The sequence below is a fragment of the Lepidochelys olivacea genome (assembly GCF_965140295.1).
Source record: "Lepidochelys olivacea isolate rLepOli2 genome assembly, chromosome: 4".
Classification (NCBI taxonomy): Eukaryota; Metazoa; Chordata; order Testudines; family Cheloniidae; genus Lepidochelys; species Lepidochelys olivacea.
This window is the reverse complement of record NC_140414.1, coordinates 36537561-36606092: the sequence shown is the minus strand read 5'-3', so window position 1 is coordinate 36606092 and position 68532 is coordinate 36537561. Positions and strand designations below refer to the sequence as shown.

The window sequence follows — 68532 nt, the reverse complement described above, 5'->3', positions numbered from 1 at the left end:
GGCAGGTCAGACACCTGCAGGCAGAGTGTGCTCTGAAGGCTGTAAAGAGCTAATTCCCAAGATGACCAGCAGGAGGTGCCTTGCCAGTGAGTCGTGGCTTTGCTACACTTCCACATCCTGAAGTTCTTGCTGCCTCTGTTGGCCATCTCAATTCTGCAGCACTATATCTTGTCCCACCAGTTAGTGTTAGCTTGGCAAGCCCAGAAGCAGCACTCCAGCAAGTGAAACCACTCTAGGAAAATGTCATGCAGAAGTAACAGCTTGATTTCCTCCTTTTCCTCTTTCAGGAACCAAACAGCATCACAGCAGTTCTTTTGGGGGTGGGCCTCAATTCATGGAAAGCCATCTGGCTGTGTGACTGCCAATACATCTGGAGCACCTTGTTTTTATCAATGATTGTCAGTCGTGCCACTCTGTGTTTCCTCCAGGCTATTTGACAGCAGTTTGAAAATGGTACTACCTCACTAAAACCATGTAAATTATGGAATAACAAAATCGCATGATTCCTTCCTGATTATTTGACCCTAACCCCAAGAATTCCAGTAGCATATGGCAAGTGTCCTACAATGTGCTGCGAGAAAAATCATGGTGGAACATTGTGTAACGGGGCAGGTTACAATTGCACCATTGGATAGCTGCCAGATTGCTGTGAAGTAATTTAATAAAAGCATAGAGTTACATGGCCACACAATGATTCATCAGGGAAGTAGCATAAGCCAGCATATGCAAAATGGTATTGATTCACTTTTGGTGAATTTATAATGGGGGAAACATACACAGAAAAACTTTCCTGTTAGACAAGGCCTAAGACCAGAATTTGTCTGATTAGTTTTTAATTATTGAAATGTGAATAGCGTTTAAGGGCCATTTTGATCTCTTCAATGTCAATGGAATTTTTGCCACTAATTTCAGTGAAGCCAGGATTTCAACATACAGTTCTGTAAGGGTGAAATTCACCCCTGTGCCCAGGTTAGCACAAAGCATATGCACTAAAAATGGAGTTTAATTTTACGCCTACACTTCGAGCTGGAGGTGTGATTCCCAGCTTCAGAAGACCTACCCTTGCTATCTCTGGTTGAGCTAGTCGCAGGGGTTCTCAAACTGGGGGTTGGGACCCCTCAGGGGGTTGCAAGTATTACGGGAGGGGTCATGAGCTGTCAGCCTCCACCCCAAACCCTGCTTTGTATCCAGCATTCATAATGGTGTTAAAAATATAAGTGTTTTTAATTTATAAGGGGGGGTCGCACTCAGAGGCTTGTCATGTGAAAGGGGTCACTAGTACAAAAGTTTGAGAACTACTGAGCTACTGCCCTAAAAAACAGGGTAACTGCCATGGTATGAGCTGCATGACAGGCTCTGCCCTGAGTAGGCCTAGGATCTCCAAAGGGGACAGCCTTGGGGTGGCTAGCCTGTCCTGCAGCTTCCGCCACAGCAGCTATGCACTATTTTTTAATACACTAGCTCAATGAGATTTAGCATGGGTATGTCTCCTCAAGCTGGGAATCATACCTCCAGCTCAAAGTGTCGATGTATCCTTAGAGGGGCATAGGTTTGCACTAGCCCTCTGCACAGGGCTCACTTGCACTCAGCATAATCTTAGATGGGATTGTAGTCACAACTGTCTCCGAAAGTGCTTCATTTGCTTTTCTCTCCATGGGCCTACTTGTCTGAAACAGAGAAACAGTACGCTGTGTGAAGAGCCACTCCCTGCACTTGCTGTTTGAAATTTCTTTGCCCTCAGTTCACACAGGTGTAAATGACTACACAAGGCAGAAGGTGGAGAATCAGAACCTACAATGATGACGTCCCCAAGAACTACTTTCTTGTCTGCCAGCTACATAAGTAGAGAAAATAAAGAGTTCAGATGTCTCTCTTAGCCCCTGGCCTCTGTAAAAGTAGATATTGCTATACATGTCATCTTTTTTTCTATCAGCTATCACTCTGATGGCATGCAAAATGTTAGGTGTACTAAAACACACGTGGGAGAGTAAAGTTGAGATGTAAATAGTGATAAGATCTACCACATGACTGCATGTCAGAGGACTTTGAGCACTGGAACCTATTCATTAAAAGTTGGTAGTATATATACAGTATATGTCCTCAGCTAAACCATAAGATAAGAATATGATAGATCTGGGATTAAAGTGGTGAAAATGTGTGGAAGTAGGAGTCTGCTTCTTGATTTTTTTTCATGATGAATGATTCAAAGCTGAGTTACCTTGACACATACACTGAAAGAGCTCCCAAATGAACTGCAAAAGTAATAAGAACCCAAACCCATGAAGTGTTTGGCATATGAGTGTCCCCTTGCCTCCCACTGTTGATCTTGCCAGAGGGGAGCTTTCAGTAGAGAAAATAAGTCTTTAAAAGTAAGTGACCAGTGGTGGATTGCTTGCTTTTTAGCTACTTCTATTGCAGATGTTTATGTGAGATTAATGAAGCTATTTTCCCTTGAAGGAGCCAGGGGGACTGTGGGATTTTTCAGAGCTGAGAGCTCAAGTTAGCAGGCTGTGCAACCAGGGAAGCAGCACTGCCTATCTTTCATCCTTGAATAAAGACTGCCTGAGTATACACATACAGAAATGTTATGTATTGTAGAGGCGGACAAGATATTCAAAAGGAAACACCGGGAGAAGGGCAGGGTGGATGGTTACAGGAGGGCCATCAGGAAGCACTACAGACCTGCATCAGTGAGAGTGGACACAGACTGGAGAGGATGATGCAGCAGAATCTGTTGCAGCAATCTCCTTGAATGGTAATGACAGGATTGTCAAAGCCAAAAGGGCAAAACTTTAAACCACTTTCGATTCTTGCCAAGGCTCACCTCAGTATTCTCCACATTTGTCCTGGTCTGTGACCCAGCCCATTTAGGGCCTTGTCTGCCTGAAGAAAGAAAAATACAGGTCAGGGTACGTGGGCTTTCTGGTATTGGTGTGGCAAAAGGACCTGTCACGGAGCCACCGGGTGATGCTCTGGAACTACTCCATATGAAGCCAGTCAGGACTCTGAGGGAGCATGCCTCCTCTCTCTGAGCATACTGTCTCTAGGGCAAGAAGCTTACACAGCTTTGACCTTCCTGCGTCTGACCTCAGAGCATTTAGCATCCCTTTCTCACACTGTGCACTTCCCACAGCGAGTCCACACAGGCGGGACTCCTGGGAAAGCCAGAGGACCCTGTACTCCAACGCAGCAGTCAGACGTGACTCTCAGCCAGCTAGTAAAATAGAAGGTTTATTAGACGACAGGAACATGGTCTAAAACAGAGTTTGTAGGTACCGAGACCAGGACCCCTCAGTCAGGTGCATCTTGGGGGTAGGGAGCCCAGACCCCAGCCAGCTCTAAACTGAGACTCCCTCCAGCCACTCCTCTGGCCTTTATCTCTTTCCCGGGCCAGGAGTCCACCTGATCTTTGTTCTCCAACACCCTCAGTTGGCACCTTTGCAGGGGAGGGGCCCAGGTCATCAGGAGACAGGGTGTTGGCCATTCTCTGTGCAAACCACATCACACTGGCCCCCTAGGGCTCTGCAACAATCACACACCCTTATCCCACCACCTACATACTTCAGAAAGACATAGGGGAAACTGAGGCACCCACACAGTATTCGGAGAAAGCATTAAGAATATTTCCACTTCATCACAGGACCTGTGTTTCTAATTCCTTGTGGTAAAGTTCGTAGACCATTTCCCACTGCTGCATTGATCTGCCATGCAGTGCAAGTCTCAAACCCAGAGGTTACCAAGTGAGAGCAGTTGATACCACACAAACAGGGGCTACACCCCTGACTCAGTGAGACCAGCAGACTGCTGCTTGGTCACTTCTTAGCATAAAGCTTCCACACCCCATGTTGCTAGGCCTCCTGCCAGCCAGAGTCTTCCTGCCTCCTCCTTTGGTTCCCGCTCCTTGTTCCTGTTGCCTTGTCTTGCCCCTGCTCCCTTGCCCTAACTCTAGTTATTGACTCTGGATTGAGCCTTGGTGTGACACTGGTTTGATCGTTGGTGTGGCTTCTAACTCTGGCTGTGGCCCCTGACGCTACTCTAGGTTCTGACCATTAGGTCAGACTGCCCACATACGGGCCCAGATGTTATCTCAGCCACTGACCAGGGACTGGGAGTGAAGAATGATGATTAAAAGCTAGTGATAATTATGGACTGGGGCACTGCCCAATCTGCATTGGGACAAGCTGGAAAGTATGGAATCCAGGGTTTCAGTGCTGTAATTTATAAAGGCAGAATGACTTGTCCAGTCTCTACTTTCACCATTCTTACTAGCTTCCTTCTATTTTTATTATCTTAATTAAAAAATAATTCTCAAATTAAAAATAAAATGCTAATCCCTCGTTGTTCCTGTTGGGAGAAATCATGATCCAAATTTGCATTTTGCTCACTTTGATCTCTATACTTTTTTTCTCTTTAGTGCGGAGGAAAGGTAAATTTACTAAGCAAGGGCTAATCTGGCTTTTTCTTTGTTAGCGGGTCATAGAAGTAGTAGCAGCACTGTTCTCCCAAGAAAATATTCTGACTTGATTGATCAAGTGGCTGGGACTGTGACATCAAAGCTAACCAGGGGAAGCAAGAAAATGAGCCAGGGAAAGATACAGGGGGACAAATCCCGAATTAAAAAATAAATAAAATAAAGGTGTAAAATTTCACCAAAGGCATAGAAAGTTTGAATTAAAATGATGTGAGGTTTTCATGTCTGAAAACTTCACAAATCAAGAGAAGAAAATGGGACCTCAAGGCACTGCTGCAATATAAATAAACAAAATCGTATCTATTATCTATTTAAATTAAACAAGTTTCCAAATATTGCAGGTATTGAACTATTAGAATTAGAGCCCCTAAAAGAACATAATAAAATAAACTCAACTCTACTTGCTGTAGACTTTGCCCCCTTTAATTAATGACAGAATTTCTTATTGCTACAAGGTAGTATCACAAATCAATAGGTGAAATTTAAACCCTAGTTTGAACGGGACAAAGTGATGCTCGGGGCTTGTGCCAGCCCCTTTCCACACAGGGGTGAGTTTCACTCAGGAAGTGCAAGAATGGCTGAATCTGGTCTGTAATAGTTAATGGTCTTGTCAGCCTTGTAGATAGAAGTAGCATTACACTGAATCTTGATGACAGTGTGATTGCAAGTTGAGAGCAAAAGCACTGGACGAGCACGTAACATATTAATGAAATGCTTTTATTAGCTGAAAAGATAAAAACAATGATTTTCTCCAGAAGGAAGGTAAAATGGGACACTGAGTGGTGTTTGGGATTTTTTAGTGATAAAATGTTTCAAAATGTTTTTTCAGTATTGAAATTGATTGCCATGATAGCTGATAAAAAACGTTCATGGGGAAAATGTATTGATAGTATTGTTGTAAAATACAAAAGAAAAAACATGACTGCAGTATATAAACTCAAAGCAAAGACGTCCTTCAGAGTTAGGTGATTATAAAGCTGGAGAAGTTTTGCTTTGCTCCAGTGACTTTCTGAAAGAGTAAAATTCACCCGTCTGTGCTTAGGACAAGCATAAAGCCTTCTGAACCACGTAAGTCCCTGTAAGTCTTGTGGACTGGATTCTGCTCCCTTTGAGATAAATGGCAACACTTTCAGTAATTTCAGTAGGAGTCAGCTTGAGCTCTGTAAATAGGGCTTAAGTGCTGAATAGGCCTTGTCCTGGACCCCTGTACAGAGTGATTTTAACCTGCAGTAATCAGAGCAATGCAGGGGTGCTGGAACAATTTTTATAGTGGAGGTACTGGCAGCCATTGAACTAAACTGTAAATCCTGTATATAATGGAAACCACTTCAAGTTGGGGAGTGCTGCAGCACCCTCCGCCCCTGTAGTTCCCGCACCTATGAAGCAAAGCCTTTAAGATTTTGGATATGTCTGCACTTCAAGCTGGAGATAAAAATTCCAGCTTGAGGAGAGACATACCTATGATAGCTCTAATCAAGCGCCCTAAAACTAGTGTAGCTGCAGCAGTAGGAGGGGCTAGCTACCCCAAGTACTGTACATACCTGTCCATGACACTAGGTACATACTTGGGACCGCTAACCCTGCCCACTGCTGCAGCTACACTCTATTTTTAAAAAGAACAGGAGGATTTGTGGCACCTTAGAGACTAACAAATTTATTTGAGCATAAGCTTTTGTGGGCTACAGCTCACTTCATCGGATGCCTACAGTGGAAAATACAGTGGAATGATTTTATATACACAGAGAACATGAAACAATGGGTGTTACCATACACACTGTAAGGAGAGTGATCAGTGAGCTGTAGCTCACGAAAGCTCATGCTCAAATAAATTGGTTAGTCTCTAAGGTGCCACAAGTACTCCTTTTCTTTTTGCGAATACAGACTAACACGGCTGTTACTCTGAAACCAGTTAAGGTGAGCTATTACCAGCGGGAGAGAAAAAAAAACCTTTTGTAGTGATGATCAAGACGGGCCATTTCCAGCAGTTGACAAGAACCTGTGAGGAACAGTAGGGGGGAAAAATAAACATGGGGAAATAGTTTTACTTTGTGTAATGACACATCTACTCCCAGTCTTTATTCAAGCCTAATTTAATGGTGTCCAGTTTGCAAATTAATTCCAATTCATCAGTCTCTCATTGGAGTCTGGTTTTGAAGTTTTTTTGTTGTAATATTGCGATAGTCTCTACGTAAAAGAATAAATGGACACAAATCAGACTTCAAGAATTATAACATTCAAAAACTAGTCGGAGAACACTTCAATCTCTCTGGTCACTTGATTACAGAACTAAAAGTCGCAATATTACAACAAAAAACTGCATGCATCCGATGAAGTGGGCTGTAGCCCACAAAAGCTTATGCTCAAATAAATTTGTTAGTCTCTAAGGTGCCACAAGTACTCCTGTTCTTTTTGTGGATACAGACTAACACAGCTGCTACTTTGAAACCACTCTATTTTTAGTACCCTCCCAGGAAATTCCTTGAGCTAAAAATTACACTTCGAGCTCCAGGTGTAGACATTCCCTCCTAAGAAAAATTGTGTGCATAAAAATTAGGTGAAAGTTATTTCAGAAGAAATTACTTTTTTTAAGTACTTCAATACATCCAAAGCATTTGCTTAGTATATAGTGCAGAACCGACACTCCCTTTTGCATTAAGGATACAAAATCTCATAGAACAGCTGGAAACTTCATTCTAATAATGAGGCGGTTTCTTACCTAAATATGACTTTAGGAATCTTGTGTATAACTTTAACAATACTAACATATATGTATAGGAAGTCTATTGGGAGCTTTATTATTATTTGTATAGCACCTAAAGTGTGCTAGGTACATAAGAGAACATAAAATAGTCTTGTCCCTGCCTACCCTGACAATGTAGGCAGGGTACTATGCACAACCTGGAACCCCTCTACATTTTGTTGTAAGCTTGCAGCTGACTGCACATTACAAGATGAGTCCCTAGATAACACCATGCTTACCTTACAAAGTGCACAAAAACCCACCCTTATTTATGCATCTTACAAGGCCCTTCCTCCAGCCCCAGGCATTGGTAACAATTCACAGCTTTGTATTTCACTACATAGCTAAGTTAGGCAAGCAGAATGATATGTCCTGAGATCCTCCCTTAGCAGTCAACTTTACAAGTTTAGCAAAAAACTGCCTGTGCTCAGTAAGTGACTTTCAAAGGCTCCTAAACTGGTCAAATATAATCCAGCGTCCTTTGCAAGTGAAAGAACTTCCTAGTGAGAGTTATTTCCATGACATGTTAGCGTTCAACTTCAGCTGTAGGCCTAATCAAAGAAAGTTTACAAGACTTTTTACAATGGGAGAAGTCTATATTTTTTCACTCTCTTCATATTTGAAAAACTGAAGAAATGTTTTTTTCCTAAACTTTAAAAATAAATGAGCTCCAAGTAGAGACTACACATGGAGAGTTTCAGTCCTCAAATGTAAACGTTTCAGAAAGTTATAGCTGAGCTGTGACTGAAAAGAGGAGGTCTGCTGATCTCAGTGAAGAAAGATGCCAACTCCTTGCAACTCATGTTGCTGGCCTGCTATGAAATACAGGGTATGATTTAGCAGCTTTTATGGAGATGGAGATGAATGTCCCTTGGTCTGCAATACAGCCTCCATGTTATTGTGAAGACTCTGTTGTAATATACTTAGCAAATGATCACGAAAAATCACAGAGAAATACAATATTTTATTTCTGCATAGCCCTTTTTGCCAGGAAAAATTCCAAGAAGTTTTTGCATACTACAAATGGTAAATAAGACACTACTAAAATACTGCCAGGTGTAGGGTAGCAGCTAATTAGCATACTACTGCGTAACAGTAGGAAATATTGGACATGGCCATTGGGAAAATCCTTATTCTTACAAAAAGTACCATGGAATCTTTAGTGTCCATATAGAACAGACAGGGCCTGTTGCTTTTAAGGTATGAACCACAACATAGAGCAGAAAGCAAAGAGTCTAGGAAACCATCAGGTTGTCGCAGGCAGGAGGCAGGGTAGAGAGTGGGAGCCTGCACGCGGAGTCCTTGCTTCTCCCCCATCCGTCCTGAATACTGCAAGCCAGCTAATTGGCGAGGGGAGGAGGGGGAAGGCGCTGATCTGCGGGGTCTGCCGGGGGCGGGACGGAGCATAAGAGCTGATGGGGGGGCTGCCAGCTGTGGACAAAGCAGGCAGCCAAAGGACATTATAGCGCAGCATTGCACATCTTTAAATGGAGCCTGTTCTGTAACTGAGCAGGGACATACTATTGAAACAATGTTAAGCGAGAGGACGTTAAGGGGGGAGTTACTGTCTAATATTTTACTTCCAATTAAAAGAAAGACGCTATTTCTTCCTTAGCCTAGTCTGCCTAGGGGCTCCAACTTCTGACAAACTCTGACTTCTCACCCCAGTTTTGTGCCTTCATTCTATATTTAGTAGGGATTTTTTTATTTTTGTTTGTTTGTTTCTTTGTTTCCTGTTCTTTTCTCCCCGTCCTTGAAACTGATGAAGTTGGCCAGGCATTTTGTCAAAACATAGCATCATCCTGTATGAAAATGTTTGACCCTTCAAGGAAGAGGTGGGAGGGAGACATTGAATCACCTCTCTAGTGGCCAGTTATATCCAGTTTTTTTTTTTTTTTATAGAAATTAGCGAGATAGACATTGACCTAGATCAACAGTGTTTGCAAGTCTCACGAGTCACGCACTAGCTGCGAAGTTTGCACTATTCAGAGGCGTTCTTAGAACGCCCCGCCCCGCCCCGCCCCGCCGTCACGTGGGTGCGCGAGCGCCTGGGCTGTCCCTCGGAAGAGGAGACGTGGCGGGGGCTTGAAATCGGAAGTTCGATACTCCGAAGGCACAAGAGCAAGAAAGCAACGAAAAACTCCCCGTTTATCGCCTTGTTTTTAAGCCCATCTCATGATTTTGGGGAGGGGCGTACTCAAAAACGGGGCACGCTTGGGGCTGACGATGTGGGGTACGCGATCTGCCCCCCCCCAAGCCCCTCCAACGGGTGTCGGCGGGGGGGAGGCCCTCCTGCCGTTCGCACATTCCTAGCTGACGGCTCCTAGGGCGGGAGAGACCTGGCTCCCACGCCTCACGCCGGCTGCCCCTGTTTCTGCCCCCTCCCCGCCCCTCCGGCTTCCCCGCCGCACCCCGCTTTTGCACCGGGGCGCGGCAGAGCCAGCCAGGGCAGCGGCTTGAGCGGCGGCCACCGAGCATGCTCAGACTCTCCGCTCCCCCGCCGGGCGGGCGCAGGACGCGGAGGGAGCCGTGGCAGGCGCAAGCATGCGTGCGGGGCTCGGGCGGGCCTGGCGGGGGCTGCTGCTGCTGCTGCCGCCGCCGCTGCTGCCGGCTCGGAGCTGCTCCTACGCCGGAGCGGGAAGGCGGAGGCGGCTGGTGCGGCCGCTGCCGCGCTGCAGCTGGCTCAGCACCATGGCCCAGTTCGGCACGGAGCCGCGGGGGCGGCCCCACTCGCCCGAGTACCGCCTCTACTTTAGTGAGTAGCAGCCCCGCAGGGGCTCCAGGCGCCGCCGCCCGTGGCCGGGGAGCTGCGGGGGGCGCGGTGGAACGCGGGGCGGCGCTGCGTTCTACGCCCGGCGGAGAGCTCAGGGGCGCTGCCCCCTGCCAGCCGTAATTGGGGGCCGCTCCTTAAAGAGGGTGAATGGAGAAAGCCAGGGTCTCCCCCCCCCCTCGCCCAGGACATGCCTTAGAGCTTAACTAGGAAACTTGGCCGGGGGCGTTAACATGGGCACCCCCTGTTGCTGTGTCCCCCGGGGGGCGCTGGAGCATTGGGGTGGAACCTACAGGCTTTTGCTACAAGTGAATAAAGACTAGGATGTGGCTAGATGCATTAGCCCCTCCTAGGCTTATGCTGAGGGCTCTGTCTCCAGCCCTGCAGGGAATTTGAATGTCCCAGAGAAAGAGCTGAGGGCTTGTCTCCCCAGAGGGTGACTTTAAAAAAAGCACCCTAAAATTAATCCAGTATGAAGAAGTTTCTTGCGACCCACTGGGTGAGACTTGTGGCAGGGAGGGCCTTTCAGCCGCCAGCAGCCCCCCCCAAGGGGCAAAACACACAACCCAGAAGAGAAGACCATTACAAATATAAAAAAAAAAAAGTGTAGGAAACTTTTAAAGTGGTGCATGAGTTTCATTACTTTAGCAGGAATAACAGTGGTGAGTCTACTCTCCTGATGCAATAATGACTGCTCCAAATATGCTCATAGTAAAGGGAAATTTGCATTTGAAATGAGGACATCTATTTTACTGACGGCCCACTGAGCAGTCAGCATGTATGAAAGTATGAACGAAGCTCTAAGACATAAGTCAAGACAGAAAAACCTCGTGTGACATGTGGAGGGGAAATATCTTTTCTTGGACCAGCTTCTTTTGCCTCACCCACCTCCTGTCTCTAAGGCCCTGGGACAACATGATTACACCAACATTGCAAACAAAAAGCTGGTGTGTTTAGTTTCAATTTCACACTACCTTTTTCTAATAGTTATGAAGATTTTTAAAAAGCCACTTTCTGATTTTGCTCTTCACACTGATTTTTATACCATTATGATTCCATTACGTTCAATGGAGTCACTTCTGATTTACATTGCTGTGAGAGAAATGGACAGATGTAAATGGTCAGTTGCACCCTGTCAGAAATCTGTCACGCTGACTGCACTAGAGGTCGGGTGCGATAGGCTCGATCTAGTGACTGTCACTTCAGTTTGAACAGTGGCCTATGACTAGGGCCCTGCCAAATTCACTGTCCATTTTGGTTAATTTAACAGTCAGAGGATTTAAAAAATCGTAAATTTCATGGTTTTAGCTATTTAAATCTGAAATTTCATGGTGTTGTAATTGTAGGGGTCCTGACTCCAAAAGGAGTTGGTGAGGGAAGGGGGTTGAAAGGTTATTGTAGGGGGGATTGCGGTACTGTTACTTCTGCGCTGCTGCTGGCAGTGGCCCTGCCTTTGGAGCTGGGCACCTGGAGAGTGGCAGCAGCTGGCTGGGAGCCCCACTCTCAAGGTACAGCCGCCATTAGCAGAAGCAAGGATGGCACGGTATGGTATTGCTACCCAGACTTCTATGCTGCTTCCTGCAGTGCTGGGCCCTCAGTCAGCCACCGCCACTCTCCAGCCGTCCAGCTCTGAAGGCAGCAGCGCAGAAGTAAGGGTGACATGGTATGGTATTGCCACTCTTACTTCTGCGCTGCTGCTGCCAGGGCGCTGCCTTCACAGCTGGGCGCCCGGCCAACAGCTACTGCTCTTCCAGCTGCCTAGTTCTGAAGGCATCGCACAAGTAAGGGTAGCAATACCGCAACCCCCCTAAAATATGCTGGTGACCCCCTGCAACTCCCTGTTGGGTTAGGACCCCCAGTTTGAGAAATGCTGGTCTCCCTGTGCAATCTGTACAGTATAGGGTAAAAGCACACAAAAGACCAGTTTTTGCTGGGGGAGACCAGATTTCATGGTCTGTGATGCATTTTTCATGGCTATGAATTTGGTAGGGCCCTATCTATAGCTAAACTTTATCTTTTATTTCCTGGAATGTAACACCATATTTGTACAACGTTTGCATAACAATTGTTTCTGTGTTTCAGGGGTAGATGTAGTGCAGTCCATAGGCCAAAGAGGGCCCATGTCCACACACTCTTTTAATATGAATAATGCCACCTGATCAGGAGGGAGCAATGGGTGCTGGAATTTGTGGCCTCTAAGACTTGCATCTTTCTATTGACTGCTCTATTTTTTTTGCAAATTTGGCTCAGTCATTGAGCTCTTGGCAAGCTCAAAATGTGTCCCTGAATTAGACAAAGTTTGGGCACTCCTCCTGTCTACTTAGAAGTCTGCTTGCATGTGAGAAGGGAGGGGGAAAGGCCTCATGGAAGCCCATTAGAATTTTGCCATGGACATCAGTGAGGCCAGAATTGTACCCTAGAGTGTACTCTGAAACCCTAGAGTCTGTCATTGTTCCTTTTAAAACAAAATGTCTGAGCAGTTAAGGTTTAACTAATGTATATTGCTGGTCAGAATTGGTATAAGCTGTTTAGCGGTGAATGTTTGCTTTATTGATATGAAATTCAGTTTATTTGAAATGACAAGCCATGCTAAGGGAATACTGTAAAGTTTTAATAGCTGCAGTATTTTAGCTGCTATCTGAAATTTTTGTTTTAAAAAATATCTTGATCATGAAGAAATTATTAGCTGCTGAAAAAGAAATTTGAAGTATGACTAAAATCCTAGGTAACCTAGGAACTGGTTTTCTCTATACATGTCTTATGACATTTCCTCTCCATTAGTGGCTCTGTGTAGGAAAAATACAAGGTTATTGACATCTTTACATAGTTCATTTTGCCAGTTAGGCTCAAAGGAATGAGCAGGCTAAAGAGAGGAAAGAAGGGCACAGTATAGCTGCCAAAGCTGAAAGTTCTGATTTTGGTTTGTCCCTTAAATTGACCGTTTTATTGTAAAATTTGGAGTTTGACTCCAGAAAAGGCTTTGTTACAACATAAATCCCCTGGCCAAGCAGTGTTTCAATTTAAAATACCCATAGACCCTTGTCTGTCTGTAATGATGGAAGCAATAGGGACATATTTATTAGTAATGTGGACATCTTTCAGCATGTTTGGTTTAGATTTGTAACACTTTTTTTGTCTCGCAGAGAATGCGGAGGGTAAATATATTTCCCCGTTTCATGACATTCCTCTGTTTGCTGGATCTAAAGAGGTATATGTTAGACTCAAACGCAGTTATTATTTCTTGAAATGATGGATGTTGTGTTCTCTAATGGTCAAAAGCAGGTGGATTTTTCTTTTCAATAGAAATCTTGTTTTATTTTTAGCAATTACTAAAATAAATTAATATATTTTAGGACCTGAAGGGACCTTTATGATTTTGTGTGACTTCCTCTATAGTACAGACTGTAGAATTTCACCCAGTAATTCCTGTGTTGAGTTTAATTTGTGGTGGAACTGGAGTGTGTGTGTTTGAAAGATATGCAGTTTTGATTTAAAGACTTCAAATGATGAGAAGTCCACCATATCTTTTGGTAAGATGTTAAAATTCTGTGCTTATGTGCACTAATCTAGAATACAGTTTCTACTGTTACTATTCCTAAGTCTCTTTGTGTTTCACCAAACCCATGTAAATTGCTATTTTTCTATAGTACCAGCAGTTTTGCAGCAGAAGAGGCTTACACAATACATATTTATGTGAATGGTATATTTCTTTAATTCCCAAAAGGCGTGCTGTAATTTGAAGGCAGCAATAATGCCCAAGAGAGGAGTGGTAATCACACCTTTGGAGAATTACAAGGCAAGAGGTGCAACCAAGCACTTTCATGTATTGTTAGCCACGTTCCCTGGAGTTTCATTATTGCTATAGTGAAATGCCTGTTTTCTACGTCATCTGTGAAAATTGCCAGCCTTCAGTTTAGTCTGAGAAGAGGTTTGCTTATTATGGCATACTCAAAAACAAAATAGTTTGGGAAATTTTCAGCCTTTAAGGTTTGTTGCCTCAACTGTTTGGTTGATTTGTAGCTGGAACACTGAGAAAAATCTGCAACTCTATCATGTGTCCAGAGGGGTTTTTCTAAACAGATAAATGCTACATCAATATCATTCTGTTTAATCATTTAAAACCAGGGCTTGAAAAGTGTACCTGATGCCTTTGTGAGGGAGGACTAAACTTGCTGGTGAGAGGTTGGTGAGAAAGACAAGAGTTGGAAGGCCTTCCAAGGAAGGTCCAGGGGCCCTAACTTTACTAGCACCTCTTAGCATCTTTAGCTGCTGGGAGGGAGGAGGGTGCTGGCATTTCCACTAGGATGCTCTCCCTGCATCCTCCTTTCAGTCTTCTTTTAAACTTGCCTCTGGCAAGCGGATGTCTGATTAATTTGAAGATCCTCCCATTCTGGCTGCTGGACAAGGGAAAAAATTTCTGTTTCTTCTGTCCCTCCAGAGCCTCCAGGCTGCTGGCAGAGAATGGGTCTTCACTACTTTGATCTCTCTCCCAGTCTCCTAGATGCTGCAAGGGGACTGGAGGATGAAGAGGCCTCTGCTACTCTTCCTCTCCTCCAGCCTCTGTCTTGAGGGTCCTCCTCGCTTGTGAATAACTCCAATGCCTGCTGCTGTTTATAATGCAGTTCACAGCCTTTGCAATCAGCAGCAGCAGAATGAAACTGACCTGGTTCGTAACAGTTTTGTGGCTGTCTACAGGGATCTGTCAAGCAGCACTGAAACTGACCGGTCTTAATTTCACTCAGCTGGTGCTTGACAAAGAAAGGAGATTTGTCCATTTCTGATTCAGGAAGATGAAAATGCATCAGTTCACATTTGGGAGGTTATAGCCTTACAACCATTAGGAAATTTAAATGTTTTTAAAATGAAAGTTACAGTTATAGAGAAATTGATGGCTTAGGTCCTCCTCCCCATATTCTCAAGGACTAGCTTGCCACTCATGAGTGGATTTTTCAAGCCCTTTTAAAAACTACTAATATAGTCTGTGTAGAATCTACAGTGTAGTAGTTATTTATACAGACACCGTGGTATTCTTTTCTCTAACATGAATATATTTTGGATTCGACTCCCGTAAGTGAGAGTTTTAAATGCTAATTTTTTTTTTTCTGTATAGGATAAGGAGGTTCCTGCGAAGAGATCAAAGACTAATGGAAGTGAGGTACAGTTAGAAATTATTTTTCATGAAATGTAATTTTGCTGTACTCTAGTTGTAATGGACACATTAGAATGGGGCTTTCAATCATGGTGGGCAAAATGAGAGCTGTTCAGTACCATGCATCTTTCACTGAATACAACTGATAAACCTTCAAATACAAATGCCATGGGACGAGGGACCTCAAAGGGATTTTAAATCTCCTGATCAAATGGGCAAAAAAAGTCAGTTTTTATTTATTAATCAAAATGTTCTAAAATGCAAGTGTTTTTATATTTTTCAGTAGAAGCTTCCTTCTGACAGTTGTAAAGTTGATGCATTGTATTTTCTCCTATTACATACAGAAGCCTGCTCAAGTAAACTCTCTTAGTAAAAGATTCACTAGCTGCTCTGACTGCAGAGTAAAATAAAAACAATTAGAAATCTTTTCTGTTAAAGCAGTGGTTTTCAACCTCTTTTTTCATTTGCGGACCCCTAGAAAGTTTCTAATGGAGGTAAAGACCCCTTTGAAAATCACAGACATAGTGTGCAGACCCCCCAAGGGTCTGCAGACCACAGGTTGAAAACTGCTGCGTTAAAGGGACATTAAGTATGATGGGCCAAAACCCAGACTTTCCAGCTGTGTTTTGGACTGAAGGCATGTGCTTTTCTGGGATGTGCAGATGTGCACAGTCGAGGAAAGTGCCCTGTGCGGGTGCTCAGAATTGCTGCTGGTTAGAGGGAGAACGAGTACCCAAGGTTGGTTTGTGTGAATGTTTGTGCAGGAGTCTTCTTTTAATTGTATAGTTTCTAGTAAACGTTGTCTTGGGACCTAAGCGGGGGCATGGAATCACTTTAAGTAGAATGCGAAAGAAACAAGTCACATTTTAAGGCCCAGATTTTCAAACACGGGTTCTTAAAGATGGGCTCTTTAATCCCTATTTAGGCACCGAAATATGTTCTGAATAACCAGCAATTATTAGGCAGTATCTCTGTGACCAATCAATTGTATTTCAAATACCGATAAATGGCATTTTAACTCGACAGAGCCACTCTGATGGTCTGGTTTCTAGCAGCATTTGAAATATTATTTCCTGCCACTGGTATGGTCCTGTGTACCATCCTCACACATACACCTTAATTCTCTCTCACTCATAATTCATTTAACCCATAAACACCAGTTATATGTACTATTTAGATTTCAGGCTTTTTTCTAATGCTGACTTAAGAATTATTTAAGTAGGTGCACAGTCATTTATAAACGCGAATAAAAGATAAAATGTAAGGAGGAGCTATATGGCTGCTGAAAATGGGTGATGAGGCATGCACTCACATGGCATATGCTGTGAATTATAACTCTAGCATGCAGTCATGTATTCTGTTTCTTATCTGTATGAGCAGTGTGTGACAATATCTGATCCTGATCATCTTGCAGAGCCTAATCTAAAAAATGGTTAAAACTATATGAAACTTCTGAGCTGTAACGTTAATATTTATATGTTAATATTTTTCTCATTTAGTGGAAATTTTTTTAAACTTGACTAAAACAACATCGTTTGCTATGTGCTGTCTAGAGCCCTGACGCTACAGATGTCCTCGCAGGATCAGTCTAATATAGTGCTTATTTAGACGTTTAACTTCATTGAGTATTGTTTTTGCAATATCTTACATATGTTTCCTTTCATCCAAAAGGATCCCAAAATGCTTCACAAAAGTGGGTATATTACAAAATCTGAGCGTGTAATTCACTCACTCAGAGATAGATAGAAATAAAAGAATTACTTTGCTCACCTTTTTAAAACATAGCCATGTCTAGGATGAAGCATAGAAACTTTTTAACATCACCCACTAATATTACACAGCAGTTCAGGACAGGAATACTATACTCAGCTGAAAAGGCAAGAGACATTATGGATGCAAATTGTACAGTAGATAACCAAACTGGATACCTTTCTTAATCCCATGAAAAGTGGCATAGCTTTTTTTAATAACCACATGTGCTCAGGATCTTGCTTATTTGTTGGCATTTCCAGCAGTATGGTGCCTCCTAAAAGCATGTGTTAAATTATACTAGCCAAGTGTTTCTTTGGTAAATCATGTATATCCAATGTCAGTTTAGATATAGAAAATAGAAGTAATTTGGCATAAGTCGCCTCAGTTTATCAGATTTATTTAAAATTGTTCTGAGCACTTGTGATATTGAAAAGGGGACTAGAAAATATTGATCTGTCTTTTGATGTACTTAATTCAGTTCTTCACTGAAGTAGGGACATACATCTTAGCAGTTTGCAAGATCAGCTTGCTTTGGTTTGTTCTAATAAAAGGTTTCCCCAACTTTTTCTTGGTATGGGGCATCTTGTAGTAGTAGTGAGGCCATATCGTGGGCCATATAGTAGTGAGGCCATATAGTAGTGAGGCCATATCGTGGGCCATCTCCCTTTCCAAACTCTGATTTACTCTCAGATTTGCAGTCACGTCAACCCTGTGTAACTACTGTAATTGCTAGCATGGAAAAGAGAATAAAGAAACTATTTATATATTTGAACTACTTAACGAGTTGGGTATGGCTGCTTTCCAGATGTTAGGGGAGATAATTACCTTTTGTCTCAGATCATTACCATTTTGTAATCTGAACCTGTGCTTTGTTTTAAGTACTACAAGCACTGAAAATTCACTCTCGCCCAGGTAAGTAGATGTGAAAAGCATCAAAAGTTTCAAATCTCCATTGTGAATGCTGGATATTCTTCCTATAGTTGCAGTCACAATTCTGTCCGGGGCTGGTTCTGTGGTCTTCAGCGTATATCTACACTGCAGTTAAAAACCCCATGGCGGGCCTGTGCCAGGTGGCTCAGGTTAACAGGGCTTGGGCTAAGGGGCTGTTTAATTGCAGTGTAGATGTTTCGGCTCTAGGACTCCGTGACAAGTCAGCTAGCCTGGGCCAGCTGGGGTTGTCTGATTGAAGTGTAGGCATACCCTTAGTGTCTTGTTGCGGGCAAGTTCCTAGAAGCCATACTTGTCTTTGAAAGACGAATCTGAAATGTTGCTCCCAGCTGCACTGAAAGGGCTTCTAACCAGCTCATCATTGTATGTGCCTTTGATGTTTTGTTTGTGAGTGACTTGACAGAGAGACAGGCACTTCGGGAGGGAGTTCAAAAAGGTGTATCGGTGCTTTCTCATGATAAAGCCAAGACATACCAGTGTGAAGGAGGAACTTGGCAGCATTGATCACTCAGTACAGCAAAAACATTAGAAATCATGGGATAAGCTCTAAGGAAGTTAACTGTCTTCCCAGCAGCATCCTTTATGTTTTTCAGATGTGCTGGTGATTTCCTTGTGATTAGGGCCTCCTGGACTATACAAGGAGCCATTGGAGCTACAAAGCAGTTATAAGTGCTGCCAAGTCATTGCTTGTGCTCCATTTGTGGAGACCATCACAATGTTCCCACTCAAGAACGCTTTCCATACGATATTTGAAAAACTTCCCCTGCAGTTGGGCAGGTTAGCAGAGACTGAGAACAAATGAAGTTGTCTTGCACTCCGCCACCAGATAAATATCTAACCTAGGAGAGAGAGTTTGCCAAGGAAGCCACAGCAGTGAATTAATAAGACTTAATTGCAAATAAATAGTTGCTTCAAGCTTGAGAAGATTGATGCTACATTTTCACCAGTGGCAGAGATTCTTCTTGGTCCTGGGTCTTTTCACAACGCTAAAGTGTCCAGTTACTTGCTTATCTTGTCACTGAACATCACTAAAACCAATTCTTGGTACAGTGAGCTTGAAGTAAAAACTCTTCCCTTGTGCTATCAGACTCCCCTTTGCTTTTCAGTGCAAAGACTCGCAAGATGAAATGTCTGCTTGTTGACTTCAGAGTGGACATTGTACTTTTTTGGCCATTTAGCTTTGTCAAGTTATACTGGAAAAACTCCAGAGGCTTGTCTTTCAGGCCAGAATGTTTGATCTCTAGATATAGCTGGAGATTGTTGGTTTGATTTTCATTGGCCAGCACCTCATAGCAAGTGATACGTTGAGGATGGGGCTCATATTGTGAACAAGTCCATAGTAAGCATATCTCCATATATTTGTGGTCATGTTTCATGATAGTCCTTCTTTTCATCTCTTTTCTCTTCTGTAGTTAAAGGCACTGGGCTGTGGCTTGCTCTGTTCACTCTCCCTTAGAACTTCGGCTCAGGCTGCCACTTATGAATGTACGGCCTGTGATGAGAGTTGTAAAATCACAAATGAGCAGCAGCTGCGTTAAATAGTTACGGAAGAGAAGTAGTTGAAGTAGAGCTGTTGTCTTCTATCTTTGCCCTTGTCATGTTACAAAGCTTGAGAGAGGTATGTCAGCAGGTCCAGAATGCTTTTTTTTTTTTTTAAATTATATTTTCCAAAAGCCCTTTGCTGTACAAGTGCTAGAGTTACTGCAGACTTTTCCTGGGAAAACTCACCATCCTTTTTGTTCCTCATTTTATCTCCTCCTCTTCCTATCAGTTTTGTTCTCTTCCTCATTCTCGGCACAGGCTGCCCTGCATTCTGCTTCCTCTTCTACTCAAAATTGGTTTATCCCTTTAAAAGTTCCACAGCAGCCCCTAAACTCTCAACTTCCCATCCCCCTAGGCAAAAATCAAATTTCTTCACCCCCTCCCACCCATTCAAAATAGGTTCTAATCCCTGCCCCACAGCCACTGACCTCACATGATCAGGAGCTCAGAGGACTGGGGAAGGAAGTGAGCAGCTCAGCAGGGAAAGGATGATTTACCAAGAGAGGAAGAGGGTTGTTTGTCAGAAGGGACACTTCAAGCCAGAGGGCAGCTTGTAGGGAGGTGGTCCAGGAAAGGAGCCAAAAACAGATTTCTTCAAGTAAACTATTTGCAGCCCTCTTTCCTCCTTCTTCTGCCCTTCCTGAAACTGCTTCTTTGGCTATGGGTTGCTCTTATATGTCATAGACAAAATATTGTAATTTAAGGGATACTACTAAATATTTTTTAATTGTTTTTTCCTGTTGGCATATTGCATTTTAGAAACTAGAAAATGGAATGCTTTAACTTTTCTCCACTTTGCAACCATTGATTCCCCCTCTCAGCTCCTAGTGTATATAATGGAGCATAAGCAAAAATGACTGCACTCTATATTAATGTGAATGAACAATACAGTCTCGGTTCTTATATATAAGTAGAGAATCTGTGTGTCCCTGAGAACTGTGAGGATCCAGCTAACATAGGCTGTCCTTGTCTGTGTTACAAAAAACTGTTTTGTCCTGTTTTTGCCCTAAGCCCCACCAGACTGGTCTTCCAAAGAAGCCACCACCCAACGGAGCTGGTGAAACTGTAAGTAGGCGGTGTGAACAAATATGCACCTCAGGAACCACCTCCATCCAGGTCTATCATACAGCCTGCCCTCCATGAAGCCCCTCACACACACGTATGAGAGTCTGCACCATGTGGAGTCTGGGGCATTGCTCCCAGGGGTGAGCCTACAGGGTGCTCACCATGTACAGGAGGTACCCCTCAGACCAGGGTTGGCATCTGTACTTTCGCTTGCTTCGCCTGTAACGGGGGGGCAGCATGTTGTGGCAAGGTACAAGGGATGGTGGAAGCAAGAGATATTCATGGGTGGAAAGGCAGGACTGAGTCTGTCTGATGGAGAGAATAAGAGGGGATGCTGGGAAGATCCAAGGGTGAAATCTAGGAAAGGAAGGGAGAGGAGAATGGAGAAGAGAAAGTGAGGGGACAAAAAGAGAAGAGACAACGTAGAATATATGAGAGAGGAATAAGCAGCCTTTTCTCTCTTCCCTTTCATCTCCAGCTGTCAAATCCTCCTGTACATACCTCCCTAATCCCGATTAAAACCATCCCGTAATGAACCCTCTGCACGCAGGGCAAGGGCTCTGGTTCATCCCTGGAAAAAATTGATTGTCCCATAAACAAACTGTTTTTATTTTTAAACATAAGGATTGCATGAAGCTATTAAACTCTTGTAAACATCCGCAGCAGCTGAAACTTGGGCAGCTCAGCCTTTCCAGAGGCCTTTTTATTTGTTTTTGCATATGAATTAATCTATTAGGCTGTTATATTTAGTGCTCTTGACCATTTGTGTTCAATCGATATCAGAAATCCTGAGGGCCAGATTCTTGTCTGTGATAAATCAATGTAGCTTCACTGAAATAATTTGTGCTACACCAATTTACGCTAGGTGAGGTTCTGGCCCTAAGAGTCTTCCTTGACTCACTGCAGGCCTCAAGTACTTCTTGATGAATTTAAGTTTTTAAAAAATCTCTATATTCTGCAGCAGCCACAATTACAGATGCAGTCAGGAAAATGCACATTTACAACACAGGTGTATGGATAAATCTCCTGCAGTCTCGTTCACAACAGGTTCTGGTGGCAATAAAAGTTTATCCTGTAATATTTCAGCAAGACTTTATAGGTCCTTTTCTTGTTGTAATTATGAAAGTCAAAATGATTATTTAGTCTTGTTAGCTTTTTTTTTTTTTTTTTTTTTTTTTTTAAATTTTATTTAAGAGCTCCACACCAGAATTGGCCTTAGCATTTTTGGAGTGGGCCTGTTAAATAGTGTTTTGCTATCTGTCCCCAACTGAGAGAGCCTGTCCACCATAAGTGCAGTAAGCCCAATAGTTCTGGGGGAGAGTTAGAGATGGTTGTCAGACGATCCCCATAATTGTCTCCTCGCAATCCTGCCCTTATCTGCTTTTGTCTCTTATCACACTTCCATCCCTATTATCTCTCCTTCTATGCTGGCAGCTCTGAACCCTTCTTTCATAACTATGTTCTCTTTCTTCAAGATGCTCTTTACCCATGGAATATTCTCACTGAAATGATGCTTAAGGACTCTGTGCTCTCTTCCTTGCTTATTATCTTAGGTTGTTGACTTTTCAGGAGATGGATTCCGTCTTATGAATGCGAACAGCGCATTGTGGACATGACCGTTATACAAATTAGTATAGAATGTGTTTTGGGATCTTCTGGCTGTGAGAGGACTGTGAATTACTTGTGACCTTGAGGAAAAATCAGTGAGAGGTGACGATTGAGATTCCCTCTTGCTTGTTTTAGTTCATCTCTCAAATTTGGGGAAGAGGGTACAAATTTGGAACTGCAGAGGCTGGCGTTAATCAGACTATTGTATCAGCTCTGGAAATGTATTTGTTAGTTAATTAATATAGCAGATCACTAGGTGCAAAAATCCTGGTACTTCATGTCAGTTTCTGGGTTAACTGTGCCTTTGACACCCTCCCCCACAAACCAGTCTTCTTTAAGCACCCACTTTAGGTTTAGGCTCCCAGCAATCACCTCGCTTGTGTGGAGACCTGTGTGTCTCTCCGTCCAGACTGGGGGTTAGGCCTGCAGTCCTTCCACACCTCATTGTGATATCCCCAGCAAGCCAGTCTGGCTAACAGCTAGAATCTGTATGATGCTTTCTGTCTGAAGGCTATGAACAGCATATTGCCAGCAGTTACAGTTTATCCCACAGCTCTTTCTAAGTAAGCACAGCTATTCTTAAGGTAAAAGCATCACAGAGGAAACATATAAAAACAATTGAAGTTCCTACATGCTTATCAAAGGTCACTCCAACTCCAGCATAGGGCTCTGGTAGATGTCAGTCTTTCCAATCCTTCCAGGGGTTGGGTTCTCCTAGGACCCAAGGTCCTGTCTGTTTGCTGAATTGAAAGAAAGCCATGTGTTAGTTTAAACTCAGCCTTTTTTATACCAAAAGCCCTTTCTTTGTCTTTTGGTCTCTGGAAAAAGCAGTTTGAACTGGTAAATGCAAATCTTCTCGGGGGGAGATATCTTTCTGGAGGTGTTTACAACGTGAGTGATTCACCTTAATCACCACCCCCACTGTTTTTATTTCCTGGAGAAGCTGTCATAGCCATCCCCCAGGAGTTGAATACAACCCTTGGCCCACAATAATACAAAAAACATTCCTCAACTCAATACATTGTGGTCCCCAAAGATGTTGCAATGTCTCTTACACTTTTTATATTCATGTAAGAAGTGTCTCTTAGGGTCCTAGGCAAGGTGACATTCTGGGACAAATTCAAGCCTGGTGCAATGACTTCCAGTGAAGTCAGTTTGGCATTTCATCTTTCTTTTTAAGAAGTCATGTTTGGCATTGTCTACACTAGCACTTTCGTCGTTAAAACTTGTGTCGCTCGGGGGGAAGGGAGTGAAAAAACACCCCCCTGAACAACAAGAGTTTGAATCACTAAAAGCACTGTTGTGAACAGTGCTTTGTCGGCAGGAGCCGCGCTCCTGATGAGGACACTGCCACCCCTCATTGGAGGTGGTTTTATTTTGTCGCCGGGAGAGCTCTCTCCTGGCAATAAAGAGCAGCTGCACACCGCACCGTACAACGGCGTGGCTGCAGGGGCACGGCCATACTGTTGTAAGGTGCGCTGTGTAGACATCACCTTAGTTTCTACAAAGGAGTGGTGTGTCTGTCATTGAGTGGAGCAGCAGCACTGTGATGCATCTTTAATGTAAACAGAAATGTTATCATCAATAATACACCACGAATAAATATTCTTATTTTTGCCGTTGCTTTGTTTTCTGACATTTCTGTTACGCAGAATGAATGCACTCACACAGGAAATTATTAAAAGACAAAAACACCACATCACCTGTGGGTGAACACTTCTCACCAAGTGATTATTCTCTACCTGACCTATCAGTCCTCATCCTCAAAAGAAACCTGCACAGTGCTTTCAAAAGACAAGCCTGGGAGCTTAGACGCTAAAAATCATGGTCTTAATAGAGACACTGGATTTATGCTTTCTTATAACACTCTGTCACCCACTAACAGCCCTCCACCCTTTCTCTCCCTATGACTAGAGGGGTGTTAATGGACCACTTCACTTTGAATCGTCCCTTGAGATATGTATTAACTACTTATGCTAAACAATCAGTTCAAACCTTATATTTAGCAGTGACACTTTGAGATAGGGCAGGCCTACAGGTCTTGCAGCCAGGTCGGTTTAGGTTGGGCATTAGGAAAAACTTCCTAACTGTCAGGGTTGTTAAGCACTGGAATAAATTGCCTAGGGAGGTTGTGGAATCTCCATCATTGGGGATTTTTAAGAGCAGGTTGGACAAACTCCTGTCAAGGATGGTCTGGATAATATTTAGTCCTGCCTTGAGTGCAGGGGACTGGACTAGATGACCTCTCGAGGTCCCTTCCAGTCCTATGATTCTACACTTAAAACTCTGGGGCAGCACTGCTGCAGAGCTTCAGTGAAGACAATACTATGCTGATGGGAGAGCTTCTCCCGTTGGCATAGTTAATCCACCTCCGCAAGAGCTGGTAATTGTGTTGACAGGAGAAGCCCTCCCATCAAAGTAGCGCTGTCTACACCAGGGTTTGGGTCGGTATAACTGTCAGTTAGGGTTGTGGATTCTTCACGCCTCTGAGTGACATAGTTATACTAATGTAAGTTTGTAGGGTAGACTTGGCCTTAGTTTCCCAGACCTGAAGAAGAGCTTTGGGTAAGCTCGAAAGCTTGTCTCTCCCACAAACAGAAGTTGGTTCAATAAAAGATATTACCTCACCCACCTTGTCGCACAGAAAATAAGGCATAGGAACACAGGAATTGCCATATGGAGCAGAGTAGTTTTGCCCAGTATCCTACGCTCAACACCGGCCGGTACCAGCTGCTTCAAATTAAGGCGCAAGAAACCCCTGCAGTAAACAATTATGGGATAATTTGCTCCCAGGGATAATTTCCTCTTAACCTGCATTAATTAGAGGTTAGATTTTGCCCTATTCTGTTCTCTGTTGGTTCTTAGATACTCATATCACACTCATCTCTGTAGTATCTTCCACTAGTGCATTTAGCACTGTAATTATGCATCTGTCATGTGGTGTTTGTTCTCTTACCCTCTCCCCAGAGGGTAAAGCATTTGCACTGTAGTGTCTTGATAGAGTATGTGGGGTTATTTTGTTCTGTGTTTATGCTTGAGTTTATATTCCTTCCAAAACTCCCGTTTAATTTTTAAATATCCATTTCATCTAGATAAAATCATAGAATATCAGGGTTGGAAGGGACCTCAGGAGGTCATCTAGTCCAACCCCCTGCTCAAAAGCAGGACCAATCCCCAATTAAATCATCCCAGCCAGGGCTTTGTCAAGCCTGACCTTAAAAACTTCTAAGGAAGGAGATTCCACCACCTCCCTAGGCAACGCATTCCAGTGTTTCACCACCCTCCTAGTGAAAAAGTTTTTCCTAATATCCAACCTAAACCTCCCCCACTGCAACTTGAGACCATTACTCCTTGTCCTGTCCTCTTCTACCACTGAGAATAGTCTAGAACCATCCTCTCTGGAACCACTCTCAGGTAGTTGAAAGTAGCTATCAAATCCCCCCTCATTCTTCTCTTCCGCAGACTAAACAATCCCAGTTCCCTCAGCCTCTCCTCATAAGTCATGTGTTCCAGACCCCTAATCATTTTTGTTGCCCTTCGCTGGACTCTTTCCAATTTTTCCACATCCTTCTTGTAGTGTGGGGCCCAAAACTGGACACAGTACTCCAGATGAGGCCTCACCAATGTCGAATAAAGGGGGACGATCACGTCCCTCGATCTGCTCGCTGTGCCCCTACTTATACATCCCAAAATGCCATTGGCCTTCTTGGCAACAAGGGCACACTGCTGACTCATATCCAGCTTCTCGTCCACTGTCACTCCTAGGTCCTTTTCCGCAGAACTGCTGCCTAGCCATTCGGTCCCTAGTCTGTAGCTGTGCATTGGGTTCTTCCGTCCTAAGTGCAGGACCCTGCACTTATCCTTATTGAACCTCATCAGATTTCTTTTGGCCCAATCCTCCAATTTGTCTACGTCCTTCTGTATCCTATCCCTGCCCTCCAGCTTATCTATCACTCCTCCCAGTTTAGTATCATCCGCAAATTTGCTGAGAGTGCAATCCACACCATTCTCCAGATCATTTATGAAGATATTGAACAAAACTGGCCTCAGGACCGACCCCTGGGGCACTCCACTTGACACCGGCTGCCAACTAGACATGGAGCCATTGATCACTACCCGTTGAGCCCGACAAACTAGCCAACTTTCTACCCACTTTATAGTGCATTCATCCAGCCCGTACTTCTTTAACTTGCTGACAAGAATACTGTGGGAGACCGTGTCAAAAGCTTTGCTAAAGTCAAGAAACAACACATCCACTGCTTTCCCTTCATCCACAGAACCAGTAATCTCATCATAGAAGGCGATCATGTCCAATCCTTTTTGAATCCTGCTAAGCTGTGGGCTTCAATGATATTCTGTGGCCATGGGTTCCACAGGCAAATTGAGCATTGTGTGAAGAGCTGTATCATAGACCAGACTGAAAAGCATCATGGAGATTTCTGCGTCTGTCTTAGCGGTTACCCTGTCTTCTAATTGGGGGAAGATGGAATAATGTTGTGAGAAACCATAGTGTTGTAAACATGTTGCATCTAGAAAATTAAATGCCTGAGTTGTTAGTGTCGGCAAATATTGCTGTCAGATACGGAAGAAATAACTTATCACACAAAATGTTTATCACCAACTTAACTTTATTTTAAATACTTCAATTTTTTTTCTTTTTAGGTAGTGTTTAACATGGTTGTAGAAGTGCCTCGCTGGTCAAATGCTAAAATGGAGGTAATTAAAAAAACAACCTTGGTTTATTAAATATATAGATATTTGCAGAATTGATGGTGGTGTAATGGTTTCCAACGTTTTAGAAAGTCAGTTTAATCCTTATATGTAGCATTCTTATTACTAGAATGTTCTTTTGCAGTTATTAATATTGACGTTTTTCCTGTAGTTAAAAAAATTAAGGGCCTAGTTTTGTCTCCCTTACTCACATTGAGTATTTCCTTATTCCTCAATAACCCCATTGATTTCAAGATGGAGTGTAAGGTGCTACTCAACATGAATACGAGTGGCAGAACAGGTCCTAAAAATGTTTGAGTTCAGGACACCATCCTGCAATTTATCTTCCTCTCATATAAACAGATACAGTAATTTATTTAACTTTGGATTCAAAAGATTTAATCCCTCCATGAGCTTTATCGGTGAATAAATTATAGTGTGCCAGTCCTAATCTTGACCTCTCTGTATTGGCACTTGAAAAGCATCATCTTTCATCTAAGAGCAGTTGTTGGCACTTAGTTACTTTTGATGTTTTTTTTTTCTTCCTGGGAAATGAGCTTCTGAAATTTTAAAAGCAGAGCCTGACTGGAGCATTCCTCTGCAGTGTCACAAAACAAAGGCGTAGGCATGCTTCATTAATAGTGTAGGTAAAACACTTCCTAGATTGTACAGAAACTAGCTTGTTCCCTAGGTAGTATATTAATTTCCCTTCCCCAAGGTTTTATGGAAGTTTGGGGGTAAGTTGTTAATAGTCTTGCCTGTGCTGGTGCCCTGTCCAGAACTTAACTTTTTTTTCCTGATGCTGAAATGATTTTGAAGGTTGGATTTTAAACAGTGTTCACTATCACAGTTCATACTTGTAGGAATAGTGCTATTTTTTCTTCTGTCAAATAATCAACCTTACATTTTAAGATGACATCAGGGGAAGGCTGAGTCCACTTGCCAAATGTTCTAATTTCACTGCACTATTTAAAGGCTTAACTTGAAATCTGGGTTGCTTTTAAATGTATTTTATTTTCTTACCTAACACTTCGCATGACCTCTGGCGATATAGAGACACCTGCCATCCCATTAGAATCAGGTTCCAAAGTGGTGTGAAATCCTTGTCTGGCTTCTCCACCTCTGACTTCTTGCAAGAGACAAGAAATGGCTGCCCTTACTTTGCCGTGCTAGCTGATCAAATAATTGCTGGGATATGGAAACTCTTACAATACTACTCTGGCATAGATTATATCGGTGCCCATTAGGTTTCTGTTCTCCTAACCCCTTCCTTGCTCCCAGACACCATCCTTCAGATTGGACGATGGTAGGAAGCCAAAACTAGACACAGATCACCACACATCTGTGACTCCTGGACTGCTCCTCCCTTCATGGGAAGACTTTCTTATCTGATCTAAAGAATTTAAGAAACAAAGTTATTGAAACTTGCCTCCCCTGCTCCCTCTTACTAGATCACATTTCCTGCATGTCACTCTGCCCCAACAGTTCACATAGTTTCCTGTTGGCCTTCCTTGAGGTCATTCTCACTTTTGCATCTCCAGCAGCCTCTTCCAAGACACTCTGGCAACATCAGGCAGGGGCCAAATTATTCTGCTCAGTTACATCACTGTACATCTGGAGAAACATCACCATTCTCAGTGGAGTTACTCCATATTTTGCTAGTAGGATTTGGCCAAATGCAGGGTAAAATCCTGACTGAAACCAGAATTGCACAATCAGTCACAAATTTTGGAGCATGCTTTGTGTTTTTTCAAAAAGGAGACCTATAATTAGAGGCACAATGTCCAGCTCTGACCTGGTGTAAATGGGTGCAACTCCTTTGGAAGTCTATGGGCCAATTTCAGTGATGATTTAAATGGTGGTGTATGTCACATAGAATCATAGAATATCAGGGTTGAAAGGGACCTCAGGAGGTCATCTAGTCCAACCCCCTGCTCAAAGCAGGACCAATCCCCAACTAAATCATCCCAGCCAGGGCTTTGTCAAGCCTGACCTTAAAAACTTCTAAGGAAGGAGATTCCACCACCTCCCTAGGTAACGCATTCCAGTGTTTCACCACCCTCCTAGTGAAAAAGTTTTTCCTAATATCCAACCTAAACCTCCCCCACTGCAACTTGAGACCATTACTCCTCGTTCTGTCGTCTGCTACCACTGAGAACAGTCTAGATCCATCCTCTTTGGAACCCCCTTTCAGGTAGTTGAAAGCAACTATCAAATCCCCCCTCATTCTTCTCTTCCACAGACTAAACAATCCCAGTTCCCTCAGGCTCTCCTCATAAGTCATGTGTTCCAGTCCCTTAATCATTTTTGTTGCCCTCCGCTGGACTCTTCCCAATTTTTCCACATCCTTCTTGTAGTGTGGGGCCCAAAACTGGACACAGTACTCCAGATGAGGCCTCACCAATGTCGAATAGAGGGGAACGATGCTTAGCATAAATAGGTCAGAAAACATGTGTAGGCCATGAAGTCAGACTTGTCTACTTGGGGAAATTGGCCAGAATAGCTATTGTGGAATAAGCTATTCTGCAATAGATCCCCATGTGGAGATGCCTATTTAGGAACAAGTGCGCGTTTTTCTGATTTAACTTAATCTGCTTCCAATCTTGCACCAATTTGGTGTTCATTGGGTGTGCAGAATGAGTGTGCAGAACAAGTGTAATTTATATACTATGGGTAGAGAAAGCAGATGGTGTAGGAAAACAACTAACAGTTAAAGCAGTTTTCCGTCATTGTCAAACCCCTGTTGTCTGATCAGCTTGGACCCCTATTTATGTTACTGCCAAATTTGGCCCATAAAGTGCAGTGCTTCCAACCTAGGTCCCCTTCAGTATTTGTATCTGACCATGAGAGACTTCTTATAATGATATAGCTTTGCGTGTCTGGGTCCAGTTTTTTTTTTGCCATGAATACTTCACACCAAAGCTTAAAACATTAATAATAAGTCTGTTTTTGAACATAACCCTAAAGAATTAGTGAGGCTATCGCACTTTAATACTTTCCAGACCTCAAGCTTGCTCTCCCCACTGCCCAAAATGCAACTTCTTACCCAGTTCGGTACAGGATTAATTGCTGTGCATTTTAGAATTCTTTACTCTCTCTCTCTCTCTTTCACAATCTGCTTAGATTGCCACCAAGGAACCATTGAATCCCATTAAACAAGATATAAAGAGAGGCAAGCTTCGATATGTGGCCAATATCTTCCCTCACAAGGGTTATATATGGAATTATGGTGCCCTCCCTCAGGTAACATTTTTGTTATAATGGTGAAACCTTCCTGTCTTCTGAATAAATTGCCTTATAAATCCTGAGCATTGCCTGAATGCAAATATGTTGCAAGAAGGATGTTTCTGTTTGATAGATTTGTAAATTAGGAATTTTTTATGCAGAACTTTAGTGTGTCCATAAATTTTGATCAGAATTGAGGCATGTGTGTGCTATTTCAGGAAGGAGTTAAGTATTAAGGAACCTTGAATTTATGTTTTACTTCCCTCTACTATGTGACAGGATTATGCTGCAATCTTCCTGTCATTCAAAAGTACTTAAAACAAGTAGTAGTAACATTTTTTCCCCTTACACAAAGTTCAAGTGGTAAATTCATGGATGCCATTCATATTTGGCAGTGCAAATAGTAACTGGAATCTCTTAACCTCTTTGACAAAGGAAAAAAATGTAGGGACTTTGGTTTTTGGGTTAAACTCTAGTTACATGTACTTTGACTTATTTCACTTTAAACTTTTAGACTTCTTTGATCATATTTCATTTAAAATTTTATGTTTCGTGTTTATAAAAAGTGACTGAAATTCCAAATTTGGTGACAATAAGGATTTAGATGTTTGCTCATGAGCAACCAGTTGGGAAGTACTTAAGGGTGCCTTGGAAGAAATTTCACCACGAGACTCTTTTTTCCCTCTTCCTAAAATCCATATTTTTTGGTGGAAGGGCGTGCGTGTGTGTGTGTGTTTTTCTCCCTCATTTCTAGTAGATTCATTACTTCAAACATGGAAAAGAAAAATCTCCAAATTGAAGCAATTACCTACTTCAGAGGATATAAAAATCACCAAAAAAAAAGTCACTTATAGCAGGAAAATAGCTATTGATGACAAACTTTTTCTAAAAGTGGAAATAACTAAGTTTTAAAACCATCCCCTTTAATTAAAAAACCCAACAAACAAAATGTTGAGCATATCTTTAGAAACACATCCAGCCTTGACTTGGCATTTGTACCTGAAGAGGGACTTTAATCCCAGACCCTCAGATTAAAAGGCTGGTGCTCTACCAGCTATTTTACCCAGGCTCATAAAATCTATCATCTTTCTTGAGCTAAGCATGCCTATTGCCAGAAAAAGGGAAGGTTGTATCTTTATTTACTGGTGTTTTATTAATCTCTGTAATTTATAGATAAACTAAGGAATTGTGATTGGAGATTAATTATTGTGTTTCTCAATCCTTTAACAGACTTGGGAAGATCCACACCATAAAGATAAGGATACAGGATGCTGTGGTGATAATGATCCCATTGATGTGTGTGAAATAGGCACAAAGGTTTGTCTTAATAAACATGGTTATTTTAATATTTTGGTGGCAGCTTTTTGGATAGAATGGAGGGGGCAAGGTGGAAGCAATTGACCAGAGGGAAAAGGTTACAGTATTTGTGGTTGGGGGATGACCAAAGTACAGGGCCAGGTTTAGGGAAAATGGCACCTGGGGCAAACTTGCATTTTGGTGCCCCTGGCCCCCATGGGTGTGGTGCCCCCTCACATTGTTCCTGGTCCCCCATGGACTCCCCACCCTCCCTTCCCCCCTAACCCCTGCACTGTGCCACCTTCACCCCTAATGCCTGTACCTCCCTCCTGCTCCCCTAAACTCCTACACTGTGCATACCCCCTCACCCCAACCCTTGCATTCCCCTCCTGTGCCCCTAGTCCCTGCACCCCTTCACTCCTATCCCCTGCACCTCTCTCCTGTGCCCCAACTGTTTCACTGTGCCCACGTCACTCCTGCCTCCTGCTCCCATAAGCCCTGCATCCCCGTCCTGTATCCATGTGGGGAAACTGACCTGGATGCACAAAGCAGCTGGCATTGCTGCTCGCTCTCCCACTGGACTGCTGCTCCTCTGCCCCATGCCCCCCCTGGTTGAATAAGGAGACGGCAGGAGAGCAGCAGCTGCTGATGCCTCAGCACAGCCCAGGTGAGGAAGTGACCTGAATGCAGGGAGCCCTGGTGTTGTGTGTGTTGGGGGTTGGAGGGGGGGGGGAGGAGAGGAGAGAGAGATTGTGTGTGTGTGTGTGTGTGTGTGTGACACAGTGTGTGTTGTGTTGAAGGGAGTGTGTGTGTGCCTGAGTGTATGAGTGCGCTGTCTCTTTAAGAAAGCACTCAGTTGTCAGGAGCCTGAAGGCTTGTGTTCAGAGACATGCAGCCGCCAGCAGCTCTGGACCCAGAGAGGCAGCAGCGCACACACAGATTTCCCCCTGTCCCATCACCCCAGCTCAGTGGAAATCCGGTGCACAGGTGAGGGGGACGCCCTGACATCAGCCCCCAGTAGACAGCAGGATGCTCCCTGTCCGGAGTGGCCAGGGCAGCTCCGGGCAGGAGAAAGGGGGTGGGGGGAGACAGGAACAGCAGCAGCTACACACGCAGAACAGCGGGGAAGAGGGAAACCTCTGCTCTGGAGGAGTCACCTGATCACCTGGCTCGATGGCTGGTCGTCCAACTGCCCTCTGCAGCTTGGGTCTCTCCCCCTTGCCTCCTCTCCAGCGCTGCTGCCTGCCTGCCGCCAGCCCAGCTGGCCCTCAGCAGGTCAGGTGGGAATCCAAACCCTGCACATGTCGTCCTCTTTGGTGGGTTGCCCTGGGCGGGGGCCCGAATGGCCCACCCCAGAGGCCGGCCCTGCCAAAGTATGGGCAAGGTTCTGTTGTTAGAATCTGAGAGGAAACTGAGGGTTGCTTGTGTTAATAGGGAGGGGTTTAAAAACCCTGGGGCTCACTTCAGGTTTATGTCTTATATTCCTAAAAGCTCATGCTTCAGGGTTTCAGCTGGCCTCTGGCAGGGGGTCAGGAAGGGATTCCCCCCTCTGCCTCCCAAATATTCTGAAAGTGTTTTTATCTTCTTTTTCTGAATAATCAGGGATGGTCATGGCTGGAGGTGGCACATTGGATGGGGCAGGCCAGAGCTCTGAGGCGGCACCAGTGATTCTCTCTCTCACTATCTCTCTCAGGTTCTTGGCTGGCTATTTGTTGCTCACGTGCTCAGGGTCTAACTGATGGCCATATGTGGGGTTGAGAAGAAATTTTCAGATTGGCACTGATCTTGGGGAGGGCGGGGTTTCAGCTTCCTCTACAGTGAGTGTGGGTATAACTCATTTGCCTGGATTATAAGGTTATATCTCACTTAATCATTTCACTGCCATTGTGGGAGCATTGGGCACTGGTGTACCTTGGTCCCTTGCATTTGCCTGGGGCACACAATAATCTAGTCTTCTGTGGGCTGTAATACTGGGGTCTAATTTCAGTTGTTGGGTTTTGTGTGAGGGTAGTGGTGGCCTGTAAAATCTAATCTGACCTTTTGTAGGACTTGGTGGTCCATTCTGGCCTTAAACTCTATGAAATGGTGAGTTTTGGAGAGGGGAAAAAAGGATTTCACAGAAGCTTGCGTGTTGGATGAGAGAGACAAGAGGAGATAAAAATGGCAGGTTTTAGGGCTTGAATAACTCACAGGGGCAGTGCAATTCTTAATGGCGATGGAAAAGAGAGAACTTTTTTTTTCTTTTTCCCATGTTGAACTTGAATTGCCATGAGAAACCTAGGAACACGAGACAGAAAAACAAAGATGTGAGACTAGAGTGAGGGGGATAGATTAGGTGAAAAGGCAGATTTGGGAGTTACCTGTTTAGAGATGGTAGGTTGAGGCCATCTAGAGATGAGAAAGGAAAGAGGGTCTATGTAGCGCTTATGGGATGTTGACTGGGATGGGTGGAGAAGGAGACTCCGAAGGATCATTTGGAGTGGTAAGGTGGTAACAACATGGAGGAAGAAAAATTCTGAAAGTCCACAGAGTTAGGAAAGGAGGTAACAATAATCAGTTGTGCTAAAGGTGGTGGATAGATCAAGGAGAATGAGTTTGCAGAAGATGCCCCTGGGACTATGCCAGAAGGAGACTGATTGATAGTGACCTAAGTAAAGGCTGTGCCAGTGGAGAAGAGGAACCTGAATTTGGATTACAAGGGATCCAAGAAGGAATTGGAAGAGAGGAAATTGCTGCAGCAGGAAGAAACCTCACACTCACGGGGCTTGGAGGAAAAGAAGAGGAGAGAGAGGAGGTGCTATTTGGAGAAGCCAGGGTGAATGTAGAGTGTGGAGATAGGTGTATGTTTGAAGGCTAGGAGAAAGGAGCCAGGAGAGTGAGAGAAGAGATGAGGACTTGGGATGGGGACAGGAGCGATAGGTAGAAGGGATTAGAAGATGAATGAGTGGTGCCTCTGGATCACAGATTAGGGTAAATATAGAGGGAAGGGAAGAAAATTCTTGCTAGAACATGTCAGTTTTCTCCTTGAAGAAATTACTGAGATCCTGCACAGAGAGATGGAAGAGAGAATCAAAGGTGAGAAAAGACTGGAGAGGGACAAGTGGGCCTGGGAATCTGTTAGGGACGGGAAGTAAAACTCTGGACAGGAATGTGGCAGAGTTGAAAGAGAAGAACAACTTTTTGGTCTGTTAGAGGAAAACAAAGAGGTTGTGACTGTGTAGCCTTTTCTATACCTTACTGAGACAGGAATTGTGCTGCTGTGCTTTCAGGTACACTCTCTTGGTGAGATCATTCAGGTAAAGGTTCTTGGAGTTATGGCTCTTATTGATGAAGGAGAGACCGATTGGAAGATTATTGCCATCAGTGTGGATGACCCAGAAGCCCAGAAAATTCATGGCAAGTATCTTTACCTGTCCTCAAACCATCCATTTCAGCAAGTGAACTTTGAGGAATAGGATAAACCTAGAACTTGGAATTGGTAATACAGAAGTGTGGCCTAGATTACTAACTGTGCAGCTCCAGATTTAAATATTTGCACCTTGCTTTTAATTGCATGGCCAATAGAGTGGTCTCTGATATTTACACACAAAGGATGAGGCAAGGCAGACAGCCTAAAGAAAAGGAAGCATGTATTAAACATCTTCTTTAGGGAATGCATGTACGTATCTCACAGTAAGCTTTAGGAAGGCTAACAGCTATCTCCGGATATCCTTAAATGACCTGTCATACACAGAACCTTGTGTGGGAGAATATGATTTTTGAAACATGATTACCTTAGTAAGTAGTTGGGAAAATTATAAAGTTTAAACCCTTGCAAATGTTATTTACTTCGAACAGCCCTAATTTCCATTGGCTGTATGAGGGTTTTTTGTTTATGGTATTTGGGTAGGTATAGTTTTGCACTCTGAAGATGCCCCTACATTTTCAAAGTGTCCTACAGGATTTTGACAACTTGATTCCCAAGTAATTGAGAATTGTTGCACGTGTGAAATTAGTTGGTGGGCTCATTTTAGCTTTTTGTAGTTCACATTCAAAATCAAATTGACGTTCGTGTCAGCAGAGGGAAGGTAGAGATTAAAGGAACACATCTAACTTAAAAAAAATAAAATCACATTTGTCTGAAAAGCTTTTACTTGCATCTGTGAAATAGTTTGAACTGTTGCTGAAAGAAATGAAAAGAAAAAATTAGTTTCAGTGTTTACTTTCAGTATTGTTAGTTTGCCTCCCTAATAGCCATTCATCCACTGGTTTGTTTTGTTTGGATCCTTTGCACAGTAACAGAGGAAAAAAAATACTAAAAAAAAGTGTGATTGTGTAGCCACAAAAAATGGGTGGCAGGACTCCAAGGCAGGTTTAGCACCTGAAATGACCTTTAACTTATTTTTTACAAATTGGCTAGATTTCAGCTTGGCAGGGTTGCTTTAAAGTGGCATGGTAACTGGATTACCTTCCCATTCCTGCAGGTGTTCCCTTCAGAAGAGTTAAGCGTGTGGTCTCAGCGGTTCAATCTGTGTTTGTGCCATACCTATCCTGTAGCTAACAGGACTTCATTCTTAAAAATAAAATCATTGGGAATCCAAGGGCTAAAATCTTGTGCAAGTGGTGGACAATCTTTGTCAAGGTAATAATTATGTTCTGAGGCTAAATATCGTATGTACTCTCAGGTACTCGAGGTCAGGGCTTATCCTTTTGTTGGGATAGCGCCCTTTTTAATGGTCGGTCTGCAGTAACGGATGTGTCCAATAGAGTTCTAGATGTCTGAGGAATTATGCTGCTCAGCCATTGAACCATTTTCCTGGTGGCTGAATACAATATTAAGGCAAGTTGTTAACTGCATCAGTGGGCTGCTACCTAGATGGCCCTCCCCTTTTCATTGTTTCCACAGGTCACCATGATTTACAGATTACCTGTGATGAAAGGATAAGGAAGCTCTTAGGCTAGTATAATCACTGAGGCAGATCAATTCAGCAGAGTGTTTTCTGCCTTCTCATACTGTGTGTTTGTTACAGAGATCCATAAGTTTAGTTTAGGGAAGCAGTGAGATGTCTCAGCCTGCAGCTTCATCAGTGTGAAGATGACACTCTGATCTATGACTCTTTTTTCATCAAAACCAGATACTTAACTCTTTGCTTTTGCAGTGAGCAAAGTGGTTCAATCTGGATGAGACAGAACTAATGCTAATGGCATAAGGAAGCATTTACATGAATGGATAGGTGATGTTAGTGTGCCTTCTGCCTAAGGGGCTTGCTGGTATGGTTCATAGTCACACGGTTATCTTGGATTCATCACTAGCCCTGGATTTTCAGGTGACAGCTGTAGCACATAGATCCTCTTTCCATCTGCCTTTAGTTTGAAGGCTGTGACACGTTGCTTTTTCCCATGGACCTTGCCCCCATGATCAGAACGTCTGACAGCCCTTAGAAATGACTTTGAAGCTTCAGCTAGCCACACTGTAGTTGCTTGTAAATAGAAAGTCACAACTTGTAAGAAGGGCTAAATGATTTGAGATTCAGTTATCTGAGAGCATCTCTGTCGTCTTCCCCACCTCTTTCTCAGAGGAACTAAGATCTGTGGAGTTGCCCTCAATGTTTGCACCCAAGTTTACAACGTTCCATAATGTTCAGTGGGTATCCATATATATTTTGTAATAAATAAGAACCACTTGGTGGCTGGCTAAGTGATCTTGACAAGCAATTAGTGATATATTTTTAGACAACGGTTTTTCTTTTTTAATCTCTTATAATTTTTTTTGACCATAACTTAAAGTGATTAAGAAATAGTTTAGTATGACAAAAGTAAAATATAGAAAAAAACTGAGCCACTGTTTAATACTTAGTGCACTAGTGCTGTCTTAAATCTGGTTTTATTTTGTTGAGTAACATTCTTGCCCTAAAGGATTGGCTACGTTGGTGACAGAACTCCAATTTATTTGGAAATAGACTATTTATCTCTCTTTTTTTTTAAACAAAACCAAAAACTATGAACTGTGGCATGTGATGTGTGCGCGCACACAGATTTTCGTTAGAGAATATATTTGCACGAATAGCCAGTCCTTTAATAAACTGCCTTTGGTGTGAGATCCTACGTGCAATTGGCCTGGGGTAAGTGGCTGGTCTTTTAGGACTGAGAGTAACCTGAATATTGCTGTGATCCTTGGGGTAAGGGCACATTTGTCACAGAGGTAGGCTAACCTGGGTGGCAAATCAGAAAGTACTCAAGAGGAATGTCTGTGACTCCATGTTGAGATTGTTATAGTGTCTGAGGAGTTCACGCTTGACGATTGGTTGGTGAAATTTAGGCATAGAACTCACAACCAACTGGGGGTTTGTGCCCTGGTTCCTAACAGTCTGCCCTGAAGTTGGTACTTCCGCTCTTGAGCCACTGCAGGGCAGCTTGACAGATGGAAAATACACAACTCTGAGGGTATGTTGACACAGCAAGCACACACCTGCATCTGGCCCATGCCAGCTGACTCCGGCTTGCGGGGCTTGGGCTCTGGGGCTGTTGCATTGCTGTGTAGGCTTCTGGCCTCGGGCTGGAGCCTGGTCTATGGGACCTTGCAAGATGGGAGGATCACAGAGCTCGGGCTCCAGCCTTAGCCCAGAAATCTACACTGCAGTGCAGCAGCTCTGCAGCCCAAGCCCATGAGCCTGGGTCGGCTGGCCTGGGCCAGCTGCCGGTGTCTGGTTGCTGTGTAGGCATACCCTGAGACGCGTCCACCTAACAATCAGAGGGTGAAGAGGGAAAACATTTCTTAAATATAAGAAATGGTCACTTCAGAGATTGTTTGAGTAGTCCAAGGTTTGGGGGGGAGGGGAAGTCCCCCATTTAGTTTAAACAAAACATAACTGTAGCTTGCAGTGGTTAACAGGAATCCCTCTTCATTCTGAAAATAAACAAATCTGGTGGAATGTGCAGTACAGTATGTCCCTTTATACTTGTTTTCCCTCCACCCCATGAGACTTTTTATTTATTCAAATGGACAATAGCTGTTGATAAAACTAAGAAACCTCTTCTAATAACTGACAAGCTGATATCATTGCATTATGGCAGTGGCATCAGTCAGTTTCTACTATTCACTTAATATTTCTGATTTGGTTGAGAGTTCTTATGTTTGGTCTCTGCCCAGCAAGGACCTTTCCTGTCTTCTTTGTCCCCTTCAGAAGTCTGAACAACATCTGGTCAGTCTTTTTTGTTGTGCTAACATTTGTGAAAAATGTTTAGGTTTTTTTTGCTTGGGTGACTCAGGCCACTTTATATTAAAAGTTTAGTTATGGTAAATCTGGAAAAAAAATAATTTAGGGACAGTAAAGTGCTAAATGCTTGAAAATCCTGTCCTGAGCTTGTGCTGTATATTAATTTTTTTCTTACTGATTTAAACACGCACCAGGTACATCGTATTTCCCCATCTGGGTTTTTGATCATTCTCATAACTGCAATTGATTTCCAAAACAGAATTTAAAGCAGAGCATTTTCTGAGCATTTCCCATTGTTTATACAGAGTCCTCCCAATATAGAGACCTCCAATTCTGCAGGCATTTATTGATAAATATTGCTTAAACTGGAAACTGTGCCTAGAACTCTCTCATATAGAGCAATGAAAAAGCTGTAATTTGCATTTGCAATACCTGAATGGTACGATATGGGGCTTGAGAGGTGCTTGGCATCAACTCCCATTAATTTCATTGGGGATTAAGCAGGCACAGTTTCAAAGGGCTGGGCTTTATGCATTATGTTGGGGCTGTAAAATTACAACTGTTAATATTGGAAGGGGTGGGGACAATTCCTGTTTCAAATCGAGCTGCAGTTCAGACACTGGCTTTTTAAGTGTGTGCGTAAGTTAAAAAGTTTAACTTGGAAATTTTCATTGGTGCAAGGGAAGAACCACCTGTTTTAATATAATTAGCTTCGGTTTAACTCTGCCCTTTACATACCTGAGCACCATTTTTTGCCCAGGCAGCTGGTAGCCAGATAACCGTTGCTGGACTCAGTGAAGCAATTTAAAAACAAGGACGTGGGTCTGGATGTGGATCTAAAATTTGGTTCCCCCACTCTTGAATCTCTAAAGCAGGCCTGAGCTTTGTGTAATATCTTGGCCAAGAAGAGAGTCAAATTCTTGAAATGGAAAATGTTTTTGATCACTTGTCTCATAGTGGGATTTAATTTATGTATTGAAGTTCAAATACAGATCAGGACCAATTTACCTTTCCTGCAAACTCAGAGAAATATTTGGGCATGATTATGTTTAGCCCCAATTACAAAGCCCTAAAATGAGATTCATACTGGCCAAGAGCTTTAAAAGTGACTAGTGATTTGGGGTACTGGGTTTGAGGTGTCTTACAGATGCTCTTAGAAAGTATTGAACACTTACCCTCTAAAATCCAGGCCCCTTAAAGGTGTCTCAAGGTTGGCACATAAAAACCAAGGAACCCAAAATCACTGGTTATTTTTGGAAATCTTGGCCAGTTGGTTTTATTCTGTTGGTCATTGGAATGATGCCTGTATATATACATATCTGTAAATAATTTCTGTCAATGTTGGTATATTAATAACGCATTGTATAGTTACTGTACAATATCAGCACCCTTCTCTCCCCCCCTGAAAAATGCTCTCTGCTGTTTATAAACATAATACATAGCAATGGGCAGTGTCTTGGGTTGTTTTTATTAATTATAGGTGATGACCATATGTGGTGGCTTTAAGTCAGTTTTGAGTTATGGGGTCAATCGCTGAATGATGAAGTATATTGCACTTCTTGGTATCATGTACTGTGTATATTCCCTTTCTGTACGTAAGGGTATATTTATATGCAGAAGAGGCCCATGAAAGCTTTTGTTGGGAATTTGTGTAAGCATTCAACATAAAGAAATTAATTGTCTGTACCAGGGCTGATTTTCCCCCCTTGCTGCAGAAAATACAACAAATGCCTTTATATGGAGTGTAGCTGCTGCTTCCTGTAAATGTTTATAAGATGTTATTAAAAACATATGTCTTCTCTTCCCACAGACCTTGTTTAGAAAGCTTGTTGCAAGTATGTTGCTTTAGCTTTGCTTGCAAGAAACAGCATCTGTTATACTAAAAATGGTAGTTTTCTACAAACGTTTTTATCGTTTCCTTTTGTAAGGCCCGATAGACTTGGGAGCCGCATTTTCATTGGCTCTGTCCTTTGACAAAAAGCAAAGCCGTAGCCATTTGTGCTGGCCTCTAGAGATTTCCCTTATTCAAACCAAGCTGCTTACACTCACTGTAATAACAGCTGACTTTTTTTCATCTGCTTTTTTAACCCTGGGGTCACCTTTGATGCTTATGAAGGTGGACCTGGAAAATGCATACAGGCAATATGCAGAAATCACACCCCCATACTGGTGTTAATGCATGTTAATAGTGTGTGACCTGCAAGGCTCCTGGCATTCGCATCCTGGGCCTCTTCTGAGCAGAGATTGACAATACCGATGCATAGGACCAAATTATATTGGGCTATACATTTGTTGTTCTACACACGTTTAGTTCCCTTTGACTTCAGCCTGAATACATAGTTTCAATGGAGACCATGTGTACATAGCCAGTACCAGAGTATGGCACCTAATGACTGTGATGTGGGGAAGGCAGAAATCAATTGACTCCTATTTGTTTTATTCTAATACAGATGTGAAACCCAGGTTCTAGAGACTAGTGTATTAAATCACTGCACCTGCTATCCTTTCTTCCTGTTTTTCTGCTCCTTTATCGGAACCCTGTGAATTCCTCCTCCTTTCGCTGCTCTCTCCCCACCCCGCCCCTCCCCCCCAACACACACACTTTACATCCACCTCCCAAGTCCTGTGTGGAAGCTGTCATCCTCTTAGTTTTCAGTGGACTGAACAGGCTTTCTTTCCAGCTTGTCCATGATGTCTCTTAAGTGACTAGGGTGGGTTGCAGTTGAGTAATGAGGCCCACAGGAGGTTACCTGTGGCTGAGTGCTGGCTTTACAACAACAGGACTTACGGGTTGTAACACTTCCCCAAATTAAGAAGAAAAACGTAATAAAAAAAAAATTAAAATTGCTGAATAATCACATGGTGCTTATGTTACTGTTCAGTTCCAACTGCTTCTGGAGCCTATTAGAGAAAGTGGAAACAAGGAGGAGAAGCCAAGCTAGCCCAGGTGCCTTTACTGACGGTCATGGGCCATGAAATTCAGTGGTGTCTGTAGTTCCCCAGATTGTCCTTATTTCCCTTTTTATAGATGGGCACTATATTTGCCCTCTTCTAGTCCTCTGGAATGCCTCCCATCTTCCATGAGTTTTTGAGGATAATCTCTAATGACTCGGATGTTTCCCCAGGAAATCTCGAAGAGATTTGAAGGCATCTGATTTGTCTAAGTACTTCTTTAACTTGTTCTTTCCCTATTAGCCTCAGACCCTGCCTCATTTTCACTGGCATTCACTATGTTAGACTTCCAATCACTACTAACCTTTTTGGTGAATACTGAAACAAAAAAGTCATTTATCACTTCTGCTGTTTCCACATTTTCTGTTCTCTTTCTACCTCTCATTGAGCAATGGGCCTGCCTTGTTCTTGATCTTCCTCTTGTTTCTAATGTATTTGTAGACTGTTTTCTTGTTACCTTTTATGCCTCTAGCTAGTTTAATCTTGGTTTGTGCCTTGGCCTTCTAATTTTGTCCCTACGTGTTTGTGGTGTTTGTTTATATTCATCCTTCGTAATTTAACCTAGTTGCGTTGTTCAGAGTCCTTGGGACGATTAGGACTCAATAAAGCAGGTAGGGCTCCTCTGCCACATGAGGCCACCACATACTGTGTGACCTTATCCTCTCCTGCCCAAGCAGCTGCTTCTTGTCTGGCTTGCTATAAACCCGTCTGGCTTCCTTTGTTCTATCTTTCGGGTAACTTTCCACTGCGCTGACCTCACCCCTCTCCTTCAAGGAGTTAAACTAAAACTGGTTTTTTATGGATGCAGCTGTCTTTAGTATAACTTTTGTGAGGTCTAAGTACCATTGTTAATGTTAGAGAGAGAAGGGGAGTGAGATAATCTTTTTGGACCAACTTGGCATTCCTAGATAATCTTATTGGACCAACTTGAGTTGGTGAGAGAGAATTGAGCTTTCAAACTTACATAGAAATCTTCTTCAGGTCTGCTAAATATTTCCCATTGTCCTTGTCTGATTTGTACCTGCTACAGGACCTGTCAGCAGTGATGGGTCCGTATACATACAGGCACTCATGTTACAGAAATGTTTCATAATACAGTTTCACAATAACAACCAGAATTCATAAGTCGTACAGCCATTTTCCAAATTCATCATGCTCTGCCAAGGGCATGCATCCCTCTTCATGGCCTGTCCTATGCTTGCACGGCAGGAACTTTCTCATTCTGCTGCCAGGTGCTCTGCACCTGCAGAGGTAAGGGTAGAATGTGTTAGCACAAGTAACTAGCAGTAGGTGTTAGAATACTTAATGCTAGAAGCATTTACCTTTTCTGTATCTAATGGGCCAAATTCAGAGGTAATATGTGCTGTCAGGTGTGTTTTTAATATACATTTTGTGTTTTCCTTTGCTACACCAAGTTTATACTTTGTTTTCAGGTGCTAGTTTAAAATCCGTGAGCTAAAATTGTTTTTGCCAATTATTTTTCCATTATCAAAAAGACGCAGTGGCACAGTTGCTGGGAAATAAAATGTATAAAGTAATCCAAGTCTCTCTCATGAGGTACCTAGTGAGATGAAAGCCTATAAATATGGAATTTTCTTCCCCACCTGCTATAAAGGTGGTCATTTTATTTATTGGGCCTATGGGTCTTAATTAATGAAGACTGGGAGGTGCCTGGCTTATCTATTTTAGTGTGGTGGTGAAATCATAAAACATCAACTATGTGCAACTGAGGAAGAAACTGAAATTCCCTGATGACTTTGAAAGAATTCACTGAAATCAAATTGCTTGCAAATATTTTACAAGACTTCTAAAAATTGATGTTGCCAAAACTGTGAGTAAAAAGGTGATACTTTTTTTTTATATATACCTACAGATATTGATGATGTCAAGAAACACAAACCGGGTTATCTTGAGGCTACAGCTGAGTGGTTCCGATTCTATAAGGTCCCAGATGACAAACCGGAAAATCAGTTTGCTTTTAATGGAGAGTTTAAAGACAAGGTGAAGATGATATGGATTTAAAGATGCATCTTGCTGGCATGTGTGGTTTTTGGAATGATATATCCTAGATTTTTTGGAATTGCTTGCAAGGAAGTGGTTGGTCCATCATAATGGAATAAAGCTAAGTCAGCATTCTTTAAATGCAGTATGGAGGGAGTAGGAATATATTATCAAACATCAGAACTTTATTCGGCTTATATTCATGTGTTTGTAAAATGAAAACCTTAATCCATATAGAGAATTTTGAATAGTTGTATTTTTGTCTGTGTGGATATTTAGGCAAACTTGCAAAATTAAACATATCTCAAGAAAATAATGGCTTTTGAACAAGTGGGAAAAATATTAGGTCCCACTCCTGTTGAGATTTACACACACGCATATGGGTCTTTTCAGTATCTTTGTCATCGTAGGAAAGAAATGGGGAATAGATTTTGAGCATAGACTGGCAAATCTTCATGACAGTTTTGCAAGACTGTATATTTTAAAAGAAGCAGTAGGTTGCAGACTTTTCCATGCTTGGTCTTTGCTCTGAAGTGAATTTTTTTGGTAATTTTGAGTAAAAATGTTTCAGCAGTTTTTGTCTTCAAGACTAAGATCTTTTCTCATCTTAAGAAAAATTCTCATGAGTTTTTGACACCTGTGGCTAAAATAGCTGATGATTGGAAGTGCAGTGGACATGGGAATAGCGCTCACTGTAGAGACTGTGCTCACTGTGACCTTTTTCCAGGTGAAATTGGGTTTGATTTGAGTTTTAAATGTTTTGAAAATCACATATTATGCACAATCTATAGAGGGATTTTTTCCCTAAGCATTATAAATGGGTTCCAGAGAAATGATGCCTGTACACAAATTGGCTATAAACTGTCTCAGCTATAAAATGGCTACTAACCAACCCAAACAAACTTTCCAGTGTTTTCTGGGTGTAAAGATCCTCTTATTACTCTTCTCCATAAAATGAATCATTAGCCTGGTGGAAAATACCCAGTGTTACAAGGGCAGACAACCCAAAACTCTGTTGCCAGCTCCTCCACTGTCTGCCTTTGTTAAGTACAGACTTTGCAAAGCATATTCAGTGAGGCTTGAACAAAGCTGCAGCCAAAACTGCTGGAATTTTGGGTCAGAGTTCGCACTGAATACTCACCCCCTGACCAACTTGGATGCGCTTCATTTGTTTCCAGAGACTCAGGATGTAAAAGACGTGCATGCATGTCTCCATGCATCTGAAGAAGTGGATGCCCACGGAAGCTTATGCCCAAATAAATCTGTTAGTCTTTAAGGTGCCACCGGACTCCTCATTGTTTTTGTGGATACAGACTAACATGGCTACCCCTCTGATACAGGATGTAAAAGAGTTACTCTTCCCCAAAATGTTCCAGTGGCACTGGTGAAGATAGGGTGCCCAGATAGCAAGTATGAAAAATCGGGACAGAGTGTGGGGGTAATAGGCGCCTATATAAGAAAAAGCCTCCAGTATCGGGACAGTCACTATAAAATCTGGACATCTGGTCACCCTAGGTGAAGGGTGGCAACATCTCAGTGGTATCTAGCCACCTAGTCCAATTATGAAATATGCATGCTCTGTCTGCAAGTGTGTGTTAGTCCATACAGCTGTTAAGTCTAAAACTAAAAATTTTTTGAAGCTTTTTAATTTCCTCCCCGTATTTCCCTTTTTAACAGCAACAAAACACCAACAAGAAATTAAATTCCACACCAAACAAAACTAGGCAATTAATATACCGCGTTAATGCAACACTAAGGTTGGATGGTTAAGCAATCAAATCGGGAAATGCCAATATATTGCTGCATGTGCAACATTAACTTTGATCCCTGTGTGTATGCGTTATAATACAATCTTTAATAACAGGATCATGTGTTTCTCAAATAATAATGCATCATACAATGTTACTACATCTGTAGCTACACATGTAGAATATGATGATTTATTCCTGTACACATACACTGATGTCATTTTTCATGAATTCTCCTTATTGTGTCTGGCCACCAACCAAAAAGTATCCTCAATGTGATGCCAATTTATTTGGTGGGTAGTGAGGTCTGTTTCTTACCTTAGAAAAGTGTGATTGTAGGGAGCCTCCCGTGAAGCCTTATTAAAAGTTTTGGAAAATATATCTTGTGAAATTGCATTTTTTAATAAATTAATTATTTGGAATGTATTTAGTAGCTTTTTATATCTCAAAACTTTTTCTTGATATAAACTAGGATTTTGCTGTTGAAATTATTAAATCCACCCATGAATACTGGAAAGCTTTGCTTCATAAAAAGGCTGACAGAGGTGCTATAAAATGGTAAGTGTCCATTCAAAGCTATTCCTATTTGTATTGTATTCATTCTGTCAGTGTGGTAGCTGTGTATGAACCACTTACATTTTTTGTTTTGAGGTGGCAGTAACGTTTCTGTTTTTACAGCATCCTGATAGATAATTGCTCTTGCATGGTAACTACACAGGGTTTACTGGAAACTGCTCAGAAAATATATATTGATCATCTGAGTCCTGCAGATTATTTATAAATAAACTTTAGTAAAAGCTCAAAAACCAGTTACTGTGTAATCTGTTGCTTTTTGCACAATACTGATCATTTTGAATTTCTTTGAACATGTCCTGTTATGTAATTTGATAATATAGCCAGGTGTAGCTTGTTAATATTTAGAAATTATTTAATTAAAAGTATTCACTTTAAGCTGGAGAAAGAAGGTTAGGGTTGTGTTAGCCATTTAGTATGGTGACGTTACACAGTTACACTGTAAAATGAAATTTATGAATTCTTTAAAATGTTAAAGATAGTAACCTAACCTAAGGAAAAGCAGAGTTATTGCTGTCATTTTGTCCTGACCACCCTATTGTGTATCACTGTAGATGTATTTATGATCAGCTTCTGTTCTAAAATTCCTGCAGTTTTTAAATACAACAAGGGAATTAAGTTGTCAAGTTAGTCCTCAATTTTGAATTTCCCTTTCTTCCATAACACTGTTTGGGATTTCCCTGAGAGCCTCCATATTCCATACAAAGCCCTAATGCATCCTCTGCCTATCATTTGTTCCATACTATTATTATTATTTGTTTTGCAGCAGAACCAGGAGTCCCCAACTGAGATTGGGGCCCCAATGTGCTGCACAGACACATAGTGAGAGACATTCCCTGCCCCAGATAGCTCAACAGCCTAAATAGGACACAGTCAGAGAGTTGGAGAACAAGTGTATTGTTATCTCTGTTTTATAGATGGGGTATCTGAGGCACATTGAGATTAAGTGATTTGCCCAAAGTCACACTGGAAGTCTGTGGCAGAGCCAGAAATTGACCCCAGTTCTCCAAGCCAGCGTTCTTTTTGGACTGGCTGGGTTTGCGTTAGAAGCTAGTCACCAAATCATCTTCGTTGGCAAGATGTGATCGCTGTTGAGTGATACCATTCTTAATATTAGTTGTGTTTAACACGCTTTGTTTAAATATACTGTAAACTGGTAAAAACGAAAAACAAAATTAAACAGAGATTTATTGCTATTTTATTTGGTTGAGTCTCTAGGTGTATCTAATGGCTTACATTGCAACTGGAACTATTTGCAGTTTTTCCATTAACTGTATAAGAAAATTCAGTGAGATATCAGAAGGTAGCAGGGTATATTTGTGCATATTAACATAACTATGGTGTTGTTCATTGATCTAAAGTAATGGGCACTCAATCAATGTCTAGGCACCCTTAGAATACATTAAGTCAGTGTCACAATCAAAGCATAGGAGTAATGAAATGGTTAGCTGTTTGCCAGGATATTGCATGGCCCTCACCCAACCCTTCTGACCCTACAGAGTGAACTGTTATGATGTAAGCCATGGCATGCAAAGATTCATTGGAATCTGGGAAGTGGGAATATGGCTCCAATTCAGCAAAGTGTTTAAGCATGTGGTTAAAGTTAAGTATTGATATCAGTGTGATCTTAAGCACAGCTTAAAATTAAGCATGTGCTTAAGTGCTTTGCTGAATGGGGCCCCGTATTGCTCGTAATCTGATATGTGTGTATATTGATATGTAACTGTGTATATATGCGTTTTTAAAAGTTTTGTCATAAATTCTTTAAAATGTTACGTTTTTTAAGTAGTTAGTCCTCTTGAAGGCTCAACTGCCATTAAATACCAGGTTTTGGCTTGGTACACATTTAAATGGCCTGTTGTCAAGCTCGCTGGGCGGATTTGCAGTGCAAATACTGTCAGCACAGAACCTACAGGGTGTGAATGTTCTGCCTGGTCCTCTTTTAATACTATGGGTGCCTGCCATTAACCAAACATGTAATGCAAATTCTGATTCATTATAGTCCTTCTATATGTTTCCTGGAAAAATGGGTGGTCTCGCTGTACTCTAGGGTTGTCCAGCTCTGTTAATAATTGGATAACTTGGTAATATTGAGCTTCATATTTTTTTATTCCAAAGCACTTAGGCTACATGTTGGTATAATTTATAAAAAAAAAAAAAAATCACAGCCTTACTTTGAGGAATAGGATAAACTGCATAGTATTCGATCAGATAATTTAGATGAGACCTTACAAACCAAAGTCCAAATTCAATCCTGGTATAGATGGGTACAACTGCACTAACTTCAGTGGAACTTTAGCCATGTACACCAGCAGAGGATTTGGCTCCATGTTCCCATCTGCTCGCCATAAGCATTAAAGATCTTGGACACTTTTTTTGAAAGAGCAGAGGTTTGCCCCAGGTCTTTGATCAAAATTTCTCCTTTGCCACCAGTGTGATGTGAAGTCAGTTTATTGGATCCCCTACCCGAGGGTTGTCTCCTCTATAAATGGACACAATGGCATGAACTTTGGGATCTTTTTAAGGATGAAAGGAACTATATAAATGTAAAATATTAAATGTATAAAATGCTGGTTATTGTTGCTTCATTTTTGACTACTCACTTCTTAGTAGACATAAACATTTGGGTTCTTTGCAGAGACTGTTTATCATAGGTAGGTTTTATTATATTCCATTTTTTTATTGTTAACTATCTTATTAATTTTTATTTTTCAGTATGAATGTTTTGGTGCATGACAGCCCCTTTTGTTGCAGCGAAGAGGATGCCAGATTAATTGTGCAATCAGTAAGGGCAAAATGCTTTTAATGGAAGTTTTTTATTTTTAAAAATTGTTACTAATGCTCGCAAAAGATCCAAAAATCCAGCACTGAAATAATATAGGTAGACAAAGTGGGTCCTTGCATTAAACGAAGATGTGAGGTTTAAAAAATAAAACGTAGAATATAGAGATTATGGGGGACATATAACCATTATAATATAAACCTTTTTTGCTGCAGTATAATAATTGTGTTTTCTGGCAAGTTCATTACTGTTTTGCTGATTTTCTATGGTGCTATTTCTTCTGATGCTAAATAACAAGATTGACTATGTATATCTAGCCTGCTGTCTTCTCTGTCTGCCCTGTTGCCATGAGTTACCACCCAGTGCTAAAACTCGTTGACTAGCTGACTGTACTCTCTAATCACTAAGGGGATCCTTTGTTTGCCTACTTGCATAATTAAATGCATCACTGTACAAGGAAGGGGGAAATGTTTTTCTAACTGCTTGTTAATTTTCAGAACAAGGCGCTATTCTTTAATGTAAAATTCAAATACATGAGTTCTCTGTTTAAAGTAGAAAAATGTCCTGCAGGTTTGATACTTGCATGTGCAAATGTCATCGGAGAAGTATTCCATTTAAATGTTATATTTTGGAGACCACAACTTAAGCAAAAAAAAAAAAAGAAAGAAAGAAAGAAAGAAAAGAAATGTAAAGTGCCTGATTTAACAAAAAAACCCCCGAACATTTCTCTCACGTATTTGCTTTGGCCGTTCCCATGAGCATATCGGGTGTTTTGCAGTTGCAAGTGGCTGTATAGGCAACTAACTAGGGTTAACTCAAACTCTCTCAGTTGCTCGATTTGTGCACACAGTTATAGCAATAGTGTAAGTGTCAAATGAGACCTCATGCCTCTTAAAACCAAGGTCTGGAAAAGCTAATGTTTTTACTTTCAAAAACCAGACATACAGAACATATACATATTTGGAGGCTTCTTTCCTAGTTGCCTCACTTTTTCATTGTTTACTTGTAAGATACACACTAATATCTTCAGTAGCTTACACCAATAATATATCAGTCATGCAAAATCCAGGACCTTTTATGTATTGGGAGGGTGAGTCAGATATTCCTGTTTATTTTAGCTAGTTGAGGACTAATAAATTTCTCTGTAATGGGTGCCTATGGCATTGTATCTGCAACAAGCAGTTAAAAGTGAACTCCCTCAAAGTCTTATAGTAGCCACCAATGTGTTTGACTTTTTTTTTTCTTCCTGTTCTCATTCCTCACTTTCTTTTTTTTCTTTAATGGTTTCATTATTTCTTTGTAGTGTTTTACTAAACCCCAATCATCCATGATCCTCCCCTGCTTCTGTTCCTTTTACAGTTTTTCTTCTTTGATTTTTTTAGGGCTGTGAAGTGATTAAAAAAATTAATCACGATTAATCACACGATTAAAAATATTAATCATGATTAATCATGTGATTAAACAATAATAGAATACCATTTATTTAAATATTTTTGATGTCTACATTTTCAAATATATTGATTTCAATTACAACACAGAATACGAAGTGTACAGTGCTCACTTTATATTTATTTTCAATTACAAGTATTTGCACTGTAAAAAAAAAACAAAAGAAGTATTTTTTCAATTCACCAATACAAATACTGTAGTGCAATCTTTTTATCATGAAAGTTGAACTTACAAATGTAGAAATATGTTTTAAAAAACCCCTGCATTCAAAAATAAAACAATGTAAAATCTTAGAGCCTGCAAGTCCATAGTTTGTTTACATTTGCATGAGATAATGCTGCCCGCTTCTTGTTTATAATGTCACCTGAAAGTAAGAACAGGCGTTCTCATGGCACTGTTGTAGCTGGCGTTGCAAGATATTTACGTGCCAGATGCGCAAAAGATTCATATGTCCTTTCATGCTTCAACCACAATTCCTGGGGACATGCGTCTGTGCTGATGATGGGTTTTGCTTGATAACAGTCCAAAGCAGTGCGGACTGACGCATGTTCATTTTCATTATCTGAGTCAGATGCCACCAGCAGAGGTTGATTTTCTTTTTTGGTGGTTCGGGTTCTATAGTTTTTGCATCCGAGTGTTGCTTTTTTAAGATTTTGAAAAGCATGCTCCACACCTCGTCCCTCTCAGATATTGGAAGGCACTTCAGATTCTTAAACCTTGGGTCGAGTGCTGTAGCTATCTTTAGAACTCTCACATTGGTACCTTCTTTGCGTTTTGTCAAACCTACAGTGAAAGTGTTCTTAAAACGAACAACATGTGCTGGGTCATCATCTGAGACTTCTATAACATGAAATATATGGCAGAATGTGGGTAAAACAGAGCAGGAGATGTACAATTTTCTCTCAAGGAGTTCAGTCACATTTTTTTAATGAGCTTCATCAGCATGGAAGCATGTCCTCTGGCATGGTGGCGAAAGCATGAAGGGGCATACGAATGTTTAGCATATCTGGCACGTAAATACCTTGCAGTGCCGGCTACCAAAGTGCCTTGGAAATGCCTGTTCTCACTTTCTGGTGACATTGTAAATAAGAAAAGGGCAGCATTATCTCCTGTAAATGTAAACAAACTTGTTTGTCTTAGCGATTGGCTGAACAAGAAGTAGCACTGAGTGGACTTGTCGGCTCTGAAGTTTACATTGCTTTGTTTGAGTGCAGTTATGTAACAAAAAAAAAAAATCTACATTTGTAAGTTGCGCTTCACGACCAAGAGATTGCAATGTAGTACTTGTATGAAGTGAATTGAAAGATACGATTTCTTTTGTTTATCATTTTTACAGTGCAAATATCTGCAATCAAAAATATTTCAATTACAATGCAGAATACAATATATATGAAAATGTAGAAAAACATCCAAAATATTTTATAAATTTCAGTTGGTATTCTGTTTAACAGTTCAATTTAAACTGCGATTAATTGTGATTGATTTTTTTGAGTTAATCACGTGAGTTAACTGCGATTAATCGACAGCCCTCTTTTTTTTGTTAATCTAGTTAGTCTAGTTACTCTTAATATATTTATCCTTGAGTAAAATGCACAATATGTTTTAATTGGTATTTTTAATGTATGTAATTTCCAATCAAAAGTAACCTGAAGTGGAAACAGTACAGCCTTTAACATTCCCTTGAGAGCAAAACGTCAAATTCTAGATATTAAATTTTAAACAGGTGTCTTTTCCACAGTCTTGCATTGCCAGATTCAGTTGTCAGACATTCAGCTCTTGCAAGCTCAACTGACAGTATACAGAGATCACCTGCAGCATCTTAATGGCTGTGGGTTTTTCACATGTACCTGGAAATTTAAAAAAAAAAAAAAATTCTACTTTTACTTTCTTTCATTGGCTTATGGATAAGAGCAAGAGAAATCAAAGCTATTGTTGTGTTGACTTACAAGTATAACTGGAAACATATTTCCATATTCCTGAGTCACCTGCACTCTTTGGAACAGCTGCCATGCTTGTTTCTAACCCATTTTACAGAGAGAAGATTTTCGTATTGGATGGGTGGTATATACCTTTTACTTTCATGAGATATATTAACTGCAAAAATAAAAGGCATACTCTGTTGGTATAACTCTTGCATTTTTACGGAGAGTAGAATGCCTAGAATTTCCATGCCTAAGAACAAAGTCAAAAGCAAATGATAAAGAAGTCTTTATTGCACTGCTTCTACATATATAATTATAGATGGGCCAGATTCTGATACCCTTGTTGGGTGACACCTTACTCCATGGGTAGACCTGTTGACTTCAACATGATTTAGAGTGTTAGCATCTGACCCTTTATGATTTTACAGGCATTATATTTGAGACTCAAATGACTTGTCAGTATTGAGAATTAATTTCTGCTCTGTTTCTGCCTTCTTTTTAAGTATCCAGTGTTGACTGCCTTCTAAGAGTGTGTGTTTGTGCATTCTCTGTCTCTTAAGTGTGTGTTACTTTGTTGATCTTTCCTCCTTGTCTCACTTTACTCTTCTCTGCCAGTTGAGTTTCAGGACAGTTGGCCTAACCATGCTCTGACGTTAGTGAAAGTCAGGAGCATTCCACTGCAGTTGATAGAGTTACCCCCAAGTAAAATTGGCACAATCAGAGAGATCAGAAAAGGCAGTCTGTGTATGACAGCAGTAGGTATGAGCATTTGAAATACCCCAAATTACCCTGGCATTCTGTAGCCAGACATACACCAGAGTTTATAACTGTCTGTAGATGGTGAAAGTTTCTGGTGTTTTCTGATCTCTTGTGCTATCTTTTTCTCAGCACCAATGTTAGTGCACACTGAAAATTAGGTGCTGGAACAATAAAACATGAAGCTAGATATGTCAATGTTAAAATTTACCATTTACTTTACAGTAAGTGTTGCCATCTATAAAACTGACCTGGGCAGCCAAGCCTTTGTTTAACATTAATCCCAAGAACTGCTTGCTCACTCACTCTACAAGGAAGCTGCTTATAAAATTGGAAAACCTCCAAGATAAACTATAAATAGCTTGAACAGTTTTTCTCAGACTTATCACATTATTCTTCCCTTATAAAACTGGAAAGAAAATGTGGTAGAAGGGCTTTTCTGAGAGGGGTATCTTTGATAAAATAACTTTGGTAGGAATGCTTTACAGGCAAAAGTATCTTTTAAAAGAGAGAGTAAGGGGGCAGTCTTCCCCTCAGAACTTAAAAACCCCAACCAAACAAAATAACAACCTGGTATATTTTCTGTAATGTTGATAATGATGCATGTGGACAGTAGGAGGGTTATGGCTAAAACCCAGGGAAGAGCCCTAAGCGTGGTGAACTCCCTTCCCCTTCCCTATTCATCTAATGGGGTATTAACTCTATAGCCAGATGCTGATACTTTAAATGTCAGTATTAAGTATTTAATTGCTGATAATTTTAGCAGATGGGATGGGAGTGAAGCCAACATGGAATTGAGATTTGCTGGAGAGAAGGAATTTCAGAGGGTAGGAAATAGAAGCGAGGAGAGAAATAGGAGGATGGGAAAGGAAGTGAGACTAAGGACAGAAATAATACTGGTCCTAAACGTGAAAATATTGTCTCACTGAGTGATGCTAGATGTGACAATAGGTGGACAAATAAAATTAACAACCAAGTTTATTTGCACTAAGCTATATTTCCCTAGCACTGATCTTTGTGAAACCAATGTAAATGGAAGATCCAGTGTGGGCTGAAGGATATATGTAGCTTTAAAGTTATACAAAGCCCCATGGACCACAGTTAAATATAGAATGTATTCCTTCTACAGAATGAGTTTGACTCTCCTGTTTTAGAGATTGTTTTCCCCCCAAAAAACATAGTTGTGGAAAGATGTAATTGTAAATTTACTAAGAAAATTAATCATATAGTAACCTTGTTGCAAAGATGTTTTCATCTTTGTTGTTTTGCAAATCAAAAAATCCGCTTTATCCTACAAGAGTAAATCATCTTTATTCTGCTACTGGTAGGTCTGTGCCTGCGTTTGAGTGAGACAGATTACAGGTAGTAAGAAAAATGGAGGTGTGAGAGGGAGGAGTATTGTCTTACGGTGCCAGTGGTATGTTTCTTTTGTGCAAATAACTGTTGACTTTCACAGTAAGATAACCTAGAGTTTGGACACTCTACATATGGAGTGTTACTAATATTGTGGGTTTTTTTCTGTAGACACCACCACCTGCGAGAGGAGACTCTGTTTCTGCAGAAGGTACAGTTTATTGTTACTCCGAATGACAACATGTATTTTTGTTTCATTTGCTTGGGGAAAAAATGATTTAAAAATAGATCAGTTGAAAAAGCTTTTGTGAACTAAACATACTAAGCATGAGAACTGATAAAAATGCTTATATAGGGCCAGATTATACTGCCCTCACTTCTCTTGAATAGTACCTTAGAGAGTGAGTAGTTCTACTGAAGTCAAAGGGACTACTAGTCAAGTGGCATAAAGTACTAATACCTGCTCTGTGTCTATAAGGGTATTGTAGTCTTAGCCCATGTCAGTCTAGAATTAGATGAGCAATCATAGTAATATTTTTCTGTTTCAGAAATTATGGAGGGCCATATTTATCCTTTTAAGAAATGTTGCTTTTCTTGCTTTTATTTCTTCCTTGTGGTAACTTTAAAAATGAAACAGAAGAAACTATCCACCAAAACTAGGCCAAATTTACTTTTTCAGTGTTAATTAAAGCAAAATTGCCTTTTCCCCATTCTTGTGGAACTGGTTTTCAAGTTAACAAAAATGATAGTTTTAGTTGAGGTACAGGAGTCCGAACTAAGTTTGTTCAATATGCTTTGTTTACTTAAAAAAAAAAAAAAAAAGCTGTTGACTTTTTAATGCCAAAAGCACTGTACGAGAAAGGAACTTACATTACTACAAATTGGAGGGCAGAAGGGAAAGACAACAAGGAACTTAAAATCTTGAGTCTAGTTCCAAATTCTTCACAAAATAACATCTGTGTAATCAATTTCATGGGAAAGCAAGCTGCATTCCTTTTGCCCTTATATGGTATGCCAATAAATAGCATTTATTTACTAAAATATTCCATCTCAAGCCTCTGACAGAACTGACCACAGTCTGCCTCATCGTTGATGTGTGCAATACATCAGGGCTGTACGCTGTTGCAGGATTTAATTTTCAGCCAAGTTGTATCACAAAATAAAATATGTTTACTTCGGGGGCACTCTTTTCATGGATTGCTGATATGGTTCAAGGAGCTGTATATGTTTGGGAGGGGGGAATAGGAAAGAAGCTGAAAGTGTAGAGTATTGCATATCCAAGAGTTTGCATCTGGTTGTCCATGTAGAATTAATACCATTCTTGACGTGTATTTTTGTTTTAGTTGATGTGTGGCACTTTCTTAACAAATGATCATCGGAATGTTCTGAAGTCACATCATCAAATCTTAAATCGTCCCTTTTTTCCTGAGTTTTGAAGACAAGCAGGCGAATGTACTAATTGCTGGGTTCCTGTTGGAACAACTTTTCAAGTAGCATAAACCCTCTGTCATGTAAATAAACTGACATTTTAAAATGGTTTCCTTTCTGCGTGTTTCTTTGTGTGGAGTTTTGTTTGTTTCTAATCTTGAAAACTCTGTGGTTCCTTCTATACATCCAACCTGTACCAAAACAGGTGGGGGACAAAGGTGGCTTCAGTACACATTTGCATCCTCCAGGTGTAGAGGTTGATTTGGGATGGTCTGGTATATGGCTGAATATTAGAGCAGCCCTCAAACTGCTCTAACATAAGCCAGCTGCTGATGGCCCTCAAGGGGCTGCTCTGGCAACCAGGGGTCACAAGGGTGTAGGGATATCCTGGCCATGATCCCTTTCAAACAGACAGTATCACCTACACTGTGGGCTAAATGTCTGTGCAAATATGCAACGGTACACAGAGTTCGACAGTTTGTGCCCATAATGTGTTCACATCCACAATTACCTATTTGCAAGTTTCAGCTAGTTTGTGTGCAGCATATTTGCTTATTTAAAAAAAATAGATGAAAATAACAGCACTTCAGAAAATTAATTGAATTAGGAAGTGCAAATTCCATGATGAAGCACAGCAAGGATGCGCAAACATGTGTTCTGTGGAGTACATCCTGTTTTGATAATTCTTGAACTTGATCCTCCAGGAGGGATTTTTATCCCTTGGAAAACTTTTCATTTTTAGAATTGTTCATGGTTGGGAGGCTTTTGATGCTTCATTATCCAATGGGGCAAGAATTGTGGATAAAATTTGTGAAATTAAGCCTTATATCTTTGTTAGGGTAAAAATACCTGCCAGATTTCCTGCTTCAATAGGCAAGGCCATGTATAGCAGACTTAACATTTTTTCTAAAAAATTTCCTATCATATCTCCACTCGTGGAACGGAAGGAGTGCTATGTAGACAGACTACTAGTGTTTTAACCACCATGTCATTGGAACCGACTGTGAAAAGGGTTAGAGGGCACAGTGATTAAAACAGTGGCAACATTAGCACTCCTCCTGTTGTCACCACTTGCTGAAGCTGCATTCATGCTATGACAAGAGGGGAAAACTTCAGAAAATTGCTAGCGTAGACACGGCCTGCGAGACGGTGGTGCTAATATAAAGGATGAGGTAGATTTATATTATTACTTGTTACTCAGCAAATTATGATTGCAGAGAGTCATTTCACTGGCTTAAAACCTCTTTAGTAGTGTGGCCTAGTAGATAGTGCTTGACTGGGACTCAGTAAACCTAGCTTCTATTCCTGGCTCTGCCACTGGCCTGCTGGGTCACCCCCGTACCTCAGTTTCCCCCATCTGGAAAATGGGAGATAATCAGACTGACCTCCGTGGTAAAACTCTTTTTTTTAAGATCAACTGATGAAAAGTGCAATATGAGAGCTAGTTAGTATTATCATTAGCACTTCTTACATCATACTTTTTCATCGTTAAGGCATATTGCATCTGACACATTCTTGTACAGGAACTCCAGTATGGTCATTTATTCAGGGATCTTGTAGCAAAATGTGTTAGACCTATACATTCAGTGGCCACTGTTTGAAAATAACGTGTTCATTCCAGTATCCTGGGCCTACATTCCTCCTCTTAATGTAAAACCATTTGCTATAGGTGAGCTATTGTAGCCTACCCGTGGCTGTAACAGTATCTAACATGGTCTTATGAGGTAATATCTTTTATTGGACCAGCTTCTGTTGGTTGGAGACAAGCTTTCGAGCCACACACTTCTTCAGGTCACACAGAGTTCTGTGTTGCTCGAAAGCTGGTCTCTCTCACCAATAGAAGCTGGTCCAATAAAAGATACTACGTCACCTACCTTGTCTCCAATATATTGTGACTGACACGGCTACAACTACACTGCATACACACCTTATAAAGCACTTAGGGACAGGTGGACTGTGAAAGGGTCTTTCTAAAATCAAATTACACTCTATATATCATTTGTAATTTTTAAAAATTATTTTTGAGTCTCAAAAAGGAAAAGACAGGGTGTAAACAAATACAAAGACCATAGGTGAAGTATTGGTTATAAATGAGTATCTATGGGAACTACCTTTGACAGTTAGGCCATAATCAGTATAAACAGAGTTTGTCAGAACTCTGTTCTTTAGCCCTCAACAAGGATTTCAGTAACTTTTTATTAGTAATAAAATTCCTCACTAGATGAGCCATAAGAAGCCAGATTAGAGTATTTGGGACTAAACTACTGGGGAAGGAAATAAGAGATTGTGTAAGTCTATTTAGACTGCAAGTAAATAATGTTAACTAGGGGAGAGGAGTGCTGCACAACTAAAATTATCTGAAATGTACAGTGCTGTGGCAAATGTTATTTAAAACGTTAAAATATTTCATACATACGGAATATATGATATGGCATTGTCTCTTCACATTGCTTTCAACATCTGTTTGTATAGGTTTTCTAAAGTTTTTCTTTCCAGATGCGATAAAAAGACATGCAGTAAATTTTAGTAAGAAGGTTAAATGCTCCTAATAAAAATCTATTTCAGAAGTGAATAGAATGAAAAGATTAGAAAAGGAAAGTTGTGGAGAGAACATCTGCTTGTGAGAGGTGTAAGGGGATGGGAGATAAAAACTGAGGAATAGATTTGCAGATCTCTTTACAGACTTACCCTCTCTCAGTTATTCTAGTTAAAGCCTTCTCATATTCTATTAAGGATCTTGGATGTTGTATTTAAAACTCAATCCAATGTGTTGGGAAGCTTAGCTACTGTACAGCACCAGCCACTGCTCTGTAGCCATTACATATGAAAGCTGTTGGTAACAAACATGAAACCCAAAACTAGAATATTTCCTGGAAAGAAGTCTTTTAAGAGAATACATGTGTATTCGGCAAGCTATAATAAACTTTTGTGGGAAATAGGTCTATTGCATATTTCTTCTAAGGACAACTTTCTTGGAAAACACCAACTTAATTTAGATTTTGAGGGGGGTGCTTAATGTAGTGGTGAATGCTCCCTTTACATAAATAAGGCAACAGCTGCTATTGTAAATAGTTGCTAAGCTTCTGATGACACCAAACCCAAGCCTCAATACCACAAATGAAAACAGGGTCTGAGTTTTACTTAAGTGGAAATAAGCATCCAATAAAAACATCACTTTCTTTAAAGAGTGAAAATAATAGGATTGTGAAAATGATATTCTATTGTCACTGTCAGGATGTTATTTTCACTGCTGTTACTAGCAGGAGATAGCCTTTAAAAAGCAAAGTAATCGCGTCTTGAAGTGGATTTTTTAAGATTTTTTGGCGGTGGTACATGTGGGGAGCAGAACACAGCTTTTAATCTTCATTCATTTGGGATGACCTACGGCTAAGACTTGCTGTGTTGCTTGGGAGCTACCTCATGCAGCCATCCCTAAACTCATCAGAGTGTTATTCCACACTTCTCCCTTGCCTTTCTCCAGACAGGAATTTTTCTTTTAATATGTTTAATTTTGCAACATTTCCTCAGTTTCACAAGAGGAACAATATTATACTAAGACAGTGGTTTACAGGACGAAATCCTCTTCTCTTTACCAATGAGTTTAAGATGACTTCTTACAAGGTATAACCTGGGCCCAGCCAAGGATCAGATAAGAGGGGAGAGACCTAGATGGTGAAGGGGTGAAAGAGTTAATTGGAGGGAAAACAGGTTGGAAAACAGATGGGAAAATGGAAGCAAATGTAAAATTGGAGACAAATCATAAAATAGGGATACAATGAAGTTGGGTTTTTTTGGAATTTCCCCAAATATTACAGCAATATACATGATATCTTCTTGCTGGAGATTTCAAGAGGACATGATTGCTTCGGAAGATGCGGGTGTGGAGATTTGGGATGAAATCCTATGCCATTGACTTCAATGGGGCAGGATTTCACTCTTGGTTGTCAATGGGACAGGAAGGGGAATAACATGCTTTGGTTTTATACATTGGTCGAATTGACTTTTTGAATGTTTTAATGATTTGTTGAGTCTGAGACATTCCTAAATTTATTTCTGGACGTGTGCTTTTTTTCTGTGCAGTAATTCATATACTGGCATCATTACTTCACATAGATACCATTTAGGCTTATTGGTTTATTTGCATACAGTCTTTGTTTTCATATGGCTTGCCTTTCTAAACTGCAGAAACTGGACTGGGGCAGTGTTACCTTATTGAAACTGCAGACAGAGTCTGTAGATAGACCAGAAATGACTGAGTAGTAAAAACTCCCCGGTTCATCCCAGTGGAGTGTCACTTCTGAGGCTTTGTGGTTATTTAAATGTCAGAATTAACTATTTCACTGCTGATCATTGTAGCAGAAACAGTCAGATATGCTGGGAATGTGCGCAGAGTTTAGGTGAAGTACCACACCTCGTTTCCCATATTTCATCTGACAGACGTCACATAACTGAACATAGTCATTCAACAACAAAAATCTGTTGTTGGAAGTTTTTTTGCAACCGTAAGGGCTAAAAACTTAATCTAAAAAATGTGAAAGGAGAAAATAATGAGACCTCTATTCATACATGAAATATCTCAGTGGCTGGTAGATTATGCACCATAATGCTAAGACCCATCAACTTTTCCCCTTTCGGCATCCTAATTGGATCTTTAGATTTTTGACATACATCACCAAATTCAGTACTAATTTTCATGTCTATTTTCTTTGAAAGGAACTCTTAACTGCAATAGTACTTGCAGTCCCAGACAATAGTACATATACAAATTCATCTGTCCAGTTGCATTCCTTGTCCCAGAGTGTTGATATATTTGTGCTATTAGTGTGCTTTCTTGAGAATTGAGAAGTCTGTCTACCTGTAGACAAAAATCTGTTCTGAAGTGAAATTCCCAATTTGTTTACTTGTTTGTTTTGTGTTACGATCATTGTTAGTTGATCCCTAGAGCTTGTCTTTCAGTGCAGAAAGTCAGGGAAATGGCTGCACTTAGCGGAAAAGCCAGGTATTATCAAAGGTGTACTCTTTCATTGGTTCTTAAAAAAGGATAGAGATATAGGAGTGTTATGAAATTGGTCTGAATAAATGTTTGCCGTGTGCATCTGAATCTGATAGCTGCTGCTGTGGCAACAGTAGAAGATGTTTCCAAGCACTTGGTTGTAGGGTGTCTTTTAATGTGCTGAGCAGTGGAAGGATCTTGTGGCTAAGGCACTGGCCTGGGACTTAGGAGATGTGGGTTCAATTCCTGGCTCTGCCACAGACTTCCTTTGAGGCTTTGGACTAGTCACTTAATTTCTTTGTGCCTCAGTTGCCCATCCATAAAATGGAGATCAGTGTCCTTTGTAATTTGCCTGACTTCTCCTACAGGCTGTACAGCTGTCCTCATTGGCAGGAGAATGCAGACAGAATTGGGCCTTGTCTACTTAGCTACACTGGCAAACCCTCCTAGTGGAGCTGCAGATTATACCAGCAAGTGTCCTTTTGCTGGTATATTTTATACTAGATCCAATACACTAGAATGAAATAATCTATATGGGCAAAAGGCCTCTTTCGCCAGTGTAACTGCATCCACGCTTGGGTTTTTGTTGGCATAGCTAGGTCAGTTAGGGGATGTGATTTCTCCCACCCGCAACTGACACACATATATGCTAGCAAAGCTTTTAAGTGTAGACCGGGCCTTGGTCATCCTGTCTTCTGCAGCAGACTAGTGTAAATTATTAAGTAGGCCCTTTAAGTCACCTGCTGACCTGTTTATGGATAGTCAGATTCAAAGAGAAAATGGAGGTCACTTGGGAGTTCTGAAATTTTGTCCTTAAATCACAATAGACCTCAATACAGAGCCGTTTTAGGATGCAAGTGGAAAATCTCATTGTGGTTCCTCCATTGTAGTTCCTTCCTACCGGTTAGGGCAGAACTCTGCAGGAAAGCTTACTTAGTACCCATTGTTAATGCCTGGCTCTAGCGTCCTCACTAACGTCTACTGTGTGCCTAGGTGGATCTCCCCCCACCCGCCCTGGGATGCCACCTGATGTACCGGGATTTCACTGAGTCTGCCTGCTCCACTAGCCTGGGCTCCCTCTCCCTGTTTTACTGAATTAGGATCTCTGGCCTCTGGCAGGGTGTGCGTACACGCACAAGCAGTAGAATCACACAGTCTGCAAACAGCCCTCTAAGAGAAGACTCAGCTAGGAAATTGCCCAGCACTCAAGTGCAGCTCCACTCTGGAAAGTACACCCAAAATAATGTCTTGCGCTGTAGAGAAATCTATACAAATTAAGCATACAAATTCTCCTCCTCCCTCAATGTGGAGGAAGATGTGTACAACTTCTTGCGCCCCCAGTTAGAAATTGCAGAAACTGGGTTTAATAATAAACAAAACAAGTTTATTAACTATAAAAGGCAGATTTTAAGTGATTATAAGGGATAGCAAACAGAACAAAGCAGATTACCAAGCAAATAAAATAAAACACGCATACTGAGCATAAGATCTTAAAGAAACTGGTTTCAAGAAATAATTTCTCACCCTAAATGTTGTTTTAGGCAAGTTGCAGAGTTTCTGTAGCTTAGAGTTCCAGTTATTTCTCCTTATAGACTAGACTCCTGTCTTAGTCTGGCCTCATCCCTTGCCTTTCCCACCACTCAGTTCCTTTGTTTCTTCAGGTACTTTCAGCAGTCTTTCTTCTTGGGCAGGAAGGCAATGGAGAGGAGTCCTGTTTGCCTTACTCCCCAGTCTTAAATAGAATTTACATAAGGTGGGAATCTTTTGTTTCCAAGTCTTGACCTCCCCGCTCTTTTAGTGGAAAATTACTTGAAGTCCAAGTTGGTGTTTACTACCAAGTGATAGGACCACCTGACCTAGTTGTGTCACAGCTACATCCCAGGATGTCTCTCAGGAAGGAGAGAGATTAGTATCTTCAAAGTCTTACTGTTTCTTCCTAATGGCCCATCAAGGCTGATGGGCTGTTGTCTGGTGGGTGTCTCCCAAATATACACACAGTTGTAATTATTACATAGTAAATATTCCTAACTTTAGATACAGAAATGATACAGGCAGTGATGAGCTGCCAAAATCTTAACAACCGGTTCCCTATAAAAAGTTCTGATTTAAGGGATGTGCCAAAAGGCGGAGGGGGCTTGTTGCAGGGGGTGCAGTGGCAGGGAGGGAGTGGCACAAAGGAGAAGTGGGCAGGAGGGGGTTGTTGCAAGGGGCTGGCAGGCAGGGGTGTGTATGTGCCCGGGGTTGTTGCATGGTGAAGGTGGCAGGGAGGGGTTTGCACAAGGGAGGAGTGGGCAGGAGGGAGATGGCAGGTGGGGGTCCTGAGGTTGATGCAGGGGTGAAGGTGACTGTGGCTGGGTGGGGGGGTTGCCGGGTGGAGGTTGCCCAGAGACAAAAGTGGCAGGACAGCGTGGGTTGTTGGGGTGGGGGGTGCACAGGGGAGGGGGTGGTTGGGGGAGGGGTGCCCGGGTTGCTCCCACATACACTATTCCCCAGGCCAGGGACAGGAACTGCTCCCCGCGGCCTGGCTAGCTACCTTGCAGGCGGAGTAGACACCCAGCTGCTCCACGCGCAGAGCAGAGCACAGCTGCGCCTTCTTCCCTGCGCCGCGGGCCAAGCCAGGCTCTCTGCCGTCCCCGGGGATCTCAACGGCGGGGCAGGCAGCCAGCACCCCCACACCCAAGCTCTGCTTTTTGGCACCCCCCAACCACTTGGCACCCTAGGCGGCCACCTAGTCCACCTAGTGATTGCACCGGCCCTGCCCGACAGACCCCCCTGGAACTCCCACGCCTACCCAACCCGTTGCCCCTCACCCTCCGTTCCCCGTCCCCTGACTGCCCCCACCCCCCGAACCTCTGCCCCTTATCCAATCCCTCCTCCCAGTCCCGGCCCAGCCCCCTTCCCATGCCACTCAGGGCAGCGTGTATGGGCGCTGCGTGGCCCGCAGGAGCTCGCAGCCCCACCCCCTTACCATGCCGCTCAAAGCGGCAGGAGCTGCAGAGCTGCCCAGGAGCGGTCCAGAGCGCTGGCGGCGTGGCAGGCTGAGGCTCTGCGAGAGGGGGGGAAAGCGGGGGAGGGGCCAGGGGAGCCTCCCCAGCTGGGAGCTTAGGGAGCCGTAACAATTTTTAACAACTGGTTCTAAAACTGCTTCAAAATTTAACAATCGGTTCAAGCTCACCACTGGATACAGGCATACAAATTTGGATAATCACTTTTAGTAAATTACAACCTTTGGATGATACCTTACAAGACGCATCTTGCACAAAATATATCTGTTTGCCATATCCATATCATAAGCATATTTCCATAAAGACTATGGGGGGTAACGTCACATAGTGTTTCGGTTGGGAACCAAGAACTTCTGAATTCTAATTCTTGGCTTGGATGCTGACTTGTTCTGTGGCCTGGACAATTCACAAAGGCCCAGATCTTCAAAGGTGGTAATTAGGCATCTAACTTTCTCATTGAAATCTATAGGAGTTTGCCCATAACTACCTTTGAGGATCTGGGCCTTAACCTCTCTGCCTCCATTTCTCCATCTGTAAAATTGAGAAAATACCTTTTTACCTCCCAGCGATGTTGTGAACATTAATTGATGCTTGAAAAACACTAAACATCAAGTAGTCTTTTATCATGATCAACAGACTGCTCTGCCACCCCACAGAAAATCACAAAGCTTCTAAATAAATTTCTTAAATCAAATCTATGTAGACAGCAATAGCTTTTGCAAGTGGAATTATGGAATTGTCAGACTAAATTTTTATTGCTGAGTGTGTGGGTATGTCTACACAGCAAAGAAAAATCCCCGGTTGGCCCGTGCCAGCTGGCTTTGGGCTCTTGGGGCTCAGGCTGCAGGGCTGTTGCACTGTGGTATATACTTCTGGACTTGGGCTGAAGCCTGGGCTCTGGGACATTGCGGGATGCACGTGTCCCAGAGCTTGGGCTCTAGCCCAAGCCTAGAAGTATACACCACAATGAAACAGCCCTTCAGCCCAAGCCCTGCAAGCCCTTTGCTGTGTAGACATACTGTATTTTGTGGGGGGGAGCGCTGGCAAAAAAAAAAATCTTGCAAGACCAGTTGATCTGGGGTGTGAGGATAGTGCAGTTCAGAGAGGATCCGTTTAAAGTATGAATGGAAAAAGAGGACAACTTTGAAAGACTGATGTATCAGCAGCATGAGAAAAGGTCCAGGGAAAACAGAAGTAATTCAGAAGATACCTGAGGTATGGAGGTGATGAGTTTCCATATATTACAGAGACTGGATAAATGTGACCCAGATGGAAGGAAAACTACACCTCAGGGTTCTGCCAATAGCAGAATGGACTAACACTCCAAGATCTTGGGGGGGGGGGGGGGAGTTATATCCTCAGAAGACCTTGGTCTATTTCTATATAATTACAATTGTAATTGTAATGCAACGAAATTGTAGGTCTCTCTCTCTCTCTCTCAAAAAACCTTTTCAGTTCTCATTTCCTGGAGGCAATGACACAGTTCTTGAAAATATCATAATGGTGTTTCTGTGACGTATACATTCCTTCAACTGTACACACAGTATGGCTCATCAGAATCATACGGGTACCCTCAAAGTCTACCTGAAAGTATCTTGGGTGCTCGTGGCAAGGCCTGGGAAATTTTTGAAATTTGAATGTATATTTGAATGATGTCATATAGAAACAAAAGAAAGACCTAGAGGGGAGGAAGAAAAAAGGTTGACAATTGTTTTTGTTCAATAAATTTTGATCAACTGTAATGCGAATTCTGAATTTTTAAAAGTTATGCTGCTCTGTGTGAATAAAAAGTCATAATTCCAAATTGGCTACAGGGATTTTCATCAAATTGTTCATATACACAGAAATCCCCATTTGCACTGAAAAGACCTGGAAAATCAGCTTGAGACATAGTTTCTGACAGGTTGGGGACTGAACCTACTTCTGAAGCTCTTTCCAATGTCCTAACCTCTAGGTCTTCCTCCCTCTCCTCCTTCCTTCTTCTAGCCTTAGTCCTATATGAGGTCAGCTCTTTGAGTCCTTCTCCATTCCAGTCTGTCTTGAAGCAGTTGCTCGGAAACAACACAACTGATCAAATCCTTTTGTATCCATCTAATTTTGGGTTTTCCAACCCTTCCCTTACCCTCCACTTCTAAGTTTAGCACCCTTGTTTCTATATATTCTTCTGATCTTTTCACATGCCAAAACCATCTAAGCCTGGATTCCTTCCGCTATCCTTCCACCTTCACACTTCCCATAATTTGTTTGTTCTGAACATGGTACATCCTTGTAACTTCAAGCATCTGTCTTAACAATTTCATTTCTACCATATTCAAGATCTGCTCCCATTTCTTCCTCAGTGCCCAGAATTCAAAGCTGTACAAAATTGCAGATCTGATGACCATATTGTAGATTTTACTACACTAAAATCTTAATAGACATTCTTCTGTTGCACACACTCCGCTCATTTTTCTCCAGGTGAAGGGGAGAAAGGGTAACTGTGTGGTGGTGCAAGGACACACGGGGACGGGGAAGATGTGCCTGACTGAATGAGAGAGGCTAGGGGTCAGCCATGGTCTGCATGGTGGAGGCTCCTTATCAATCTCTCCCTGCTCAAAAAACCCCGTTCCATACTTCTCCCACCCACAGCTAACAACCCTCCAAGTTCACACCCAGGCTCCTTCACAGCAATTACTTCCCTCTCCCTCAGCTCCGTTACCCTGGACTCCCCCTGAGCCATTGCATTTCTTTTGAGGGGTGCAGGAAATATGCTTCTGTACAGGGGTGGCAGGTTTGTATTTTTTTTTTTGGCGGTGCACATAACAAAATTAACGGGGTGGGGCTGAGGGGTTTGGAGTGTGGGAGGGGGCTCAGGGCTGGGGCAGATGGTTGGGATGCCGGGGGGTGAGAGCTCAGGCTGGGGATGAGGAGTTTGGGGTGTGGGAGGGCCTCAGGCTAGGGCAGAGGGTTGGGATGTGGGGGTGAGGACTGCAAGGTGGGGCTGGGGATGAGAAATTTGGGATGCAGGCAGGCTGCCCCAGGGCTGGGGCCAGAGAGGAGGACTCCACAGTCCCCCCAACCCTCTCCCCACTGGCAGCAGCGAGCTCTGAGGGAGCAGCCTCCCTCTCCCGCCTGGCAGCACACTCACCTGGCACCGTCACTGAATGTGCTCTTAGGGGCCAGGCCCCTCTCAGGTCCAGGAAGCCCCCTCGCCTCCCCAGTAGCGGGTGCCGGGGCGATGTGAGGGGGGCCGCCATCACATGTGTGCATCCTCTCTCCGCAGCCTGCCACCAGCGCTGCTCCCTTTTGTAGCTGGCAGCAGCCACTGAGGGAGCGCAGTGCGGAGCGGCAGGGCAGCCGCCCGCTGCCCAGGGCGCAGGCAGGGACGCTCTGGGGGAGGCACGTGGAGGAGGCAGGTGAGGCGGGGGGATGTTCTGGGGGAGGAGTGCAGGTGGCAGGCAGGGCCGGGGAGAGACCGGGCCCCAAATATTGGTGGAGCCGGGTCCCCAGGCCCTGAATTTGCTGGAGCACGGGCACCACGGGCCCATATAAATTGCTGCCCCTGCTTCTGTATTGTAGTTTAAATAAATTATTACTCCGAGTTCTGTATTCATATGTGTAGTAAGGAAACTATTTGTCAAAAAAACATTTCCTGAATCTCTCTTGTTTGTATTGTTACAGACATACTTACTGACAGGTATTTTGAAATAAATGCCAAAATAATTGAAACTGGCATGATTATATTGTGTTATTTTGACAAAATATGCAGATTCTTGCCAAATTTTAAAATATAGTATGCAGAATTTTTTATTTTTTGGCTGAGAATTTTTAGGTGTCTCGTCTCCTCCCCATCCCCTGCCCCCGAATTCCCCCAGGAGTAATATGCTCTTTCTCCAGGCATCATCTCAATCCTCACGATGCAATTAAGCAGTTGTCAATATGTTCATGCATTCTTGCCCACGCACTTCCATACTTCTGCTGTTATGCCATAGAAACCGAGAGCTTTCTTATTTTTCATGTTTCAGAGTAGCAGCCGTGTTAGTCTGTATCCGCAAAAAGAAAAGGAGGACTTGTGGCACCTTAGAGACTAACAAATTTATTTGAGCATAAGCTTTCGTGAGCTACAGCTCACTTCATCGGATGCATTCAGTGGAAAATGTATTTTTGAATGCATCCGATGAAGTGAGCTGTAGCTCACGAAAGCTTATGCTCAAATAAATGTGTTAGTCTCTAGGGTGCCACAAGTCCTCCTTTTCTTTTTTGCTTATTTTTCATGTTGCTCAATGCTTCTGCAGCTTCTTTCAGACTAGTGCATCAGACCCTGGTTTGGTTTTATCATACTGCGTAGTTCTCTTGGATTCTCTTCATTCGTAAGTCTTTCCAAGTAATTTCTCCAATGTTTTCATTGGTTGATGTATTTCCACTTTCATCTTTAATGAATTTGATGTCACCATTGTCTTTAGTTTTCTTATTGTGGGTCTTTACCTATCTATATATTTCTTTCTCACCCTCCTTTGTTTCAAGATAGCCATATAAAGTCATCTTCCATCTCTGAATGCTATTATTCAGTAAGTAGCAGCAAAGTTCTCGGTGCTGTACCTGGCCCAACATACAGTCCCTGTTCCAAAGAGCACACAATTTAACCAGGAATAGTTTTAAAAGAATTTCTAATGTACTTCCAAATAATAAAAGTATAATACAGCAAGGACCTCATTTAAAAAGAAACTCTTCCATTAGTTTGATCTATATTCTTCCATCTTCATAGCACTGTCTGTCTGGACTAAGTATCACATTTTGCTTTTGTCTGGAAAGTAAAGTCCTGTATTCCCAAGAGCGATAAAGTGCACTATTCAGCTTGGGGAGATATTTTTCTTTCCACTGGGCTAAAAGCTGGTAATTTTGTCCTTATGCCAGGTGCATCTTAGAGCTTCCTGAAAGAGAACATAAGTTCTTTTCTGTTGTGTAGCCAAATTGTGATGTGACTTATTGTCCTTGGGGAATTAAGCTGCTGTCACTTCCATCATTTTTGTTAACCTCTTAAGCTTGGTAATCAGAATTTACTGACATGCTCTGTTAATGTAAAACACACACTACTGTCAGGGAGCTATCAGCCTAGGGC

The 68532-nt window shown here is 42.0% G+C and overlaps 1 protein-coding gene across 7 annotated transcripts; it reads left to right on the top strand.

Moving 5' to 3' along the window:
- The first annotated feature begins 9319 nt into the window (after nucleotides 1-9319).
- Nucleotides 9320-55545, top strand: PPA2 (inorganic pyrophosphatase 2). Of its 7 annotated transcripts, none has more exons than XM_084627204.1 (13): nucleotides 9320-9444; nucleotides 13125-13189; nucleotides 15092-15136; nucleotides 20384-20437; nucleotides 26708-26761; nucleotides 29879-29998; nucleotides 31211-31297; nucleotides 34546-34672; nucleotides 43298-43425; nucleotides 45646-45731; nucleotides 48462-48531; nucleotides 54180-54219; nucleotides 55098-55304. In XM_084627204.1, the coding sequence occupies exons 1-13, from the start codon at nucleotides 9387-9389 to the stop codon at nucleotides 55169-55171; spliced, it is 1008 nt and encodes a 335-aa protein (XP_084483330.1). In that variant the 5' UTR covers nucleotides 9320-9386; the 3' UTR covers nucleotides 55172-55304. The 7 variants fall into 7 exon arrangements, with proteins under 7 accessions (XP_084483330.1, XP_084483331.1, XP_084483327.1 ...); XM_084627200.1 differs by lacking the exon at nucleotides 9320-9444 and adding an exon at nucleotides 9712-9966 and having other exon boundaries at nucleotides 55098-55310; XM_084627205.1 differs by lacking the exon at nucleotides 20384-20437 and having other exon boundaries at nucleotides 9324-9444; nucleotides 55098-55296.
- Nucleotides 55546-68532: the final 12987 nt, after the last annotated feature.

Bases quoted from the DNA above. Each gene is read 5' to 3' on its own strand.
- PPA2 (XM_084627199.1), top strand. From the start codon at position 9,688: ATGCTCAGACTCTCCGCTCCCCCGCCGGGCGGGCGCAGGACGCGGAGG. The intron at 20,438-26,707 runs GTAAGTAGGCGG...TTTTCTTTTTAG, and splicing joins CCAACGGAGCTGGTGAAACT to GTAGTGTTTAACATGGTTGT. The intron at 48,532-54,179 runs GTAAGGGCAAAA...TTTTTTCTGTAG, and splicing joins CCAGATTAATTGTGCAATCA to ACACCACCACCTGCGAGAGG.